The sequence below is a fragment of the Nelumbo nucifera genome, chromosome 2 (assembly GCF_055504915.1).
Source record: "Nelumbo nucifera cultivar China Antique chromosome 2, China Antique-T2T, whole genome shotgun sequence".
Classification (NCBI taxonomy): Eukaryota; Viridiplantae; Streptophyta; class Magnoliopsida; order Proteales; family Nelumbonaceae; genus Nelumbo; species Nelumbo nucifera.
In genome coordinates, this window is record NC_142650.1 from 51,625,765 (window position 1) to 51,697,453 (window position 71,689).

Below are 71,689 nucleotides of genomic sequence, written 5' to 3' on the forward strand. Positions count from 1 at the left end.
TACTAGGAAATAATTAGCTAGCGAATCCTACCACGAATCTTCAATAACCAAACGCAAAAACATCAAGATCTCACTCGGATGGCCCTGAATGATTATCAAGATCGACCATATATTTCTCAAATCAGAACCATCTCCTTGACTCCTCACCCTAATTCATGCCTACCTACCAAATTGTAGCTCAAAACTCACCCGTTTGATCCCCCATCAAGCCTAGATCCTATTTCAACAAATCTCATTAATTAAAGCTTACTATCCATCATCCCAACTTCATATGACCAATCAAACCTTACCACTGTGTTCGGAGATCCAAAAAACCCTAGCATATCAAATCTCCTGACCAAACACCTCCGTTTGACCGTAAAAAATGTAAGATTCCATTTTGAATCCTCTCGTTGGTTGGAAAATTACAAGCTAAGACCATGATCTGAACTAAATCAATCAATCTAGACCTTTGATGAAAGAACCATTACTTTCATTAGATTCAGGATGATTGAAAGTGCTAACCCACTAAATTTCATCCCAAAATTCCCTTGTTTAACCCTTCATTAAACAAAGATTCTATTTCAGCAAATCCCGTTGATCCGAACTCGTCAGCCATAGATCTCAATCATTCCAACCCCATTTGTCTGATCAGACCCGACCACTGTGTTTAGATACCCAAAAAAACCTAGGATGCCAAACTTCACATCCTAATTCATCCGTTTGACCATTAAACTAAAAAGATGCCATTTTGATGCACCATATTAAATTATCATGTCATCTGTCTCAATCTAAAGTTCCAAAAGGGTGATGGATGTCAAACCCAACCAAATAAAGCCTAATAGACCCAAAAAGCTCAAAATACCAAACAAACCCCTACTTATGACCAAGAAAAGTCAAAATAGCTTTTAAAAGTTCATCAAATTTATATTTTTTGCCACTGACAGTCCCAAATACGAGACTGCAACGTCTAACAAGCCCCAAGCTCCCATTGGACGCACAAAACCCATGGAAACCACCCCCAAATCAAAGAAAACGTTTCACCAAATAGGTAAGCTTGATTGGGCATCCTTTTCTTTGAAGAATCTTTGCCTATTTGTGTAAAACCTCTGTTAAATCCCAGGCACTATAGCTGAACGAATTCAGACCCATCTCCCTCCATTTTCTCTATAAATAGAGGCCCAGTTCGAGCTTAAAAGGGGGGAACCGGAGGAAGTGAGGGAGGAAAGGAAACCTAAGAGAGGCCCTAGAAAAAAGAAGAAGAGGGGAAGAGGGCAATTTTCCAACTTCTGTAACCCCTCATTCTGCTTGAAATCTCAAAATCCCTGAAGCCAAGCTTAAGCCTCATCTCCTGCTTTCTAGACTTAATACCAGAAGCATTCAAACCAGCCCTTGCCTTACTTAAGTTCCATTTGAAGTCCTTTCAGTTGCTAAAAAGTTGGTTTTAAGGTTGTACACGAGCGGTAAGTCTCTCACCCCCCATCTCTCTAGTTTAGTTTATTTTCAAATTGCTTAAAATCCTTAAATTCTGGGAAACTTGCATTCCCAACTTCCTCTACATTGAGAAAAAGAGGTAGAAAGGCGAGGGCCTTAGGGAAACCAATACCTAAGACCCGATAACATCACCTCAAATTAATTCTGGGCGAAGTTGTAAACATTTTTGTCGGGTTTCAGGAGCTTTGAGCAATCCCGTTAACTGTCGTTTTTTCAGATTCTTAGCCTGAATAACTCCCGTTTTGGGCTACTATAGCAGCTTGGAGAGAGAGGTGCCTAATACCTTCCCTCTCCCAATCCTTAGAACTCGATATCTCTTGGTTGTGTGCCTTTCCCATGAAAAATGGAGTCATTATCAAGGACTTAAATCAAGCTTTTCAAACCTAAAAATGTGGACCCATTTCCTCTAAAAAATGGGTGGCAACTCTAACTCTTTTGAGTCAGCCATGAGCTTCCCGGAGCTCACACCAACCTTTTGCAGTTACCTCTCTCATCAAGCATCTCAGTGATGTCTTCACTGTCAAGGATCTTAGTCCTTTACATTACTTTCTGGGTGTGGAATCTCTACACACTTCTAATGGCCTATTACTTTCTCGGTGCAAGCACATAGTTGACTTGCTTAAATGATCTTCCATGGATGGTGCCAAACCGGTCTCTAGTCCCATGCTTCCATCTTGTAAACTTAATAAAGCAAGTGGTGATCCTCTAGCTGATTCAGTTGAGTTTCGTAGCATTGTCGGTGCTCTACAATATCTCACCATGAGTCGCCTGCCTATTTAGTCAACAAAATTTATCAGTTCCTTCATTGTCCCACCACAGAACATTGGGTTGTTGTTAAGCGTTTGTTGCGCTACCTCAAGTCCACTGTGGACTATGGACTTCTACTTTGTCCCTCTACCTCTCCACGTGTTCAAGTTTTCTCTAATGCTGACTGGGCTGGCTGCCCATATGATAAACATTCTCATGGTGGATTTTGTATATATATGGGTCCAAATCTCATCTCTTAGGCTTCTCGTAAGCAATCTACAGTACTGAGTCAGAGTACTGTAGCATTGCCACTGCTACTATTGAGTTAGTTTAGTTGCACTCACTATTTATTGAATTGGGTATACCTCTCTCTCTTTCTCTCTCCCATCTTATGGTGTGACAACTTGCGAGCCACTTATTTGACTGCCAATCCTCTTTTCCATGCTCAGTTCATCTCTTCACGGGACCAGGTTGCCGATGTTTTCACGAAGACTCTAACTTCACCTCGGTTCATTGCTTCTTCGGCACAAGATGACTGTAACTCCTCTTCCCGTCAACTTGAGGGGGGATATGAAAAGCATGACTCCCGTACTTTGTGCACATCTACTTCATCTAAGTCAAACAATGTATCAGGTAAGGACTCTAGTTCAACTCCACCTCAATAGAGATAAGTTTTCAATGCCTATGTTTTCACGAAGCCTCTAACTTCACCTTGGTTCATTGCTCTTCGGCACAAGCTGACTGTAAACTCATCTTCTCGTCAACTTGAGGGGGGATGAAAAGCATGACTCCCCTACCTTGTGCACATCTACTTCATTTGAGTCAAACAACGTATCATGGAAGGACTCTAGTTCCTGATCCCCCTTGCCAGTAAACCTTCTGTTGTTGTAGATGCAAGCTCGATTTATCATATCCCTACATTTAAAATTTGGAACCGCAGATATCGATGGCGTACCAGGTGTAGTGTAACAGAAACAGAATCCGTGGCAATTTCATGGAAGAATCAATGACTTCAAATAAGAAAAAAAAGGTCGGATTCGGATTCGGTTTGTGATCTCCAGTTGTCTAATTAGCGAATTGAAGAATCTTCTTCCCCAACTCCTTCTAATGTATATCTACAATCTGCTGCTGCTGCAAAATTAATACCGTCACAGATTACGACAATCTCGACAACTCAGTTGCATTTCTCCCGATTAATTTTCTAAAACTTTCCACATGTATTTTCCTAGCTTGACGTCGTTTTACTCAACCAGACAACCCTCACAACAGCACATTCCACCACCTCCCCTAGCTAGCTGGCCATTAAAAAAATGATGACGACACACACCAACTCCTTAAAATCTAAAATCCTAACAAAACGAAACTTCTCAAAGCACACGAGCATGAGTTGATCTTCTTCAATTCGTCGTAACCCAAATCCCTTTATATAAAGACAGTTAGTTATTCTCTTGATCTCTGCATTCTGTACTTGATAATATCAGCTGCTGTTAAAAATGCCTCGGTTCCTTCTTGTATGTTTGGTGCTGGCCGATGCGCTTGCGGTTCCAACCACGGCTACTGAAGAAGTTGAGGCTCGGTTCATGCTCAAAGGTCACAGCCACTCAGAGCCAGACCCACCAGCTTTGGGTCCAGAAGTTGGAACAGCACAAACACCCTCAACCCAATGGGTGAATGGAGGAGATTCTGCTGTGGAGCTCACTTCTTCTGACCAACCAGCTCCGTCGGAAGCTGCAAACCGAGCAATCAGATTCGGAGGTGTGGGAAGAGATCGACATCATAAAATTGAAGAATGCATCATAGGAGGTGGGGTTATAATTGGAGGCCTTGTTGCCACATTTGTAATTTCTATTTTCTGCTACATTCGAGCTACTAGAGAAAGAAAGGAGGAACCCAAGGCCCAAGATATAATGGAGTTAGGAAGCTAGAAGCTCTTTTTTTTTTTTTTTTAACTTATAGGTGATTAGGTTCTGCACATGGAAGACATTTTCCTTTTCTGATACTGTAAATTAGAGTTCAAAACATCAAATAAAACATGGGTTTCCTTATAATGTTAATCTGCGTGTCAAGCTAATTACCTTCAAAAGAAGAAGAAGAATAAATAAATGGTTGTAGAAGAAATTCCCATCGTAATAATGTCTACATAGGATATCCCGTATCCGGATCTGGAGTCTCGATCTTGTTGTACAGTAGTATATACAAATTAAACCACTGTTTCTGAACTGTGTGAATCGACTCAGGAATCAACCGATCCAATTGAGATTTGGCTGGAACTTTTGTCGGATTACCTCTGTGACTTGCCAACTAATCACTTTTTCTTTTTGTTCTTCAATGGATAACTCGGCCGAGTTTAGTAGTTAATACTGGAAAGAGGAAGCTGAAACAAGACGAGAGTTTCATAGTGGGTTAATATAGAGAGAGAATATTCTATTAATTTCATTTCAAAAAGTGGCGTTTGGATGAGCAATTGGAGCACCCAGTTTTGCTCTTCTTTGATGAATCTATTTCCGTCCAAGATCTCCTTGATTGATCCTACTCAACTTGTTTTAAAGGGAATCTTCAGACAACTATCCTCGACAGAGAGCAAAGAATTCATCATTCCATCCATGGTTGAACCCAACTTCATATTTCCGTAGCTACTCGATCATGATATAGAACTCAACTCATAGGAGAATCTATTGGCCAGTAAGGCTTTCAAATATTGGAGACATTATTTTACCTTCTGTAACTTTGATGATTCTTCAACCGAAGAATCTCAATTAATGACTTACGAGAAAAAAATGCCTTTTCTTTAGGCTCAGTTTGGAAGGAATATAAATACAAATTCGTAGAATGCAAAACCTTGTATATTTGCACAATATATATATTTGTATTTATACTCTACCAAGCTGAACCTTATGTGCTCTATACTACATATACATTACTTGAAATTTTTGGGGCAACAAATTTCTAAGCCCAGCTCAATCTGGCCCAGTTTGATCACTACTTACTCACTACCTCCCAAGTAGATAAACTTGCCAATTATCTGAGGTAATTGTTTTAGCCTTTCTCTTGCCTTTTATATGGATGATAATACCCAATGTTGCACACGGGCCTATTAATATAATAGGTCAATGAAAAAAGTGTTAGCATAACTTTTCAAATATAATATTGCATTTTATATAATATAAGAATCACTTGGCCACATGATCCTTCTTTTTGAACCATGTGGTGAGGTGAGGATGTAATTTGGGTTGGCTGGAATTAGCATTTTACATTGCTTTGGGTTCAAACCTTCAATTAATTTGGGCTTTCTTTTGGTAAAAATAACTTGGGCTATAGACCTTAATGAGAATTCTATCAAATCCATCCAATCGGATTACGCCCAGCCCAGTTGGGCCTGGGTCAAACCTCAACCCGACCCATCCCCCGAATTGGTTGGGTATCGTGGCACTGAGGCATTTTGGAATTCCAACTCAAGTTCCACGTGGACTCTCAAGAGTCTTTTCGGTGTACTCGGTTTATTTCTTTTCTTTGACAACAAGAAAACTTGACACTAGCCGAATTACGTATTACGATCACTCCCACGCTGTCTCCCTTCCTCATCCTCCCTACTCTTCCCCTATACTTGTCGGAGTGCAAACCGCTATCTCCATTAGTTTTTCTGCTACCACCGCGACCAGATGGTTCGGGTGTTCGACCTTCGACCGGTAAGCACTTCTTCTTCTTCTTCTTCTTCTTCTTCTTCTTGTGGAGAGAAGGTAAACAGTTCCAATTTCTTCATTTTGTGCGAGGACAACTACGTTATTTCATGCTGTTATTAATTTTGTTAAAGGAGTGGTTATGATTTATTGAATTTCTTTTGCAACTTCTCTTTCTTTCCTTTTAAATGGTCATTAAATGATTATCTGTTCGTCTGTATTTTACTAATGGAGTGGTTTCACTTGCTGCTGAATATGATCTTTAAGGGTTTACTGGTTTTATTACGGTACGTTCATATACACATTTTGCGGTTCTTTATTGGTTGGACAGTCTTTCTGTCCTCTCCGTTTTGTTTTTCCTGCACAAATTGGTTTACTCTAGTGCTAAATTTGATTTTTTTAGGTATTTTTATATAATATAACACGCCCTCGGTTGTTAATTTTGATTCATCAAGGACATAACACGTTGTTGAATCGGAAAAGATAACGTACTAAGGTTCTTCATATCTTGATTAGACTTTGCACTTCTTGTTTGCATCTTAGAGGCAATGGCGATGAGCATGAGTATTATGACACAAACACCAAATTCTGCTCTCGTATTTTCAGTGTAAGATTAAATTGGTAACAGGACAAATGGCTAAGAAAATTATTACTCTTGCATTAAACTTATCAAATATATATATATACATTTATTATAAGGAGTCTGACGTGGCATTTCAGATACTTCACCATAACAGACTCATAACAAACTTCATGGCAAGTGTAATCGTCATCCCAACTAACTTCATCAAAAGTAACCTCATCACAACTTGCTTCAATTGATTCGGGTATTCTCTTAATACCCTCCTTCAAGTTGGAGCATGAGGATTAAAAATGCCCAACTTGGGTAATAAAGAAGCAAAGCTATCTCGTCCAATAGCTTTGGTGAAAATGTCTACAGGCTGAGCCAATGTAGGAAGATGAGCAGTAGTAATGGATTTTGTTTGGAGGTGCTCTCCTATGAAGTGTCAATCTATTTCAATATGTTTGGTATGCTCATGAAACATGGGATTAGCAGCTACGTGAAGTGCTACCTTGTTGTTACTGTATAGTTTCATGGGTTGTGGATGAGAGAGACCAAGATCAGAGAAGAGTTGCCTTAGCCACAATAGTTCACTAGTGGCGACTACCATTGCACAATACTCGGCTTCAGCAGAAGAGCGTGCCACTGTTGCTTGCTTCTTACTCTTCCATGACAAAGGGGAGTGGCCCAGAGTTGTGAAATAGCCAGTGGTGGATTTCCGAGTGGTTGGGCAACCAGCCCAATCCAAGTCACAGTAACCTTGCAATTAGAGATCACAATCAGTCGGAAGAAGTATTCCTTGCTCAGGTGTAGCCTTTAAGTATCGAAGTACATGCATTGCAGCATCCAATTGTTGTTGTTTAGGATCACTCATAAACTGGCTTAGGATAGGAACTGAATAAGTGAGTTCTAGTCTTGTGATAGTGAGATAGAGGAGACGGCCCACAAGACATCTGTATTGATCAGGGTGATCAATTGGCAAGCCAAATTCAGGTCCCAAACGATGTTGTTTCACAATGGAGAATGTATTGGGTTTACAACCTAGCATGCCTGAATCCTTAAGGATGTCAAGGGTATATTTTCGTTGACTAAGAACACTACCCTAGGAAGACCGAGAAATCTCAATTCCAAGAAAATATCTAAGGACTCTGAGGTCCTAAATTGGAAAGCATTGTCGTAGGTAATCCTTGAGAGCAGAAATACGAATTGGGTCATTTCCAGCAATCACCAAGTCATCAACATATGCAAGTACAACGAGAATGCCGTTTGATTGTATTGAAGTAAAAAGGGTATTATCAACAATTGATTGTTTGAAACCCCATTGGTGAAGAACATGAGCTAGAGCTTCAAACCAATTGTGTGAGGCTTGCTTGAGGCCATAAATGGATCTGTTCAAGTGACATACACGTTGATCCTTAGGAGGCAGAAGTCCAGGTGGAGGAACCATGTAGGTTTCTTCATGAAGAGTGCCATGAAGGAAAGCATTGTCCACATCCATCTGATGTAGTTTCCAATTCCGGGATGTAGCTAGAGCCAAAAGGCAGCATACTGTTACGAGCTTAGCAACTGGGGCATATGTCTCTGTATAATCAATGCCTTCAGTTTGAGTGTAGCCTTTTGCTACCAAGCGGGCTTTGTAATGCTCAGTAGTACCATCAGGCTTGAACTTGACTTTGTAGACCCAATGACACCCAATGGGAGTCTTTCCCGGTGGTAAGTCAATCAATGTCCAGGTATGGGTGCGCTCAAGTGCAGCTAGTTCGGCTGACATAGCTTGCTTCCAACAGTCATGTTTCCTGGCTTCATCATAACAAGAAGGCTCAAGTTGTGTAGAGGGGATTGAACCCATAGTTAGAAAATTGGAGATTGGGTAGTGAGTACTTCATTAGTGAGTTTGTGATTGAAGTGTTGGACAAATGTAATCTGCCATGTGTGGGGGAGGTCTCTTGGAGCGAAGTGGGCGATGGTTATGAGAGGTTGGTGGGCTAGGAACAACAGGTTCAGGAGTTGGTGAAGTGATAATGTCCATGTCACTAGTGTGTTCAATTGATTCAGAACTAGTAGAGGGTTATAATCTGTCACAAACTGGTTCAGTTCTAGGTGTTTGATCGGGAATTATATCAGCCACTATGTCATCAACGGTTGGCAGAGGTATGGTTGATGGTGGAGATGGGTCCAAAGGCATGTCGCCCTCAACAAAAGGAAATTTGTGTTCAAAGAAAATCACATCTCTAGACGCAAATATATGCTTAATAGCCAAATTATATAATTTGTATCCTTTTTGACCATTAGGATATTCGACAAACACACATTTAGTGGCACGAGCATCAAATTTATCATGCCCACGTCGGGATGTACTTGCATAACAGAGGCAACCAAATGTACGAAAATAATTGTATGAAGGGGGTTTGTGGAAAAGAAATTCATATGGCGATTTCCCAGCAAGTATTGGAGTTGGCAAGTGATTAATGATGTAAGCTACTGTTAGAACACATTCTCCCTAGAACTCGATTGGTAGGTGTACTTGGAACCATAAGGCCCTTGCACTCAATGACCCCATTTTGTTGAGGGGTGTCTACACAAGATGTTTGATTTAAGATCCCATGTGCTGTTAAGTAATCTTGAATAGATCTATAGAGAAATTCAGACCCATTGTTCGAACAGATATACTTAACTTGAGCATTGAACTATGTTTTGACCATTTCACAAAACATTACAAAAAAAGAACAAGCATCTGATTTATATCGTAACAAATACACCCATGTAGTTCAAGTACAATCATCTACAATTGTTAAGAAATAATGAGCTCCAGAATGGGATGAAGTGCGGTAATCTCCCCAAATATCACAATGTATGAATGTAAACTGTGTATTAGATCTGGTATGAGTAATGGGGAAAGAAAGATGTGTTTGTTTCGCTCGAAAGCATGTGTCACAACAATCATCATCAAGTACTGTAATGTGCAATTCAGGAATCAAAGCAAATTTCTCATAAGAAGCATGGCCCAACCTTGAATGCTACATACATGGATCATGTGTACGAGTACTGTGCAAAGAGAAGGATGGCAGAAGGGAAGCGAAGTGATACAATCCCCCACACATTAGGCCCGCACCAATCAGCTTCTTGGATGTCAGGTCTTGCAGAGCACAAAAATTAGGAAAGAACAACATAGTACAATTCAGGCCTTTAGTAAGTTTACTAACAGATATAAGATTACATTGAAACCCCGGAATGAACAATACGTCCTTTAATACCAGATCCAAAGACAACTCTATGTCACTTTGTGACTGAACTGGTGAAATGCTCATGACAAAGTAGCTTTTGTGGTTCATGCATCATTTCTTGCTTTAGACTATGTCCTCACAGCCACTGGGGCTGCTGCTTTCTTTGAAAGTGCTTTAACATCTTCTTCTTCAGGTCAGTTTTCCATTTTTGTGTTTCTTTCTTATGGAGTATAGCATGACCTTTTTTGGGCAGATGAAGTTGGGATAGAGGGATGGAATGAAACCAATGACTCCTATGGTTTCACCTATGTGAAGGACTCAAAGGGCTCAAAGAAATCAGTCTTGGTGAAATGCTTGGTGACGGGGGATGATTTGATTGTTGATGCACTTGATATTGGTCTTGGGGAAAGAAAACCTATGAATCACCAGATCAAGTTGTGCTTTCTTGTGGATCTTGATGTTAACTTTTCCACTTTTTAATTCGTGTTATTATTATTATTATTATTATTCTATTCCTATTACTTATTTGGTACGTTCTGCAGCATCAATGACTATGATGGTGGAAGTGGGGGCACCAACTATTCACGGATGTATAAAAATTTCACAGAGCTTGTGAGGAGTTTGAATTCTAGTATCCTGGCTAAGTTGGAGTCATTATCAACAATGCCAAGTGGTTCAACCCCTTCCCTTCCAAGGTACATAATCTGCATTCGATTATTCCATGGTCCCGAGCATGGGAAGACTTCTATTCTAAATTACTTATAGCATAAAAATTGAAAATATCAACACTGCCAGTGGGAGCTTGTCTTACGCCACTGGTCCCAAGCTCAGATAAAGGAAGATGGTCGTGTCAGGTTGGGGCCAGCTTTAAGACTTTTACTAAACTCTTATGGTCTTGGATCTTGAACCATCTTTACATGCTCTGGCACTAAACAGAACAGAATGATGAAACAGGACTCGTGTAGCCAACCCCATATAGTTGTTATAAGGTTTAGATGAAGATGGAGATGATAAAAATTGAAATACCAATTTACACTCCCATATGAGTGCCAACTAACTGAGTCTAAGATGAAAATAGTTCCCTTTTTGTTCAAAGACATTCTATTGTTCTACTAGAGATTAAGACTAATAATGATGCTTAAAGAATATACTTATGAAATTTTTATCGACAGGTGTATAGTGATGATGATCCATTATCCATCATCCATCATTTTAAGTTGTCAAACACTTGGAAGATTCAATTCCTTCTAAGAATCTAATTAAGAGATGATGGATTCACGTCAAATTGCCACTTGATATGGTTGAAACTTTAATGATGGACATTCTTTTATTCAGACTTTATTTTTCCAAAAGAAAGAAAGTAAAAGCGATGGACATATGTTGCATAGTTTTCAAGGCGTCTAGGCGATTCTGGGTGACACTGAGGTGCCTAGTCACCTAGGCGATAAGAATTTTATAATATAAAGAACTAACTTTTGGCTAGTTCCTTAGTTTTATATACTATTCAACATGTATATTAATTGAAAAAATAGCAATATTAAGAACATTAAATTTCCTCTAAAAATGTGGCAAATCATCACATCTAAAAGATAAAAATCTTTTACATATGTTAATTTCATTATTTTCAAACATAATAGTACTATATTAAGTATTTAATAGAGAAATTTCATATCAATTAGTAGTTAAAAAAGGTTATTAACTTTATATGATAAATATTCAAGATGGAAAGTAAAATAGAAAAAACAAGGATGGAATTTCTGTTTTATTTAATTAGAGAGAGACAAATAGAAAAAACAAGAGCCTCTTTGTACTTCTATTCTTTCTTTCCTCCTTTTTTTCTTTCTTTCCTTCTTTTTCTCTCCTCAAAACCCTTTGATCTTTTAAATTTCAATAGTAAAACATTAAAACAAAGTATAAGTGATATATATAGCATATAATAAAATGCATTAACACACACATTAATAAGATACAACAATACAAATGATATTATATAAGGTGCCCGCCTTGTCATTTTTGTCACCTAGGTGGGTGCCTAGTTGCCTAGAAGAGTGCCTAGTTGCTATAAGTCAAGGTGTTCCAGTGAGGTGCCCAGTCAACAGGTGCCTAGTCGCCTAGGCGATGCCTAGTCAGGCACCAAGGTGATGCTTTGACAACCATGATATATGTTGTTTGTAGTGTCTGACATTACAGTGAATGCTATTTAATGCTGGGTTGGTAATCACCAATAAAAAAAAATGCTAGGTTGATGATCACATTCTGAACTTAAGCTTGCATCGATGGGAGATCTGGAGCTCACCTCTGATCTAATTCCTTGTAATATTAGTGGCATTATCAATGATAGTAGGTATGAATATTATGCTTCTCCACAGGCCTGATGAGGACCAAGTGTTCTTTCTACAGAGAACATTTCTTTTATTGAAGTGAGAGCTTTTCTTAACGATTTTTAGCCTTTTCTGTTTTGGCTTAGGTCATTCTGTGAAGCAGTATAGTTAGTTTCTTAGTAAAAAACTTTAGGAATATTAAAAGTATAAGGTTTGGAAAACCATTTACTTTGAACTCAGCTCAAACCCTTAGCCTATTCTCTGAATTAAATACACTATGAATTTTCTAACAGCATATATGCAGTTTCCAAAGCAGGATGTTGCTTTGGGTTGATATTTGCATTTTCATCAATTTATATTTTTTGTTTCCATGGTTTTTCTAACTTAGGTCACGTTTGGGAGTGTTTCTCATCCAGCTTGATTTTTTTCTATTGTGGATATGAAGGCTTCTCCTAGCATTTTGACAACCATGTATCTTACTATGTATTTAGTTTACTTTGTAGTGTCTTAAGAGTGCAAGGTGCAAAAGAAGTACAAAGGGCTTTTTGCACCCAAGGCATAAGGTGTAAGGTGAGGGGTATGCCTTTTTGAAGCAAGGTGAAAAATTATTAAAAATTTCAAAAAATGCAAAAAAATCAAAATAAATAAAAAATACTAATACAGTATAAATTAAAAAATGCATACTTTAATTTTAAATTAAATGTTTTAAAAAGTCTATTAGTTCAAATTAAAATACATAAACATAACAGATAAAACATATGCAAAGTGAAGAATTGAAGATGTAAAAATAAAATCAAATATAACATACTAAACAATTCAATCATGTCAAACTTTATCTCTATTTCTTTCCTAATCACATTATTTAAAATAGATAATGTGATGTTAAGTATCTTTTATTCCTAATTTTATGAGCTGCCTTTGTACCAAGCCTCTTGAGGCAAGCCCAAACAAATCCCACACACGGGAGGAACAAGGGAAAGCTGGAGGTTTTTCCCATGGACCGACCGACCCGTGACGAGATCCTATTCCCAAGCCCATAACAATTTGGTATCCGAGCCAAACGTCATGGGCAATCTAGAGCAGTTGTCGTCCAGGGTCCACGAACTAAAGCACAGGCTCGTGGAGAACAACGTGGAGGTACGTGAAGTCAAGGACGATGTCCGAGAGCTACGACGCTTGTTGAAGTTGTATTTCTCTAACAAGGAGAAGAGTTCCGAAGGGACTGCAACCACCAACAGCCACTGACCAGATTTGACGGAGTCGTTTGGCAAATAGTAGATCGTCGCCCCGACAGCCGCAATTATTCCCAAGTACAGCAGACTGGAGTTCCCTTCTTACAACGGCACCGGAGATCTGTTGGGTTGGCTATACCGTTGTGAACAGTTCTTTCACAATCAGCGTACGGAAGATAGAGATAAAGTCAGCCTAGCCGCATTCCATCTAAAGGAGGAGGCACAACTCTGGTTTTACCGATTGGAGCAGGAGGAACCTGGGCTCAGTTGGGGCCAATTCAAATCCTACTGCCTCCTCAGGTTTGGGCCCCCATTGACGAGCAACCCGCTAGGTGAGTTGATCAACCTCAAGCAGACAAGAACCGTGGCTGAGTACCAGCGCCAATTTCAGACCCTCCTTGCTAGAGCAGCCTCGGTACGACCGGATCAGCAGGTAGACATGTTCACCGCAGGATTAGCAGAACCCTTGAGGGTGGATGTGGAGATGCAACACCCTCCAAACCTGGTCACAGCCATGAACCTAGCTCGCGCCTTCGAACGTAAGCTACAGCTCAGCCGCGGGACCTTCAGTATGGGTCGACTGCCGACATCATGGACACCCCCGAAGTCAACCGAGGTGGCCCCTTCTTCGGCAACCAGCAGGGAACAGAAACTTCATACGGGTAACGTTCCCAAGTCGGCATCAAGCATGGGAAGCTGCATGGCAGCACCACCCATTAAACGTTTGTCCAGAGCCGAGATGGCAGATCGCCGAGCAAGGGGACAGTGCTTCAACTGCAATGATCTATATTCGGCGGGGCACAAATGCAAGAGGCTATTCTGCCTTCTAGTGGACGAACAAGAAGAAGACGAGGATGAACCCGCAGCGTTAGAACCCGAGATCTCCCTCCACGCGATCACCGGGATAAAGACCTCTCAAACTATGCAATTGCGGGCGCAGGTGGCAGGGAAACCAGTACGTATCCTCGTTGATTCGGGAAGCACGCACAATTTTGTAAGTGAGCAAGCTGCCCTCTAGTTGGAATTACCTATGGAAATTATACCACAACTATAGGTATCCGTAGCAAACGGAGGGAGGGTTCACAGTCCCGGAATTTGTAAGAACATCCAAATACAGGTCGAATCCGAATCCTTCTCTGCTGATTTATTTGTGCTATCCTTGGATGAATTTGATATAGTTCTTGGAGTTAAATGGTTGATCACCCTAGGCCCAATCCTATGGGATTTCAGCGCCCTAACAATGACATTCCGCTTGAATGGAAAACAAGTAACTTGGCAGGGAACCAGAGTAAAGGCAAAAAAACTGCAGGGTGCATGCACTTCAGGGCGAAACAGTACACACAACAGATATGGAAAGACTCCTCACCGATTTCTCATATGTATTCCAAGAACCCAAGGGTCTTCCACCCTCCCGAGCTTGTGATCATCGGATCCCTCTGGTGACGGGTTCAAAACCAGTCGTCGTCCGGCCTTATTGCTACCCACATCTACAAAAGGACGAGATAGAGAAGCAGTGTATGGACATGATGAAATAGGGAATCATCCGTCTTAGTCGCTCTCCCTTCTCCTCGGCGGTTCTGTTGGTGCCAAAGCGAGACAGTACTTGGAGATTTTGTGTGGACTACAGAGAGCTCAATAACCGAACCTTCAAGGATAAATTCCCTATCCCCATTGTGGACGAGCTGTTGGATGAACTCCATGGAGCCCAGTATTTCTCGAAATTAGACCTCAGGTCAGGATATTTTCAGGTCCGGATGGCTCCCGAGGATGTAGAGAAAACTGCCTTCAGAACGCATCATGGTCACTTTGAATTTCTAGTTATGCCGTTCGGTCTCACCAATGCCCCATCCACATTCCAGTCTCTGATGAACGAGGTATTTCAGTCCCACCTTCGCATTAGTGTTCTTTGACGACATCCTAGTTTACAGTAAATCATGGATAGAACACGTGCATCATCTACGGACTGTTTTTGAACTTCTGCGCCAACACAAGCTCTTCCTTAAGCAGTCCAAATGCTCTTTTGGGGAGCGCTAGGTTCTTTACTTGGGACATATAATCAGTGGGCAAGGTGTCACGGTGGATGGTTCCAAAATTCAAGCAATCAAGGAATTGCCCAAACCTCAATCCGCCAAGGCTCTCCGCGGGTTCCTAGGTCTGATAGGATACTACCGCAAGTTTGTACAAAATTGTGGACTATTGGCTGCCCCATTAAACAATATGCTAAAGAAAAATGCCTTCCATTGGGACGATGCAGCTGATGCAGCCTTTGCAAATTTAAGGGATGCCCTCTCCTCCACACCAGTTCTGCAATTGCCGAATTTTGACTTCGAATTTACAGTCGAATGCGATGCATCAGGTATAGGTGTTGGAGCCGTATTGCAGCAACAAGGACACCTGGTTGCCTTCTTTAGCCGCAAACTGGTTGACTGACATCTAAAGTTACCCGCCTACGAGCGCGAACTAATTGGGTTAGCTAGAGCAGTGCAACACTGGAGACCATACTTGTGGGGAAGGTCCTTCGTCGTCAAGACTGATCACTACAGCCTCAAGTATTTGTTAGAGTAGCGGCTTACCACTTCGCCTCAGCAACATTGGGTTAGCAAACTGCTTGGTTTTGATTTCCGGGTAGACTACAAGGCAAGATCCTTAAATCGTGCTGCAGATGCCTTGTCTAGACGAGACGAAGATACTATGCTCCTTTGTGCGATTTCACATCCCCAAGTCACCCTGTTAGAAGACATTAGGAACGCGCTGCCATAATCACCAGAGTGGACGGACCTTATTCAGAAAATACAGTCTAGGACAACCGACTCAAATTGGTCCATTAACGACGGGCTAGTGCTATACAAAGGACAGATATACCTCCCAGCCGATTCTTCTTTAATTCCCTCTGTCATCTCTAGTATACAAAACTCCACCCATGAAGGCATTCAGAAGACACCGCATCGCATCCGAGCTGATTTCCATTGGCCAGGTATGAAAACCTCTATTTGGGACTTCATCCATAATTGCTCCACGTGCCAACAACACAAATGGGAAACCTACACCAGGCTGGCCTTCTTCAGCCCCTCTCAATTCCAACACAAATCTGGGCTGATATCTCCATGTATTTCATTGAGGGCCTACCCAAGGTTGGCGGGAAATCTGTTCTATTCGTGGTGGTGGATCACTTTTCTAAGTATGCCCATTTCATCCCTCTGTCACATCCGTACAGCGCTGCTTCAGTTGCCCACATTTTCTTTACGTATGTTTTCCGTTTACATGGGTTACCGGAATCCATCATCAGCAACAGGGGCCCAGTTTTTACTAGTGCCTTCTAGAAGGAACTATTTCGGTTGCATGGTACGACCTTAGCTTTTTCCTTCGCTTACCATCCTCAGACAGAAGACCAAACAGAGGTAGTGAACCGTACGATCGAGATGTATCTCTGCTGTTTTGTTGGCGACCAACCGCATCGGTGGGTTGATTGGCTTCCCTGGGCCGAATATTGTTATAACACGGCCTATCGGCAACGCTCCTTGAGACACAAGGCTGCCCCTAAATTAGCTCCTAAATTTTATGGACCCTTCAAGGTTTTACGGCGGATCGGCACAGTTGCATATCAACTAGAACTACCAGAGCATAGCAAAATCCATGATATTTTCCACATTTCCTTGCTCAAGCCATTTACGGGTACTCCTCCTGACCAAGTACCCCCCCTACCTCCCTTGAAAGACGGCAGACTCATCCCCCAACCTCGGGCTCTTGTTCGATCCATAATCAATCAGGGTGTTCTCGAAGTCCTGGTGGAATGGGACAGCTTACCATCATCCGAGGCCACCTGGATTCCCTTGACTGAACTCTGAGACACATACCCAGATTTCGAGCTCGAGGACAAGCTCGTAGTCCAGGAGGGGAGTAATGTTGTGGATGCATTCATTGGGAAGAAGTACCGCCGCCGGCAGCAGCAGTGGTGTGGTGTCCTCATCGGATTATCTAGCTAGTCACAGTTCACCTTATCTTATCTTATCTGTTTTCTTATCTTATCTGTTCCAGTAAGGATTAGTAGAGAGTCTTATCTTTCTTGAGTAGGGAGTCTTATCTAGGAGTCTTATCTATCTTACCTGTAAGCAGTATAGTTTAACAGGGAGTCTTCCTACAAAGAGGACTCTTTCCCCTTGTAATCTCCTATTTAAGGAGCTGAGATTATTGAATAAAGGCATCGAATTTCAGTCAAGAAAGAGAGTAAAAGGAGAGTTAGGTGATCTCTTGGACAAATCACCCTTAGGACGCCAAGATAGGTTCTGCAAGAAAGGGGAGGAACAAGGGAAAACAGGAGGTTTTCCCCGTGGACCGACCCGTGACGAGATCCTATTCCCGGGCGCATAACACTGTATCCGTAGTGTTCTTGTGAAAGATTGTATCAACTGTAAAGGTTTTTTGATAAATGTTCTGGACTGTACTGTCTAACAGTTCAAACAGTTTCTAAAAGTGAATCAAGCCTGCCATTTCAAAACTGTTGATGCATTTCTGATGTCATGCTGATATCATAGATGAATTATCTGACCTACAGTCAAACTTCTCAATTGGCAATTACTACCTTCAGCAGTTAATTCGCTGGTCTGGTTTCAGAAAAACTGTTTGGAAGTAATGATGGTGCTCAGTGGTCTTCCTATTTTATGGAGGAAGCACCTTTAGATAAACTCTATCATGGAATAATTTGGGCATCCCATAGAGTCATAGACCCATACCCTATTTTTATTCTTCTGCTAGTTGTGTAGTTACATTTAATGATTAAAAATGGCTAATTGAGTATTTCATTAATTGATTGTCAGTGACTATATCCATAATTTGGTTTCTTATAAGTGTGATGGCTTAAGTGATTCTGAAATTTTAACCATTTCAATGATGCTGACTCGCTGAGTGTATTAACGTTTTGGTTTTGGACTGTCTGTCAAATGATATTACTTGGCTGTTATCGAAATTATGTTTTTCAAGGATCCCTTGACCAAATGTTATCAATATGATCGTTTTGCAGGTCAAAAGAAAGTGTGGAATCAGAATGTGACAAAGGTGACCCTCGTGTGAGAGTCTTAGAGCCTCAAGTCCCCCAGCAACTTCCTCCAGTGTATCTTCTTTGTTACTAATGCTCAATATAAGTTCATTCCTTTCTTGCATTAGTTCATTCTTCAAATGCCAATGTAAACATATGGTTGGTTTATTTACTTGATATCTTTTTTTTTAATCATTTTGGCCGTTTAAATTTCCTAATCAAGCTCTTAGATATATCTCCATAGCTTTGCATTTTTGTAGAATCTGTAGATTCTCGAGTTTCAACCTCAGTAACTTGTATTTATTTGATAAACAAACAAGATCTGAACTGGAACCAAGACATTCAAACACAGTAATCTGTAACCAGTAAAGCATTGCATCTTATATTTATTAAGAGAGGTGATTTTATCCCTACTATAATTACTAACTGATCAGTCCATTAATATATTTATTAATGGAAACACTCAAACCATTGCCATAGAATGCTATCTTTTTCTTCTTATGAAACTGTAATGGTTGTAGACATCAAGGAAGATACCTGTTCTCTAAGAGCGTTACATTTGGTGTATCGTAATTGTATCCATACCATATGGATCTTACTTGGAAGAAAGCTCAACCTCTAGTTTGTTTATACATCATTACTTGTGATCTTAGTGTTATTGTGATTTGACATTTTTCTCAATCTTTCCCTACTGAGAATCCCATAGGGTTTCCAATATTTTGAGTAATATTTTCGATTTGCTTTCAATCATTTCCTCAAGGTGATGTTTCCTTCTTCTATCAAAATCTCAAACCTTTCTTAAGAGTTATGGTATGCAAGTGTTTTGTATTACCGAATTCTATTTCAAAATTCAATAAAGGCATACTTCTTGCTATTCTTGTTATTATAGTTTTAATATTAATAGCATAAAATTTATGAGGGTAAATTACAAATTACTACCCTGTACTTTGGGGGTAGTGGCAATTACCCCCCCTGAGCTTTCATTTGCGACAAAGACCCCCTCTGTTAGCATTCCTTCAGTTCACTTTGAAAAAGATTCTCAAGTGACTGTGTACTTCAGTTCACTTTGACTGGTGTAGTTGATACTAATTGCATGTGTTTGTTGCATAAGTTTGTCAAGTGGGTATTTTGGTAAATTAACTTCTTCCACCATTCAACTTAACAGAGAGGTGGTCTTTGTCAGGATCCAAAAGTGCAGGGGTATTTTCGTCACAAATAAAAGTTGAGGGGGGTAATTGACTTTACCCCTAAAATACAGGGTAGTAATATGTAATTACCCAATTTATAATCATATGCTTCACATACTGGTTCTCCTATCCTGCTTCAACAGTAGAATTAGTGGACAAATATATCTTCGCCCTATCAAGGCCAAAACTTGCCTTTGTTCAGTGGCCTCACATAAATGCAACCTTCTGTTTTCTATCTGAAATAGGGACTAAAAGGTAAGTAAATAAGTTTATAATTGTAACAGTCATAAGAGGCCCTTTTACTTGGATGGTTTCAGCAACATTTTGCGTGTGCAATGCACAGTTCTTCCAGCTGATGTCTGTGAAGTAGGTATTATTAACCATTTTTTATCAGTGAAGTATCTGTTATCAACCAGTAACAATGCATTAAACTACAATTTAAATAGGTGCATGTGTTAATTCTGAATCATCATAAATTGGATATAATAAATTAAGAGACCTACAATACCCAACGTCTCTGGCATTAAACAGAACGAACTGACAAAACAGGATTCATATAGCCGACTCCATATGGTTGGGATAAGGATTGAATAATGATGATGAGAATACCCAACAGTGGGTTTCGAGACTGCTACTGATAATTACTATGGAACTGTTCGATATTGCATAAACCTACACTATCAGCAGTTTCTTCAGTTATGGGGCCTGTTTCTATCAAAACACACAGTGCAACATCTACTGTTTCCTTGTTCACCAATAAGAACGTCTTCAGGGATTTTGGGTAGTTGTACTTTTGTTTTTGAAGCCAAGGAGTATTTGTACTGAGGATCACTATTTGGTACAATAGTATATGCATAAATTATTAAATAATGCTGTGCATCTTGGGTCAGATTGGGTTGGGAATTCGCGAAATTTTGAATGGGCTTGAACGCTAACCTGAGCCAAATGTAGCTGAAATTCTTCAAGACGGGCAACCTGATTTACAGCCCCAAGTGTGACTTACAGCACTAAGTGCAACTTGGCGCTTTTGTTTCTACTTGCCTTCATTTATATTTTCGTTCAATACTTTGTTTTAATAACTCATATTGAAGGAGCCTGGTTATGATTTCCATTCAGTTATGTTGATCAATTAAATATTTTTTCTGAGCTTTATATGCACAACTCATATATATGCATTTTTGTGTTACAGTCTTGTATATCCTCAAGTTCCATCTCTTGGTTCAAGTGATCTTTACCCAGGGCCTGCCATTGGAGTGTATCCTTCATGGTTCTTTTCTTTCTCCATTTTCTCCCTTCGGTTTTCAAGTTTCAGTCTCAGTTGTGGTTTTCTTATTTTATTTTTATTTATTTATTTATTTTTGCATTTGTTTATCTGTCTTTCTCAGGAGCACTGGCATTGGTGGAGGCATGCTTTTAGGTCTGTAGGTAGTCTATTTGACATTCTTCATAAAGAATCGTTATTCAACTTTTTTGTTGTGCTGACGGTTTATCTTCCGGTGGGAGCAGGACCAAATGACCCCAGCTGGTTTAGTGGCACATATGGAGAGCAAATTGGAGTCCCTGGGGGAGTTCCGTGAGTATATTGACCTCTGCAATTGTCCCCCAACCCCCTGCCCCACCTTCTATATCTTCTATGGCTATATGTAGGTATTCATAGATTCTAATCTTGCAAGGGTGAATTGTTACAGGGGTGTTCCACCTGGTGCTCGTTTTGATCCCTATGGCCCTCCAGGTGTTTCTGGTTTTGAGCCTAATCGATTTGTCAGGTATTATTGATCCCTGCACAGTACAAATTTCTTTCTGTCAAGTATATTATTAAGAATTTAAGATTAGCATCTCATTAGAGATATTTCTGTAAATGCAAATTCCATGGGAAATGCATTTTTTGGCATTAATGCCGTGAGGAGTCAGTTCCTTGAGTTGTAAATGTGGCAACCTGTGTGTTTGCAAAACCACTGGTGTAACATTGCATCTTTAGAGGTGCAACATTAAATTGCTTTTGGTGCAATGTTTATAGCTCAATATGAATTCTATGGTACCAGACTACCGGTACTAAAGATTGTGTTTCTTTACCATGTAATTGCTCAAATATAAAAAAGGGCCATAACCATGTTGGGCCCCAGCGACTTGTGGGGTCCTTTGGTATTGAACGGATGCCTTAAGAAGGGTCTCATACTACCATGGACGCCGGTTATCTGTCTTGCATTGCTGGCATTATTTGAGGTTTGTTGGTCCTTGTTAATGGACTGTTTCTTCATAGATATTGTACAGTGACATCCATGAATTTGCATCACGTAATTTGTTCTTCCTTTTGCTTGGGTAGCTTTTCTCTCTGTTTCTTTTCTTGAAATTCTTTGTAGGGTGCCAAGGAGGTCCGGCGGTGGGGCTCATCCCGACTTGGAGCACTTTAGGGATGATTCCGATATGATTTAGCTCTATGTATTCTGTCTGACACTATTTTCCATGCTTTTAGTATACTGTTAGAACGTATTAGCTAGTCGAGCCTGACTAATATGTAAATATTGGAGATAAAGATGCTGTTTTGATTTCTATTTTTATGTATATATATAAATTCGAGACATGGGGCCAAAGAGTGCCAACGTCTCTGCATATAGAAAACCACTCAAAGGTGATTTTTTACCATTTCTAACTTCTAAGGAATGAGGAAAGGTTCCTTGGATCATTACTCATCAGGATGCCAATTTTATTATTAACTTAATAAGAAAAGCTTTGATGAAAGGCCTATTTCCATGTCCGTGAATTGTGATAAATTCCCAAGTCTCGTACTGGCTGTGATGGTAGATGGGCTTCCTTCTCTTCATGGATATGGCCCAAATAATCCCCACAGGTGGAGGTTGGGGTCTGGACTCTGGTTTAATGGATCAAGTCCATGATATGGCTGAGCCCGTGTTGCTTATTAGAAATGAAGTAGTTGCTGGAGGGTGAGCTTAGTGTTCTAGAAGCATTACGTCAAAAAATGAGAGAAAAAAAAAATATGCGATATGTTGTTTCAACGGAATCTTTATCAAATGAAAACGTATTAAATTACTCATCTGGAGATCAGATCTGCTCCTCACAGAGCACGCTTCACACCAACCTCACGGCGTTTCAGCCGTGCATCTGGGAATTAAAAATTTGCAAGTACAAGATATTCCAGGTGCACGGCTGATACATGCTGTGAGGTTGGAGTGAGGCGCGCTTTGTGAGGAGCAGATCCGAACTCTTAAATATTGCTGAGAATAAATTTCTTGTTTCCCTTATGGGAAATAATAATTCAATATCAATCAATATGGTGGTGGGCGTGCCGGAGTGATTATCGGGCATGACTAGAAATCATGTGGGCTCAGCCCGCGCGGGTTCGAATCCTTCCGCTCACGTACTTTTATCTCTATTATTCTCTGTTTTAACATTTTAGAAAATATATAAAGGGGAGGCCAATATTGCGAATTGCCATTGCTTCTGGGAAGTGTCAACACTACAGGCCCAGCCCATCTTCATTTTCAAGCTTTACTTTCAATTCCATTAATTATATATTAAAATAGCGAAGAAAAACTTAGCAAGCATCTTAATGAATTATGATCGTTCACACTTCACACTGCCAAAGTAGAAAGTTGGCCAACGACTGGGGCACAGGTTTGCTCAAATACTTGCATCCTTTCATGCATCATCTGGTTGGGTGGTTATGTCATATTGGTGGAGGTGTCTGTCTGTTCTAAGTTCTAACTCATCAGCTGTCGTAACTCTTCGTAAGTGGAGCTACGTCCCTAAATGTGAACCACCCATTTCTATCGTCTGGAGATATTTTTTCTTCTTTCCTTAACACTTGGTTGTAGAAGGATATTATCTGTCTTGATGGGATATTGGTAAATGCAATTAATGGCCCAGGAAAATATAATGGACAATTAAGTATCAAATGGTGCATGATGTGATTCATTCACATTCCTCAACCCAATTGGTCCAATTCGATCAATAATTAATAAATTAATTAGCAGAGAAGTCGTGCAGCCAAGGTTACAACACACACGCACGCACGCACGCACGCCACAAGGAGAAAAGGCTAGTGGGGGAACTTTCCCTTTGACACGCAAACAATCTTGGTGAGCCATAGACCGACTCGATCGATCACTTCAGTCTTCAGTCCTAATCCGTTAAGAGTTTGCCTGGCCCTGGGCCCTGGGCCCTGGGCCCCTGGCTTGGCGAAATTAAAATTCAAGAACACACGGAATATAAAAACAAGCCTGGAGACTTCATGTCATTTTTTATTAATTCATCTTCTGGAAGGCGCTCCGAAACGTCAAAGTGATCACATCTCTTTATCTCTTGTATATATATGTTTCCTAACTTTGAATTCTTGAAACTTATTAAACAGATTTGCATTCTAATGACTTTGTGAGTGCCTTCAAAAAGAATCGCTTTCAATTCAGAAAGACAGATTTATTTAAGCTCCTAACTAATCTTAACCTCAGCGACTTTTCTTTCTTTTTTCTTTTTCAACTCAGAAATATTCTAGCTAGCTACATCCTACATGGACGAGATCCAGTTATTTGGACAGACGACGGCCCCACGGTTATTCATCAATATCTATCACTATTGCTCTGATTGATTCTGCTTGTTGCCAGCTCTACCTAATTCTTTCTTGGGAGGAAGCTTCGATTACCCAATAAGACAGACTTAAGCAACCTGGAAACGCGTAGTTCAATTCATTCGTTACTCTTTATTCTGATGACTTGCTTCTAGAAGTTAGAGAGAAATTAAAGCTCCATGACATTCATTCTAGTTGGAAAGAAAAGTAATCACTCCATTAATTAGAATTGTTGAAAAAAAAAATCATGTAACATGAATAAATATAAATTCTTTCGATTCATCCCTAATATACATACAAGGTTAATTTGTTTTTCGTTGGTTGTTGAGGATGAGGGATTGAGTTTTGAGTTTGGGTATATATTACCCCAACTTCCTTCCCCATAGACGGGCAGCTGTTGTACATCTCATCATCTGAAACACAAAATAGTGGGAAAGCAATTATGTGTTTATCCAAGCGTTGCATTCTTCTACTATTGGCTTTGCTGATTGTGGCCACAGCTCACACCTCAAGAGGTGTAGAATCCAGGCCACTTTCTGTCAAAGACCAGCAAAGTAAGGATTCGATCATTAAAGCACCAACAAACACTACACTCTCCCTCTCTCTCTCTCTCTCTCTCTCTTAATCTTAACTGCTGCTTCTCTTAATTAATTGTTATTTAATTTGATTTACAGGATACACAAAGATGTTTGCGTCGCTGGGTCTCGAGTGCAAATGTTGCGATAAAGCAGGAGGTGAATGCAGGAGTACTGAGTCGACCACTTCGTCTTGCCCTAAACTCCAATGCCTTCCATGGAGATTATACTAAATATGTGCTGAGAGCTCTATTCTACTCTATATGTGCTGAGAACACATATTACATGTATATACATTATCTTGATTAAAGAGAATATTGTATACGTTACACCCACATATATACATTCACATGTAAATACAGTTAAATCTTAGTATATATAAATATATACATCCATCTCTCTAATTTGACGGTCCTGATCTCGGTTGTGTTCACCTCAAGCATGTCTTCCTTTTCTCTAAAGTTGATTCATGCTTCTCCAACTACTCAATGTTGCTCGTGGAATAATAATAATAATAATTTTAGTGACAAAGTAACGTTAACCCAAGCCTTGATTAATTCTTATCCTATAGCTAGAGGCTAGAGAGAGCTGTGGCGGTGGAAGAAAATCTTGAATCACAACTAAGGAGGGACCAGGTACAGAGACCAACTTGTGGTGTATGTCTTCAACTATGTATATGAAATTAGAGCTAACCACTGGCGGATTCTAGTCCATCGAATAATTCGATCCAAGCAAATACAAGGTCGGATAAAGTTGTGTTAGAGAATTATTCCAATTTGACATTAGAAAGTGGTACTTCACGTGGAGGCTCTCTTGCAGCAGGTTGGATCAAAATGTTTTTATTTATACTCTTGGCCTTACCAACTCACCAATCAATTCTCAGGCAAAAATTGAAGAAAGAAAAAAAAAAAAGTGGGTTACGAGTAGAGTGCTTTCCTTTCCTCGGGTCCAGTTGACCCTTTGAGAAATAGATAATTAGAGCTCTAGAGGAGATACCACCTCCACAGGATTTGTGGTAGATATATAATATGCGAGGACAACACAGGAAGCCTCCTTGTGCAACCCAGAATGTACCCCACCTAGAATCTACATTATACATATGCACCATCATTGCAAATTGCAAACCACTTTATTTTTTTATCTTCATCCTATCTCGGGTGTCAAATTTATTCTGTCCTACCCGTTCAGCCTAAACATTCTATATCAGGTGGAAGGAAGAAAAGGATGATACAACGAAGTTTCCTTTCTGACTCTGATTAATTAAAATTAACTATACTTGGAGAAGTTAAGCATACATGTACAGGTACAGCTGCTAGCAGCTTCCAGAAGACTATAGTCTGATATAGTCTCCACTCCAGGTCGATGGTTTCAAATTTCTGAAGATAATTCCAGACGACAGATAGAACACCATTCACCCAAGTTGTTATTCCTTTATTAATTTGGTCAATAACTGGATTTGTCAATTGCGTTAACTAGACTCCATCATCATAACACAACAACAAAAAAGATGGACTATTCCATATTTGGTAGCGTCGTGGTCATGAGATATGGGTGTGATGCGTGAGACTAAAACGAGTCTGGTGGGGAGATACAGAGCACAGAGAGGAATATTGGCTCTTGAGGAGTTGAGGGTACTGAGGTTACTTTCTTCCTTTTGGAATAATAGAATAATGTAGCTAGCTAGAGCTGATCGCCAGGAGAGCTTCTTTCCAACTTATAATTAATTGCAGAAGGCAGACCGACCATATATTTAGATAGATATGAAGAAGCACATGGCACATGGCACATGGCACATGGCACATGCAGCAGAAGCCAGAAGGGGGTCCAACTTTCCACTAATGCCATGGGGATGGGGGTCCCTCTAGGAGTAGGAGATGGTCACATCGGCAAGCACCTCCAAAATCAGAGATCTCCATCTGTTGTAAAAATTGTTTCAGGCCATCCATGATCCATGTAGAAGAAGCTTTGGGACAGTTTTTGCTGTAAAGTGAATTAATGTTCTCTTTTTCTGAAACCAAAAACGAGGAGGGTTAGAGAATGGTCAACAACTTCTTTATAAAGGAGGCTTGCTTTGTCTCTTTTTCATTGTTCCCTCTTAATAGTCAATCACCCAATACAGTGTAAGCAAGGTTTCTCACTTTCTCACCAAAGGGAGAAACATGCAAGTACCAAGGAAGCAGGTGGAAAGCTAATGTCTTGAAATTTGCAAAATCGAAGCATGCAACAAATCTGCTGATTAGTCAGTCGATCGAATCAACTCGTGAGTCAAGCACTGCATGCATTAAAAAAATAATAATAACTAAATCTAACAAGTACATAAAAAAATGTAAGCAGGGATTATATTCCTTTTGTGAATAAAGGGCTACAAATCAGCATGGCACGATTCCAGGCTAAGGATTGGTCCAGATGTTAGCTTGCCGAGTTTCTCTCAATATAGGCAACCTTTTTCAAAGGAATTCTCATTCTTATTCACGGGTACGTGTATCCAATACTGTTGTGTGGTTGCAATTCACGGCCAATAGAGAGTGAGCAGGAAATCCCCTTCGATCTTTCTGGGTCGGTTCGACTTATATATACGACCAAACCTACTTAAAAAAGAATGTTGACTTGGTCAAATTCTCAGTACCATTCAAGGTTGCGTGTGTTGTTACTGTTACAGAAACCACGATTTGGCCCACAGGTTGGCAACCCGTAACCAGCCATCTTTCTGGATCAATTCAACTACTTATGGACCAAATCTGCAATCAATTATAAAATCATACATATATATCTACTGGTTCATGAAGAACACTAGCAGTCTTGGTACCACACGCCAAAACCCTTTTGAGCACAACAGGACAAGATATAAACAGGTAATTAACATCACTAGCTAACTAAACCCCATCTGTCCAATGCAAAATATAAAAAGAGAGAGAAAAAAAAAAACTGATTTTCATATCTTTACATAATAAAATAACCAAAATTAATAAGCCTAGTAAAGCGTCATAGTTGTAATTGTAAATGGGACAAGTGATGAGATTTCGGTTAGCCCCAAAAAATGCCAGGCAAAGTCACTGTTGCCTTCAATTTTGACAAGGCGAATCAAACTCCCCCTCCAAATAACCCCCCAAAGGCCCAAACCAAAGCCAAGAATAAAGATGCCCAAATCCAAATTCTCGATAATTGTGAAGGAAAAAAATTCGATTTACTTGAAAAAAGAAAAAGCTGTGAGCCTTACTGGACGACACTATCCATGTGGGAAATGTAGAGAGATCCTTTTCACCAAAAATAAAGTTGCAAATTCTATTTTTATAGTAAGGGATTGCAGGGTCCATTGACATTCTATGATATACTTGTGTTGAAGTAGAATAAATTTAGTTTCGTCACGTGCTCAAAAATCGAACTACTATTTAAAATGTAATGGGTTTGGTCCATACCCAATTGATACGTTTGGCATTGCTCTAAAAAGTGGAAACTGGAAAGTGCTTCTGATTAAGTATTAATTGTATGGATAACAACCACTTGAAAGAGTGGGTTCCAATCGTCCAGACCCAATAAGAGTTGTTGGACTTGGGCTTCAACCTAAAAGTGTGGGGTCTTTTTGTTTTGATATGAAGATAAGACCTGCAAATTAGATGCCTTGGATTAATTATAAGGATCTGCACACATTATGGAATATTTGGTGGTAAAAGAACTTCCTAATCTACATACTTCAAATCTATTTGTCCATGTCAGCTTATTCCGTTTCCTCCTCGTATTGTTTTTTAATCTTCAGAATTCTGTGTTTTTTTTTTTTTTTAATCTAAAAAACGTTAAACATTGGGATATTTAAACTCACAAGCAACTAATTCAATTTCCTTTTAATTAGGATTCTGAAAGTGATCACTTCCCCATAGAACATAAGGCATTTTTTAATACCAACCCCGACCCATGCATTTCTAGTATGGATAGGATAATAAAAGGCAATTTCCTCGCTTATTAACATATATACTCCACAAGTTGAGCTTAGGCTGCAGGCCGGGCCTAAGCTAGAAAAGTTGAGTTTGGCCTATACTTGTGTTGGGTTTGGGCTGAGCTCTCCAGAAACCTAAGCCTGGTCCAAACCATCCCAATTCCACATAAATATATATCCATATATGTGTATATGTACATTTGTAAATAAAATATATACATATATTCAATCAATTTTGTTTTGAATTTGGGCCATAAAACCTAATAAAAAAATGATTATATAAAAAGATAATATATAATTTTTTTTAAACCCGACCAACCCAACTCGACCCAGTGCAAAGCCGCAAATCTAAACCCAACTCAAATTATGTTGGATTAGGTTGTGCCAGAGATGATATGGTTCGACTAGGCCTGAACCCGAGGTTTACACCTTTAGGGTTGGGTCTGGGTTGACCTTCATTCCTATCCAACTCACACGAGTTGCACCCTTACACGTACTAATTTTTATATGAACCTATAGATAATGAACAATTAAAAATATAATATAATTACGCTTATTCCTCTTGATATTTTTGTCTGTATTAACCAAATTAATATTATATCCACCCATTTGTTGGATATTTGCATCCTCAATGATTAATCAATCATCCAGTATATTTTATTTATTTATCTATTTTTAATTGTATGAGTTTGGCAACATTCTGTAGTCATCAAAATGGAATTTTGCTTTCACAATTTAAAAAAGTGGTTTCTCTCTCTCTCTCTGTTCAAAAAAATTCTTATGTCAGTCTCAAGTAATACAAACCGTATTAAATGGAATTTTGCTACGTACCAAGTAATACAAACCGATCGACATGGGAGATTACTGGGTATTCGATGGCAATTTGCACGAGAAAAAACCTTTTTTTTTTCTGTTAAGATTTCAATGGCTACATTTAACTTAGGCAGAAAATAAGATTTCACTGTCCTTGGACAGTCTGTTTCCAAAGGATCACAGAGAAATATTCCTGCATCCAAAAGTCAGAACGTTAGTTCCGTAGTTGGATTTGAATTCGAGCAAAGATAAAAAGAAGGGCAAAATACAAAAACATCCCCTCAAGTTTCTGACAATCATAAAAACCTTTCCTATAGTTTTATTATAGTAAAAATCTCCCCTTTATTTTTCAAAAATTCAATAAATATCTCCCTTCCGTCAATAATCAACACAAAAAACACCAAAGCGATGATCATTTTTTTCAAAATACCTATTTTACCCTTTTATAAATTAATATATTCTATTTGTACTAAAATACCCCTATCTCGATAATTTCATAATCCGCTCGAACTGTTCATCTTCTTCCTCATTAAGCACAGTGCTGGAATGGTGTGCACTCCCCCCTACAACCTTCCCTCTTCTTTAATTTCCTCTCTCTCTCTTAATTAATCTTTTCCCTTCCTCCTCATCTCCCATCGTTTTGACTTTCTTCTGTCACTGCAAACACCCCTTGGTTACCGATTTCATCTATTCGAACAATAGTAGTAGCTGAGCTACTGTGCCACTGCTGCAACTATGGTCCCCATTTTTCTCAATCATTCTCTCTCTCTCTCTTCTTCTTCTTCTTCTACCTTCAATTCCTTTCATTTGTAACATGAAACGACCGCCTCTGCTTCTACCAATCAATCCTCTGTCGACTAGGTCTGAATCTCTAGACTCCCTCTTACCTTTTTCTTCCATTACATTTCCTTTTTTTCATCTTCTCCTCTCTAGCATTTTTTTTCTCTTTTATTTTATTCCCATACCTCTCCACCATGCTTCCTCTTGTAATGAACGAGAAATTAGAGTACAGTTCCCATTGCTGAACGAAATTCCTAGTATCATCGTTGGACGGGTACTGGGAATCGGTAAGCATCGACATCCGATGTGTTAGTGGACTAGACAATTAAGCTATAAGCACCATTTTCCCATCCCTATGCAATGAAACTTTGAATCGATGACCATTGACGGGTCTGTCTCGGTTGGCCATCCATACAACTGTCTTGTCCATTAAGTTGGTATACCAGATTGAGAAGTTGTATGGTTTGTGCTCATCGGGTAGAATCCACAGATGAACCATTTGTTAGGAGAGATAAGAACGTTTGAAGCAAAATCTTCAACTGATAGAGAGGAACATCTGTTCAAATAACTCCTTGGGGTTGAAAATGCAAAAGAAGAGTAAAAGAAGAAGACACTGAACATAAGAGAAAAAAAGAATTGGGTGTCCCATGTTCGAGAAAAGATAAATTGATCTTAGAATTCGTTTGAAATATTTTTGGAAAACATCGACTTAATGCTTTTACCAAGGAGGACACTCAAATTTTCAACGATAATAACGTAAAGGCCATGAATGAAAGAGAACATAATGCATAGTCATCGGCTAATCGTCGCTAGAGGCTCATCTCTTTTTCTCTTCAAGGTTCGCTGAATTCATTTGCATTGGAAGCAATCAGTGTTCGGCGGAACCTGTAGTTTGGTAGGAAAGTTACTCAATCAAACTTCACCGAAATTGGCTATTACCGTCAATTTTTTAAAGCCACATGTGTAGAAGTTCTGGAGGTAGTTCCGACAGTTCGTGACAGAAAACTCTTACAATTGCACATCTTCGCAAGTTTTGGAGGCAGTTCCGATAATTCGTGGCGGAAAACTCTTACAATTGCACATCTTCACAAGTTCCAACTAACAGAAATTGTTTAGAGTCGGTGAAGGCCAAGCTGGAGGATGGCGTCCTTACAATCTCCTTGGCCAAGCTGTCCCTGGACCAGATCAAGGGCCTAGAGTGGCCGGAATCGAAGGTGGTGAGGGGGAGCAAGCAAAGCTTAGTGAGATTTAACGTTTTCCGTTTGGATCAATGAAGAAAGAGAGATTTTTGTTAAATTTCTTAAAAGTTTAAGGGAGGTTTTTGTTAAAGTAAAACTATAGGAGAGATTTTTATGATTATAAGAAATTTGAGGGGAGATTTTTATATTTTACCCTAAAAAGAAAAAGAAGCCAACTAGAACTAGGTTATCCAACGAGAGACTCGTCTTCCTATATATGATGTGGCTTAAAGAATTTTATCCCTGAATAATGTACACTAAGGGCTGTTTGGCAATGGCTGAATTGAATGATTTATTGTTTAGTAGATTGTTAAGAGTTGGACATTCAGCAACTTCAGCCATTATCAAACGGCAGAAGACCAAAGTAACCTTTGGTTACAATGGGTTCTCAAATAAAAAAGATAGTAGTCTTTCAATCTTTGACGAATGAGTGGAAAAGTGGGAGTTATTGTGGCAGCCGGTGAGAAATTGTTGGCGGGATATATAGGGAAGATGACGTGGCACATGGCAGAGGTAGAATACCAATGCAACATGCGGCGACTAGTAGAGATCGATGTCAAAAATATTTGCCAGGTGGACTCCCTTCCCCTAGTATCCATATCTTGCCATGTTCCCTTTCTCCTTCCCCCTCTTTTATTTCTTTTGTTTTATTTGTTGGGTATCTTGTCAGATGTTGATTCCATATAAAAATAAATATAAAACAATTGACGATTCAGTGGGTGGCCCCGGGAGAATAAGGCTTCTACTTTCAAGTTTCATCCACAATCTCTTTCTAACTTGGATGCTGCTGTGCTGTAGCCTGTAGTAAGAATGTAAGATCATGGCCGGGGCATTGTTTCTTGATCCGACCCACTTGCCCATTTTCTGTTTCCCTTCCCACATTCTCAACTGAATTAATTAGTTGGGTAGCTACTATTACCTGAGCTAACTAACTTTGTTCGAGCAAATCAGTTTATCTTTACTCAGCTTTCCTTCCTGTGTCCCATTGACTTATACTTATTTGGTAGATCAGTAATATTCTTCTACTTTTTTGATAAAAACACAAACTTCCCATTCATTCATTCCCATCTGCAGAAGAATCGGATGGATACCCTACATATACCGGTTGATCCGACAAGCAGATAAACTAGATAAGGTGGTTTCTCTACCCGGCCCCTCTGGCCCTCTCTCTATCTCTATCTCTGCTTCAACAGCTACAGTTTGTTGATGGACAAAAAAAGAGCCAAAGAGGAAAAGGCAGAGGAAAGGAATTGAATGACGGAGGGTTGACTCACAAACTGGGGAAGGAGGGAGGAAGAGGTTGTTATTATCCGTTGGCGTCAACGTGGCTGTAAATGTGTTGGAAATTGGGCGGGAGGTCCACCTGGCGAGAATGCGGACCCACGTGTCGCTTATCCGTTAGGTTTTGTTCGTTGGAGGGGAAGAAGATGGGTTACAGAGGGAGAGAGAGAGAGAGAGAAGAGAATCAGATCAGATACACAAGGAAATCGTCGGCGAGTGAAATAAAAGAAGAAAATAGCGAGGTGCTTTAAGTGACAGCACATGAGCGGCACGCCGGGGCCGTCTTTTTTGGGTTATAAATTATCCTTAAGAGACGGTTTCGCCTTCTCGTCAGTGTCTAGTCGTTTGAATCTTCACGTGTTTTCTCTGTTCATTTCTTATCTTCTTGTTCCTCTGCAAATATTATCCTGCTTCCTTGATTTGGGTTTTCCGGGACCTGAGACCGGTGGTTGTTGGAGATATCAATCAGTGTTCTGAGGTAGTCTTATTTGTTAATTGAGAAAGAGAGCAACAGAGAGGAAAGAAAGAAGTATGGAAGGTAGGAAGCAAGTGGGCTCTTCTTCTTTCCCTTCCGACCTTTTCGGTGTCAAGGACTCCTCTTCCTCTTCGTCGGGAATCTTTGGGTCTGTTTTTCCGTCGACTTCGACGGTATTATTTTCTTCGTCTTATTGTTTTTTTCTGCTTCCCTTTACCTTTGATCTTTTGGGTCTGTTGTTGTCCATCCTTTGACGCATTGGGTTTTGTCATTTGTTTGATATGTTTGTTGGGTTTTGCATAATTGATTGGTTTTACAAAAGAATGAAAAGAAGGGCAAGAAGAGATTGTTTTGGATTGAATAACAAGTTCTAACCTGCATGTTGTAATGGGTTTGTGTAAAGCTTGTTTTGTAGGCTCTTCTGTAGGACATATTAATCGCTGATTCTGCTAATGTATTTGTTTTTCGTTGGCTTTTGTGCATTTGTGCTGAATTTCTCTTTTCTTTTTGCTTTTCTGATGCCAGGCCATAGGCAGGGATATTTCTCACTCTGAGCTAATTGGGTCATTGAGAAACCAGGACAAGGCTAATCCCGTCTGCAACACTAAACAGGGAGTTGCAGGTTTGAAGACACTCGATTTAACGGATACAATGAACAGCTTAGCTTTAGCCTTTAGGGGATACCAATGGTCTTACAAATTCATTAGACAATCTTGATGGTTGTTCTATATATTTTGCTCATGTCAATAAATCGTAGTTTCAGTTCTGCTTGCATGTTCCAATATATGAACCTTTTCCTTTCTCAACTGGCTGAGGCATAACTTGCAGAGTTTTTGAACATTTTGTCTAGATTCTGTTTTTACAAAGTTTGGCTTACCTCCAAACCTTTATCCTTCCTTGTAATGAATTATTCAAAATATACTTCATCCTACCAATCACCTCTTCAGGAGTTCAGTGAACTTCCCCACCAATAAGATTGTGAGTTGATCATCCTCAAAGATTGTTGTTTTATTATCCAAACACGTTTTGGTCACTTGAGTTCAGTTCATCCTTTTCGTGTAGATTTAGACAAGAGTATCTATTGAATTCATTCCTGGTGTGCTTTTCTAGCCTCATTCTTTGACTTTCAGAGTAAAACTTAAACAAGCAAACCTCTTCTATTGGAGGTGCAACCATGTGATTCTAAGTGACTCTTGTATAAAATATTTTTGTACTCTATCACTTTACTTAAGCCAATAACAAATGATGCTTTATATGAGAATTTCATCCTTTTCACACTATACTCATCTCTGCCATTATTACTGGATTATTTTTCAACTTTGATGTCTTCTCACCTTCAGAAAACATGAATTTCTGGTGAATGTCTCTCCTGGACTTACATGTGGTCTCTTCTCAGAGAAAAAAGCTCAATACAGCGAAGGGAACAACCATGGCACAGTAGAACCATGCTTTCTCAGCTCGTCTCTTTACTATGGTGGCCAGGATGTTTATTCTCAATCTCCAAACATCCGAAGCTCTGGGTCATACCCTATCGTGAGTACAATTCATAAATATTCTACCATTACATGTTTATGCAAAATTTTTTAAACATGATTGATAGAGGCACGCATGTGTATGAGTCACCAATGATCAACCTGGACCACTTCTTGGATAGTTGAATGGACCAGTAGTCCAAAAGAATCATCACCCACTCATCAATCTAGAGCCAATAATAGAAACCAAACTTTTTAACATTTGGAGAAGGTTCATGAATCAGAACCAATATTCAAAAGATGTGCACCAGTCAAGAGGCTAGCATTCACATTATGATGGGAAGGTGTGGCACATAGACAACCAGGAAAACAGGGGACATTATTCCTATTTATTTTACTGAAGTCCATATGTTAGATGTGATGAAACCTTTTACCAGAAAAGATATTCAGCAGTTCAACCAATATTCCTTTATTCTTGATATGGAGTAGTACCCTCTTTGAATAGGGATTTATACAAGGAATGTTATTCATGCTCCCTAAGAGCGTGTGTATTCCTCTGTTGTTGTTCAACCCAGGATCTAATCTTCTAACATGGGCAATCTGTTTTATATCAGTTCAAGAAAGATGGAGGAGAAGATGATCCAAATGGAAGCAGCTTGAACAGTGCCTCTAGGGGAAATTGGTGGCAAGGTATGAAATAATGGCTCGTATTGGAAACGGGAGGAACTTTCTGAGAGAGTTTCACTTTTGGAGTTTAGACAACAGAATGCTAACATCTTGATTTTTCCAACTGCAGGATCACTCTATTATTAAAGCCTTGTCTGCCAGAGTATATTCATTCTCCGTTTATAAATAAGGTATTTAATTTATTAGAATCATTTATGGTGATTCTATATTGACCCTTTGTCAAAATTAAACGTTTATTTATTCCATTTCTCTGAGGGGTTTCATATCCCAAAGCCCGAGACAAATTAACCATGGTTATTGGTCAAATCAAGTTTGTTATTGTCTTCTATTCCATTTCTCTGAGTAAAAAAAAGTTGTAAAATTGGTAAGCTAAATGCCAAGGAATTTGTCTATGGGAAAGAGTGAACTTTTATTTGGTATTTATGTGAAGAGATTCTTGTGGAATTCATGAAAATGGTAGCCTGAGTGGGTCTGAATTTGCTTGAATCATGTAATGCTTTATTTTGGTCAATTTGGTGTGGTAAAATGCGTCCTATTTCATTGCCAGATGTCCGACTAATCATTTGCTGTTTTTTTTGGTTGCATACTTTCCAGGAACTAATGAAGTCTGAGAAGCTGTTTAAGATCTTCTCTTCGTTAATATAGAAGAATATGTGTCATAAATATCTATAGTTGGCCCAGCGTGGGAGTAGATTCCTGATGTGTTTGTTTCTGCTTCTCCAAGTGAAAGGTGGAGCGCAGAACCTTTTATAGGTATAATTTTGTTTTATAGTAGGTTTTAGTCGAGAAAGATGTTAACTGTTAAGGAGTGATATGCAACATTAACATTTGCTACTGCTTTCTGGCTGCACATCTCTGGAATAGGAATTTAGTCTTCTGACCCAATATTCTATATGTGGTTAGTCAATGTTGCTTGGCTTTCAGCACCAAGTTGTAGCTATGAATATATATGTTGTGGGCCTGTTTTCTTTTTACATCCAAAGTTGAAAAAAGAGACAATATGATAGTTGCAAATTCGACTGTTAGTCTCCATTGATATTTATTATGGGATAATGGCTCTTTCCAGTTTCCATGTATAATATGAACCTGACCATGATTCAGAGAGAGAGAGAACTGATTAATACTTCGGACGATATCGATATATTTTTTTTTTATTTTTTTTCGAACCACAAGTACTAAGACCAAACAGAGAAAACATACGGATCAAAACCATTTGCAAACATCCAAGACATCATCCAAAATATGCTGAAAGGCGTAAGGCGTTAGGCGTTAGTCTATCTTAATAAGATGACCCTTAAACTGCCTGTGTTTCTTCAAATTCATCTCCATTATAAACTTTACTTCTGCATATCCAAAGACTTGGCCATGCTGCTACTGTCAAAGCCTTCATTTATGCTTTAATGATCTTTGGCTGATGCCTGATGGAGAGGCCACTTATTTGACGCAATAAAGTCGCAGCAAAATATCGATATGCTCAATACTGCATTTTGTGCCTTTTTTTTAATTTTTTTCGCAACCGGTTCAGGGGGCTGGTTTAGGGCTCTTCCACCCCCTGAATCAGTCAGACCCCAATAAACTCATTGTAGAGATATATCGGAGGGGTCCCGGAACGATACATATCGACGTATCGATACTATGAACCTTGGGAAAAACTACTGCAAAAGCATGTAACTTGGGAAAAACTAAATGGCAATTACCTTCACACATGTAACCTAGAGGTTGCAACTAGGGAGAAATGGTAAAAGAAACCTTGATTTGGCTCAAGAACTCTTGGCAGTCGCAGAAGGCATAACAATGCAGACACAACTTGGGTTCGTGCCCATGTTATTCACTTGAAGGCAGCACTTGTCACTTTCCTCTTTCCTCTCTGTTGTCAGACTTCAGCATGCTCATCTTGTGCTGCTAACGTACAACGAGCCAATTTCCAAGCCTCTCTTTCAGCTGAAGATTCCCACACTCACCAGTCCCATCAACCTCTGCAAGGTCCAAATACCTGTAACTAAAAGAAATCCCTAAAAAGGATGATCTACTTTACTTGAACCTTCAATTTTTTCCTCAACAACTGTGGTGAGAAAATCCTCCTCCATCCAGTTACATTTGTATTATTGCCCGCACCAACTCCTGAAATGGGTTAAGGATGATCTGGCTAGTTCCAACTCCAAACACTATGGAAGTAGGCACCTGCTATGATGATCTTCTCAATCCTCCCTTATTTTCTTATCATTAGGTATGCTGTATGCAAAGAGCCTTCATAAGCAGCATCCGTCCTAGTAGCCACAATCAAGTTAAAGCCTCTAACCACCTGACTCTTCTTCTCCAAAGTTCCACTTCCATCTAACCATATTTTACAGTGAAACTACATTAAGTGAAAATGTGCAGTCCATCTCTGAGCCAACAAAACACCCTATAATACTTACGAACGTCCTATCCAACACTGGCTTACCAAAATGCATTGTTTCTAGCAAGTAAGTACCAAAGGTATAAATCCAACTTGAGCCTGAAGAGTTGGGTTATGCATTGCACAATCTTGCCGTGCCCGTTGTTTCTTTTCCATTGGCCCAAAGACTAGGAACCCAAGGTCTTTGTATCTACCACCCCAATTTTCCACTTTAAAATATTCTTGGATGTTCTCTGTCCGTAAATCTCCCAGTCATCTCCAAAACCAGAACTCCATATTCAGGAACGCCAGTCATCTATCTAAATTTTCTCACTTCTCAAGTCTTGGCTTGAAGATTTCCTCATCAACACCACTAATGTAATAATGGTGTGAACTCGTTCATCCGGTATCATGTAATTCCTCTTCAGAAGACCACCAGCATGACCGTAGGTGCGACCAGGAAATAACTGCAAAGTGGATATGTCTGGAGTTCTTCATGAGTGCAAACAAACTCCTGAATGATGCCAGAATGTATGGTCTCATTCTCATAGACAAACCCAATGCCAAGAAACAGCAATTCTTTTAACAAGAATCACAAAAGGTTAGTTAGAATTGTTGCTTAGGAGTACACAAGGTAACGAGCAGCTGTTGGTTTGGGTGGGTAAAAATGTGTTTTGGTCTTTCAGTATCTAGGGAACAAGAGGTGATGAGTGTGTGGAGTTCATGGCCTCTTTTGACAAGACCAGGGCGGAGAGTTAATGAATGTCATTCAAGTCCTCTGGCAAGATTCCTATGTGTCCAATTCTTGAAGTTTGAGTAGCTTCTGAGGTGGTTATAAGAAGGATAGGAAAATAGAAGAGAAGAATGGGTAGGCTTTGGTTTTGCAGCATGATGGGCTTTGAGGAATTGCAGGGGCCTAAGCAATGAGACCAAAAGAGAAATGAAAACGAACAGAGGAAGGAGATGATAAAGAGGAAGTAGCAAAAAGAATTGAAAACAAAGATGACATATTTATTGCTTGCCATCTCCTGATAGGGAATGGGTGAGGCCAGAACTCAGAACACAGAGCTATTTAAAACTTGAATGCTGTATCTCAAAACTATAAACTTGAATGACTGATGCCCATCTCCACCCCAAATTGCCAATTTTGCAGCGAAAGGTCATAGCAAATCAAGTAATATTTAGTATCATAAATCCATCCAACAACCAAAAGGAGAGAAAAATAAAAATAAAATAGAAAAACTATCCTTTCCTCTTTCTGCAAAAAATCCGGAACTTTCTTTACGAATAAAAATTCCTGTAGTTCTGAAATAAACTCATTGACTGATATTCAATCTTATAAAGATGGGATGAACATAAATTGCTATCTCATTACAATTTCATCAATTCATGCATCAGAAAATTTCGACAGGAAGTATGTTTTTTTTTTTCCAATTTCTTTTTCGTTGTTTAAGATGAAAAATAAATCTTTTTTATTCCTTGCCCTTTTCTCATCAGTGTGATGCTCATACAGTATACAAGTAACCTATCTATCAAGAGCTTAAAGACGAAAACCAAGAAAGGGAAAGTGGAAAGTTAGCGAGTAAAAGCGTACAAGACGGTGAAGACATAAATGAGAAGTGCAGCGGGGACAAAGATGAGAAGAGGAACAATGGCCCCATAGCTGTAGAATCTCCCACAAGAGAAAGTCCCAAGCTTGATCTGAACAACGTTCACCAACGCCATCATCAGGCACCCACACCCGCAGAGCGACCCAACTGCCGAAACCATGATTCCGACTCGTAACGCCGACTTGTTAACGCGCGCCATCATGCCATCGTGCACATCGGAGTTCTTTGCAATCCTGATGGCCTGTTTGAGCCCCAGAGCGATGAGGCTGGAGAATAGGAAGGAGCTGAAGGAGTAGACATGGAAGGCAATGAGGTCTTCAGCAACTTTTGGGCTAGGAAAGCAATTGGGATCGTCGATGAGACTATTGTTGGGGTCGGTGGGGTTCCAAGCCAGGCCGATGAAGACTGCTAAGGTGAAAAGAGAGTTAACGTTAACGATACCGTCGAGGGCCATTATGTGGATGCTCGTTCCGAACCTCCGGAGACGCTGGCCGTCCATTTCAAACCGCCAGTAAAAGATCTGGCTGGAAAAACTAAATGAATATGGATTTTCAGAAGGGAACAGCCGAACCGAACGGAGAATGAAGAGGCGGAAGGAATTAAAGGTTATCTTGAGTTGCTTGTGTGGGAGGGGAAGGAGCAAAGGAGTATTGGAGCAAGCATGTGGAGCAACAGCAGTTTGGCTTGCGCAGGTCCCTTTTCCTTCCGCTCGGGCATGACACGTTAATTCATTCAAACTGCTCGTCTTTTTTGTGACAAAAAAGAAAAGGGTAAAATATAAAAACTTCCCCTGAAGTTTCTGACAATTATAAAAATCTCCTCTCTAATTTCCTTTCAATAAATACCTCTTTTGAACTTTTGCAAAAATCAATAGAAACCTTCCTTCGGTCACTAACCCATATGATTGAATCTCTGATTTGGTTTTTGTGGGTTTCAACAAATTCGTGCTTTTATTGTACGTCTTTGGAATCATGGACACTTATTGGCTAAACGTTTTGTATTTGATTTATTTGAAAAATCCAGAAAAACAATAATGAATTTATTTATTAACACTTATGTACTATTAATCACTATATCAACAAAATTGTGAATAAATGCCTATCGGTTGGAGAAAACGCTAAAATGAAGCTTCCCCCAATAATAAGCGCACACATAAACCAAAGCCTACTTTTGCAAATCCCTATATATACTGATTTACATAATGGGAGAAATGTTGATGTGGCACTTATGTGACAATATTTATTTAATAAATGCCTATGATTCCAAACACCCCAATTGTTTTTGTTTTTTTATTGGGTGAAGTATAACTCTAGTTGGTCCCCGATTTCTTATTGGTTAGCTGCTAGTTACTTAATTTACAAGCCACCAATGGTGTTAGTAACATCTTCAAAAGGAAAAAGAAAATGTTAACGAATTATAGCGTAGAAGGGGAATTGATTTCTTGTCGCCTTGATTATTTTTTCATGCGGTATTGGTGAGAGATTACTCGCATCTATTTGTGAAGTACAATCCTCATAGCAACAGAAACGAAACTCTGGTGAAAAATTGCTTGAAGGGGGAAATAGATATTACAAACAATGAAGAACAGTTGCCGATAAAGAACAGTGGCTGGTGAAGAACAGTTTCCAGAAAATGTGAAATATTCTTAGGTGAATGAAATATTTTGAATGATGGTGCCACTGCAAGTGCTTATTAGTATTAGGGTTTAAATTCTATTCTGTAATTTTGAAAAAGACTCATAAAATCGCAAGAGTATTGTTAATCGAATGAGAACATTTTTAGAATTTTAATATATTTTCAATGATTCTCTAACGATTAATTAATCGTAATTCTACAATTTTACACATTTTCCATCAACGGAAGGGAGGTTTCTGTGATTTTTTCAAAATTTCAAGGGAGATATTGTTATGATTGTTAGAAACTTAGTGAAAGATTTTGTAATTTACCCAAAAAGAAAATGGAGGGTAATTACTTTCGCTGTTTCGTTAGGTTCTTTCATTCTTATTCGAGTAATTCTAGTGAACAAAGAATTTGTATAACTGTTGAAAGTTGGCCCTGCACAAAATGAATCCGGATTTCCCCTAAGAATCCTCCTAGCACCCACCTCATTTTTATGGTCTAAAAGCATTTTGTAGTCTATTGGGTTTCGTTAAGTGGCGTTACGGTAAGTTTTGTAGTATGATTTTAATATGGCATTTAATGTCTTTTTTCAGGGGGGATGGTCGAGGACTGCTGCTTATTCTTAGCACTCGATCCCAATTCCCAACACCATACATCCTTCATGGGCGGTCCTAGTTTATCGTGGCGTCACATGGAAAATATCTCAACTTTTGCATAGTATTATGTAATTCACGGGAGTAATGAATTGTGGGTAGACGTGGACGTGACTTAATATAAGGAGATTTAGAGTCGGTTATATATTATTAAGTTTCTCTAACGCATTATGCATGAGAAGTGATGAAGGGTGATTTGACCCGACCTCATCATAATAGGACACGTGGACGTGACTTAATATAAGCGATAAATCAGCACGACCAGTCCGACCAAGATCCAGCATGGCAGTTCGGCTACGAGATGACACTCCGATTACCCCGAGCTAAGGTTCTTCCAAGTCGGGAATATCCCGAGCTGAAGGCACTTCGGGTTGAGCTCGGGAGCCTCCTAAGTTAGAATAAATTTACTCCTGCCCAAACCTAAGTAGGCCACCTCGGGAAGAAGCACCTCGATACGGCACCTGCAGCTCGGCACAGGGTAGCTCGGTACAAGGCAGCCGCGGAAGAGTAGCTCGACGTATCACAAGAAACTCTCTTGTCTGACAATTGTACCTGCCAAACCTGGAGACCTGCACCCACGTCTCTCGCCAGGCGGTGTCATGCCTTCCAGCCCTGAGAGGTGTCCCTTGTCTAGCAGGGCCATACTCTGCAACGGTTACCTGCGCCCACCAACTCAGCCCTAGTAAGTAACGGCTGCAGCAGAGAATCAAAGGCAGTTATGCCAGATCTGTCAGAACACCGCTATATAAGAGCTCCGACCCCCAAAGAGCAAGGGTATTGCAACTTGCGTGATCTGCACTCTAGCTCTCTCATTTTTACTCTGCAACTCTCTCTTCCTGCTACTAACTTAAGCATCGGAGTGTTCCTGCCAGGCAAGTCCCCCGGGATCCTTCACCTTCTTCTCCTCCTCAGGTATCTCATCCGACGCCAGCTAGAAGCGAAGCCCCTTCCAGCTAGGAGTGACCAGGTTGCACATCATCAATTGGCGTCGTCTGTGGGAAACGCTTCGAAAAGCCTTCTTCCACCAAACTTTGCAACTTCAGTTTCCATGGCTTCCTCCAGCAATGCCAGACGCAGCGCAAAATGAGTGCCGCCGGGGAGCAACTTCAGGTCCCAGCAGTATGTATTGGACAGTTCACCGTCCCCCTCTCTGCAGATGGAGTTCCTACTTTGAATGTGCCTCAAATAATAGCACATGTGAACGCTCCACTCCCCTCCACAGTAGGAGCAACTTTCGCTGAACCATCCATTGTTCCTCCGGCAACCGGCCAAACCAGCTTGAAGACCTGGTGCACTGCATGCAAGCTATGCAGGCCCAAATGCAACAGTTTCAACAGTTTCAGCTGTATCAGCAGCAAGTGTTGCACCAAGTCTATCAGCACCAGTATCAACAGCAGTTTCCACCACTGCCCCAGAACCAGCAACAAGTTCCTCCTCGACACCCCACTGCACAGCAGGCCAAGCCCCGCCGTCGCAGCGAGCAACCCCCCCGTCGGGTAGAGACCTCACAAACTCAGAACCCTCTTGGGAGTCAGGTCTCATCCCGTGGGAGGGAAAGACAAGTTACTCCCCCCCACCTCGCAGCATGTAATCAAGTCGGGGGACTCTCAGCCGTCCAGGCCCGCATCACCTCGGCATTCGCAACTCTCTCTTCCCGCCAGGCAAGTCCCACGGGATCCTTCACCTTCTTCTCCTCCTTAGGTATCTCATCCAACGCCAGCTAGGAGCGAAGCCCCTTCCAGCTAGGAGTGATCAGGTCGCGCATCATCAATTGGCGTCGTCTATGGGAAACGCTTCGAAAAGCCTTCTTCCACCAAACTTTGCAACTTAAGTTTCCATGGCTTCCTCTAGCAATGTCGGACGCAACGCAAAAATGAGTGCCGCCGGGGAGCAACTTCAGGTCCCAGCAGTATGTATTGGACAGTTCATCGTCCCCCTCTCTGCAGATGGAGTTCCTACTTTGAATGTGCCTCAACTAATGGCACCAGTGAACGCTTCACTCCCCTCCACAGTAGGAGCAACTTTCGTCGAACCATCCATTGTTCCTCCAGCGACCGGCCAAAACCAGTTGGAAGAACTAGTGCACTGTATGCGAGCTATGCAGGCCCAAATGCAACAGTTTCAGCTGTATCAGCAGCAAGTGTTGCACGAAGTCTATCAACACCAGTATCAACAGCAGTTTCCACCACTGCCCCAGAACCAGCAACAAGTTCCTCCTCGACACCCCACTGCACAGCAAGCCAAGCCCCGCCGTTGCAACGAGCAACCCCCTCGCCGGGTAGAGACCTCCCAAACTCAGAACCCTCTTGGGAGTCAGGTCTCATCCCGTGGGAGGGAAAGACAAGTTACTCCCTCCACCTCGCAGCATGTAATCAGGTCGGGGGACTCTTAGTCGTCCAGGCCCGCATCACCTCGGCATTCGCAGTTCAAGATCCCGCTCGTTGAGAACCAGTTCAAAGTCCTGGCTGCGGATTATAGACAGGGCCCTTCGGTCCACAGCCATCGGCAACAGTCTGAGCCCCTTCCCGGGCTTACCGTGCCCGATAACACAAAGGCCAGTAGCACTAATGCAAAGCCAATGAAGAAGCAGCGGAGACGTCGCCAAGCTCGCCGAGCTACAGCCCAGCGCCTGCCTAAACTCCCCAAAGAAGAGGCGAGCTCGGGAGCAGTGACGACCACCCCGCTCCTCTCTATACCATCTCCTCTATCTCCCGAGCTCCTGGCTGTCCCAATGCCCAAAGACTTCAAGGTACCTCCCCTAGACAAATACGATGGATCATTCGACCCGAATGATCATGTAGATGCTTTTCAGTCACAGACACATTTAGTTGGGGCAAGTGAGCCATGCATGTGTGTAGTCTTCTCCACCACCTTCAAGGGAGTAGCTCGCACGTGGTACAGGAACCTCGCGCCCGGTTCAATCAAAAGCTAGGCGCAGTTCGTGCAAGTTTTCACCTCCCACTTTGTCTCCAGCAAGAGATGCCCGAGGACACAAGAAAGCCTCCTTGGCACAGTCCAAAGGGAAGGGGAGTCCATCCGCAACTACATCAAAAGATTCAACGATGCATGTCTATAGATACCTGACTTGGACCCCGCGATGAGGCTCACAACAGCCAAGAGAGGCAAAACGCACAAGGAGTTCAAGTGGAATGTGGTTGTCAACAGACCTAAGGATGTAACTGAATTCCTCAAGCTCGCGGACCGGTTCATCGAAACGGAGGAGGAGATGAACCAGAAAAATGAGAACCCGCCTGAAAAGGGGAAAAGAGAAGGTGAGTCCTCGACCCATGGGGACAACAAGAAGAAGAAAGAACCAGCTCGGGGAGGAAGGCCAGACCAGTCTTTTTAAGCTCCTCCAGCCGGCAGGCCGAACTACACGCCATTGAACGCGAAACGAGCTGAGATCCTCATGGAGATCAAGGACGCATCGTATGTGAAGTGGCCACCTCGGCTAAGAGGAAACCCGAATGTTAGAAATAAAAACTTGTATTATCATTTTCATAAAGATCACGGTCATAGTACCGAAAGTTGTAAAAACCTCCGCGATGAGATAGAAGAACTCATCCGTCGCGAGTACTTAAGAAATTTTGTACAAAATGATAATAAAACAGGACGACAGGGGAAGCAAGGTAGAGACGCTCCCAAGTCCAGCAGCAGACAAGGCGAGCAGCCGCAGAGGCCGCCCCCCGAAGAGAGGCCAGTTCGGGGAAAAATCGACATGATCACCGGCGGGTCGATCGTCGCGGGCTGCACCTCAACTGCAGCCAGGACCTCGGCGCTTCAATCGAGGAGCCTCTACGATCTCAATTGGTAAGCTTTCTACTTAAAAATTTATATGTTTTTGCATGGTCCGTAGCCGAGATGCCCGGCATAGACCCTAAAATCATCACTCACAAACTAAACACCGATCCTGTAGTTAGGCCCGTTAGACAGAAGAAACGCAACCTTGCCCCGGAGCGTTGGAGAGCAGTTGACGAGGAGGTCGGGAAGCTCTTCACAGCCAATTTCATCAGGGAAGTCCATTACCCGAGCTGGGTAGCCAACCCCATTCTGGTAAAATAGTCTAACGGTAAATGGCGCATGTGCGTCGATTATACCGACCTGAACCGAGCTTGCCCGAAGGACTGCTTCCCACTCCCCAAGATCGACTGTTTGGTGGACGCGACCTCAGGGCATGAGTTGCTAAGCTTCTTGGACGCCTATTCAGGCTACAACCAGATCAGAATGGACCTTGTTGACGAAGAAAAAACGGCCTTCATAACCGAGCTCGGCGTACTGCTACAAGGTCATGCCCTTCAGACTGAAAAATGCTGGGGCAACATTTTAGAGACTTATAAACCGACTGTTTGAGCCGTTGATTGGCAAAAAAGTAGAGTGTTATGTAGACGACATAGTCGTCAAAACCCAATTTTCAAGCGAATTAATAAAAGATTTGCACTCTGTTTTTGAAATTTTGCGCAAGTTTAATATGAAGTTAAACCCGAACAAGTGCGTTTTCGGTGTCACCTCGGGTAAATTCCTAGGTTACATCGTTAACCAACGTGGTATTGAGGCCAATCTTGATAAAGTCAATGCCATCTTAGATATGAGGCCACTCCAGAAATTGAAAGAGGTTCAGAGGCTGAACGGCTGCATAGCCGCTCTGAGCCGCTTCATGTCTAAATTGGCAGATCGCTGCCTGCCTTTCTTTAAGGCAATTAAGAGAAGCAAAGACTTTGAATGGACCGAAGAGTGTCAGCTCGCTTTTGACGAGCTCAAAAGGTACCTCGCTAGTATCTCGGTGTTAACCCGACTTGAGGAGGGAGACATTTTGGAGTTGTACCTCTCCGCGAGTGGCGAGGTAATCAGCTCGGTACTGACAAAAGAAGTAGATCGGGTCCAATGGACCATCTACTATGTTAGTAAAGTGTTGCAGGAAGTAGAGACGAGGTATCCGGAGATCGAAAAGCTGGCGTACGCGCTAGTTGTTGCAGCTCGGAAACTTCGACCGTACTTCCAAGCTCATACAATCATCGTCCTCACCAATAAGCCTCTGAGGAAAGTCTTGCTCAAGCCCGAGGTCTCCGGTAGATTGAAAAAGTGGGCCATCGAACTCAGCAAGTACGACATCCAATATAAGTCGCAAACTGCTATCAAGGCCCAAGCCTTAGCTGACTTCGTCGCAGAATGCACTTTCAGCACCGAGGTCCCTGAGTTAGCCGAGCCCGAGCACAACGAGGGAACTCCAACTAGCGCGGCCTCTCTCGTGGTTAGACAAAACCCGACCTGGGATGAGGAGCTGGAATCGTTCTGTACGAACCAAGCGGCGTGAAATTGGAGTATGCATTACGCTTTGAGTTCGTTGCGTCCAACAATGAAGCGGAGTACGAGGCATTGATAGTCGGGCTGGCCCTAGCAAATGAAGTAAAAGCAAAACACTTCGTTATCTGCAGTGACTCCCAGCTCGTGGTCAACCAGGTCATCGGCGAGTACGAAGATCGCGAGCCAACCATGGTCGCCTACTTAGCCAAAGTCAGAGAGGCTCTGCTCAACTTCCAGGCATACTTCATCAAACAGATCCCGAGTTCCGAGAACGCTGAGGCCAACGCCTTGTCCCAACTAGCCAATACAAGCGATAACACCATGAGGACCGTGTACATAGAGAACCTGCCTTGGCCTACATTCTCAGGGGGCAGAGGAGGTCGCTCCTGTCGTACAAGCAGAGTCGAGCTGGATTGATCCACTCGCGAGCTACCTGCTACACGGGACACTCCCTGTAGATTGTAATGTTGCCAGAAGGGTAAAGCGTTAGGCAGCCAAATACATCATAATACACGGACGGTTGTACCAAAGATCCTATACGCTCCCTTATCTGTGCTGCATGCGACCTTTCGAAGCCGAGCTCGTACTCCGCAACACTCATGAGGGCTTGTGCAGCGGACACTTGGGGGGCAAGGCCCTCGCCCAGAAAGCACTACAACAGGGATATTATTGGCCAACATTGTAGGCAGATGCGATTGAGTTTGTTAGAAGGTGTGATAAATGTCAGAAGCACGCCAATATCCACCACCAGCCCGCTGCCGACCTAAAGTACCTCACTAGCCCATGGCCCTTCGCACAATAGGGGATCGATATACTCGGACCGTTTCCACCAGCGACAAGACAGAGGAGGTTCTTAGTTGTAGCAGTTGATTGTTTCACCAAGTGGGTGGAGGTCGAACCTCTCGCAACGATCACAACGTGAAATGTGCAGAACTTCTTCTAGAAGAATATAGTGTGCCATTTCGGGCTACCCCGAGTACTCATCTCTGACAACGGCAAGCAGTTCGAGGACATAAATTCCAGAACTTATGCAAAGATATGGGAATACAACAAAATTTTACCTCGGTGGCGCACCCTCAAGTGAACGACCAAGCGGAGGTCACAAACAGAGCTATTCTCCGTGAAGGCACGCTTGGACCGAGCTAAGGGACTGTGGGAAGACGAGCTGCCCAGCGTACTATGGGCTTACCGAACTACAGTGAAGACCGCAATAGACGAGACCCCCTTCAACCTCACTTACGGCACCGAGGTAGTGATCCCCGCCAAAATCGAGGTCCCCACGTTACGCTTGGAAGTGTACGATGACGAAGCAAATGGGGACGAGCTACGCACCAACCTTGACCTACTTGACGAGGTACAGGACCTCACATACATTAGGACCGCGGCCTACCAGCAAAGAGTAGCTCGGTACTATAACGTCAGGGTCAAGAAGCGGAACCTCCACATCAGAAACCTGGTTCTTCGTAAAGTCATGGTACCTGAGCCCGGTGTTGGTAAGCTCAGGCCAAATTGGGAAGGACCCTACCGAGTAAAGCGGGTGCTCAGGAAAGGAACATATGAGTTCGAAACCCTAGAAGGGGAGCAGATACCTTGGGCATGGAATATTGTCAACCTAAGGCAATATTACCTGTAATTACCGAACTCCAGAGGAGTGGACTATAAGTCACTCCCCCAGCCTAAGGGCTAAAACGCCTAGCTAAGGACCTCAGTGCCTAATCGCCTCTTCGGCATGGGCAAACTCCAAAGGAGTGGACTATAAGTCGCTCCCCCAGCCTAAGGGCTAAAACGCCGAGCTAAGGACCTCAGTACCCAATCACCTCTTCGGCATGGGCGAACTCCAAAGGAGTGGACTATAAGTCGCTCCCTCAGCCTAAGGGCTAAAACGCTGAGCTAAGGACCTCAGCGCCCAGACGCCTCTTCGGCACGGGCGAACTCCAGAGAGTGGACCATAAGGGTTAAAACGTCGAGCTAACGAAAGACCTCGGTACCGTGTAAGACCTAATCGCCTTATCGGCATAGGCTAAGTACTTTTAATGCCTAAGGCGCAGGCAGCTCGGGTGTGAACCCTATGATGCATAGCCCACCCCGGCATACAATGGGTTGAACCCGTTAGGGACAACCAACATCAACTTAAGTCACCCAGGTGCAGACAGGTCAGGCATATACCCTACTATGTCGCTCACCTCAGTGTACATCATAGAATCACCCCTAAGTATTGGGAGACAGTTCGGGGTGACGACAGTTAAGAAACCCCTACTTCGGGTATTTAGCTCGATAGCTTAACAGCACGGGGTAAAATAACCACTTCGGCAGATAAGGTAAATTACACGAACACTTAGCGAAAAGTAGACTTTCATTACAAGGAGTTTGTTACAAAAGAAGAAAGAAAAAATTGAGCTCGCAGGCTCAAAGTACAAGGATTGTTCGAACTACTTGGCGGACTTCTCGCTCGGAGCCTCCATAGAAGTGTCGACCTGATCGGTGGCAGTGGCCTCTTCAACGTCATCACCCTCCTCCTCAGAGTCTGGGTCTTCGGAGGCTTCACGGGCTATCTCTCCTGTGATTCGTGAGGTGGTGATGGTGCTTACGTGGAGCTGCGGGAACTCGCGCTTTATCAGCCACCGACTGAGCTTGAAGCCTTTGCGGTAGGTCTCCACCATCACCTCGTCGAACTCCTCCGACTTGACATAGTCTTGGACGGCCTTGACCTTGGCCTCCTCCATAGCGCCAAGAAGGATTTCAGTTCACTCCTTGACATCAGCTTCAAGGTTATCTACTTGGCACTTCAGAGTTCCCTTATCCGACTCAAGGTTCTTCACCTTGCGCAGCAATTCCTCCTTCTCGCGCAGCAACTCCTCCTTCTCGCGCTGCCACTCCTCCTTCTCTGACATCAATGACGTAACTAGCTCTTTCTGAGCTAGCACATCGCCCTGCAGCCGGTGGATTTGGCCGCGAGCTAGCTTCAGATCGGAGTGAGCTGTGTGGGCTGAGTCTTCGGCATCCAGAGCCCGCTTCAAGTGCCTCTCAGATTGGAGAGTTAGGGCGTGCACAAAAGAGTTCACCTGCTAAGAGAATGCCAGTTAGCACCCGTAAGGAAACAATTGCAGAAGTTTGAAGTGTAGCGGGACTTACCACCATAGAGTGGGTAGCTACCCAAACTCCGAGTTGAGAAGGCGATAGCTTGGCCCATTCGGAGACCTCCTCGGTATACACAACCCCTTTGCTCTTCCGAAGGCTGTGCTATGGGTTCAAGATGCTCCGAGCTATTCCTTTTCTCCCCGAGGTAGTGACAGGCGCGGGAGCGGGCTCTGTAGTGGTCTCGGGAGCGGGCTCCGTAGTTGTCTCAGGAACAGGCTCCGCAATTGTCTCAGGCTCCCGAGGTGGGAGGTTCTCTGACCCCTCCAAGTCAATCACCAGAGGAGCTACAGAAGGTTGTTCGGGCTCCGGAGTAGGAGCCCGTGGAGATTCAATGCGAGCTCTCTTTGCAGCTCACTTCTTTCTCCCCTTCATTTTTCCAAAGAGTTTCTCTGCACTAAGTCGCTCCATAGGACCTGCAACAAAGTTCGACGTCAGTAATGCTACCAAGAAGTAGAAGCTGACTACTGAAGAAAAATACTAACTCTAAACAAGGCGACCTACCGGGACTCAGACCGACCTCAATGAGCTTGTTCTCGGTGATGAAGTCCTTGTAGTCGAAGCCGAGCTCCGCCCAAGACTGGAGCGTCTCCCTTGTATTCCAGTCCAGTGTAATGCTGGAGTCTTGAATGGCCACCCTCCAGTGAGTAGGGAAGGGCCATCCCGTAGGGTTTCGAACTACAAAATAATCCCATTTCCAGGCCGGGATTTTATTGGGGAGGTCATGTAGCAGCTTGTAGCCCGGGCGAGGGGATAGGTAGTAAGTCCGCCTGTGCTCGGGGAGAATGCTAGAAGCATTCTTCTTTATGGAAAGTATGGAGACGAAAATGTCAAGGTCGAGAGGCAAGGCGTAGTCGAAGCAAAGGGAGATGGTATCGACCACGTTCCGAATAGAGTTCGGGTGGAGCTGGTCTATAGTGATGTCGAAGTGATTTAACACTTCAATAATTAGAGGGTGCAGTGGAAGGCGGAGTCCGGCCACGAGCTGTTCCCCAAAAATCACTATCTCGTCGCGATTGTGTTCCCAAGGGAAGTCACCCGTAGGAAGGTGGTAGGCATACTCCCGAGGAAGGTTATACCGAGCTATCGGGCTCCTAAACCTGTCTACCGTCATGGTAGAAGGACCGAACTTGTATGGTATTCGACCTCGATTAAAGGTGGATGCCGGGTTACCCAAGGTCTCCCGCACCTCGTTTGTGGAATGTGCCTCGGAGGCACCTACTTGAGCCGAGGTACCCACCTCGGGCTCATCTAAAAGACTGTCAAAGCTATGGTCTGACATAGCTACGAACTGAAAAATGAACTAAGGGAAGCTAACTACGAAACTAAAAAGAGCTTAGCCGCGACCTCAAGACGAGCGTTAGTGAACTTATTGCGGAGAAAATGACTGGGGTGCCCCCCTATTTATAGCCAATATGCCCGAGATTCAACGGTTGAGATCAAGACGATCTAACGGTTCTCAAGAAAACCGGTTGCGTGACCCCCGAGGTGAAACTAGTTTAGCGCATTTTTTGGCGTCCGTGAAGTCTATAGATCGTGTGACGTCCGCGCGTGAACTGTACGCGACCCGGGTTATCCTTGATTGAGCCAAGCAGTGAACTGGTCCGACCAGTGAACTCTGACGAGGTGGCCTAGACTTCGGGCCAAATCCACCCGTCACGTCGTGAACTCCCCACACCAGGACAGGACCCCTGGCTCGGGGAGTGGGGGGCAATTGATGGAGGGTGATTTGATCCGACCTCATCATAAGAGGACACGTGGACGTAACTCAACATAAGCGACAACTCAGCACGACCAGTCTGACCAAGATCCAGCGTGGCAGCTCGGCTACAAGATGACACTCCGATTACCCCGAGCTAAGGTTCTTCCAAGTCGGGAATATCCCGAGCTGACGGCACTTCAGGTTGAGCTCGGGAGCCTCCTAAGTTAGAATAAATTTACTCCTGCCCAAACCTAAGTATGCCACCTCGGGAAGAATCACCTGCAGCTCGGTACAAGGCAGCTTGTGGAAGAGCAGCTCGGCGTATCACAGGAAGATCTTCTATCTGACAACCGTACCTGCCAAACCTGGAGACCTGCACCCACATCTCTCGCCAGGCGGTGTCGTGCCTGCCAGCCCTAAGAGGTGTCCCTTGTCTGGCAAGGTCGTACTCTGCAATGGTTACCTGCACCCACCAGCTCAGCCCTGGCAAGTAACGGCTGCAATAGAGAATTAGAGGCGGCTATGCCAGATCTGTCAAGACACTGGTATATAAGGGCTCCGACCCCCAAAGAGTAAGGGTATTGCAACTTGCGTGATCTGCACTCTAGCTCTCTCATTTTTACTCTGCAACTTTCTCTTCCTGCTACTAACTTAAGCATTGGAGTGTTCCCACTGGGCAAGTCCCCCGGGATCCTTCACCTTCTTCTCCTCCTCAGGTATCTCGTCTGACGCCAGATAGGAATGAAGCCCCTTCCAACTAGGAGTGACCAGGTCACACATCATCAAGAATGAAGCTTTGTAGGGAGGCGGGAGTTGTATATAACGATGCCCTTTCACTTTACCAAGCTCAACGTCTAAGGTGATCGAAATATCCTATCATCTTATGTCCAAGCTATTACTCAATTGTTTAACTTAAGGCCTAGTGGTTGCCAAGCATTGACATCATCAACTTAGCACACAAGTACGTGGTACTCCCATGGATTGGATGAGCCAAGATCCCCAATCGTCAACAAGCCTACAATTGACCCTAATATCACAAAATACTTGTCCTGGTTGTGCAGGCCCGAGCGTTACACAGGTTTTTCCACTACGAAATCTAACCCTATGGCATCATGGCACATTGCTGTCACACATTTGGAACATCTTTCCTATGTATGTTTTCATTCATGGGGAGATGTTCCTAAGGCTGCATTTGGTTGCAATGCAAACGCAAATATATATACTACATATTTATCTTTTTTTTGGTTCATGAATGCAAACACGATTCACATTTTAAATTGTTTTTGCATTCATCTTGTTTGTTTGAAATTGGTGCAAAGTGTGAGTCCATCATTAAATGCTCCAACTATCACCAATGCCTTAACTTTGGTCAAAAAGTTATATCAAAAGAACACAAAATTGTATCCAAAAAATAGGTACAGTAATACTCTTTTCTCAGACTACAAAAGTATCAAAAAAATACATTTTCATCACTTTTTTACATATCAAACAAATGCAAATCGGGATACATAAATACCCAGTTCGGCGTTTGTATCGCAAACAAACAAAGCCTAATGCACAGCTCCATGTGCTTAAAGTGGGTGCATGGAGGATTCTATGAGGAGGAAATCTGAATTCCTCTAAAACCCCCAAGCACCCTCCCAAATAATCTAGGGATAGCTCGATCAAGAAAAATAAAGGGTGCATACTCAACTCATATACATCATTAAACAAAATCTGTAGGCATGTTCCCCTCTCTGAAAATATGCACAAGAAGTATAATATCAAAATGATTAGTAAGAGCTTTGATCCCCTCTACATAGAGGCGAGAAAATGGCTAGGTTCTATTGAGAACCAAATGGAATCAGCTTTGAACCAACCCTATCCACTCCGTTATTGGGTAGGGTCTAGTTTCAAATTCTTGCAACCATTCCCCACCCAAGCTAATTCCAAAGTCTAGGGGTGTATCTTACCCGAACCAGCCTTGGTGAATTGACCTTAGAATTGAACTTGCTTTGAAATAAATCCAAAATACTTTGAGGGAGTGGAGATTTGAACCCAAACACTTAGGCTGTGTTTGGAGAAGATGCAAATATGTAGAGTGCAAAATAGTTCACATAAATTGCAAAGTTGGGTTAGTTTTGTATTGACAAATTTACCTTCTTACCAAAACAGATTTTTAGTTGTAATGGATGCAAACACGAATTCCAATAAAGCATATGCTTTTTTTATTAAAAGCCCACTTGAATGCAAATTTACTTCTTTTTTACTAATGTACTTTTACATCTTATTATCAATGTAAATATGCATTGGTCTGTCATTTGTTAATACAAAAATGTAATGTTGCCAAACACAAACAAAAGTGAACCAATGCAAATTTACCCTGAACCGAGATTTACATTCCAACTTAATGTTTAAATGTGTATAATAAGTAATATAAAATGTAATATTTACAGAGTTTAAATTATAATAATAAGTTTTAAACAGAACATGTTCCATATTTTTTTGGGGGGAGAACAAGCTCCTTGGATCGACGACCCTAATTGAACCTAGAATTACCTAGTCCAGAACCAACCCTGAAACAGATCCTGAGAGGGTAGGTTCCAAATTCTGTCTTAGAACCAAACTTAACCAACCCATGCTCACCCCCTACCTCTACATATTTCCATGCTTTCCAAGGTCCCACTTCCACCCCGTAATACAATTAATCCCAAAATTCCATCTCTCTTGTAATTCATGCAACAAGACTGATTGAAGTAGCAAAGGCTCAAAGCCAACTATATTTTGATGCAATGAGCCCTCTATATTGATGCAAAACATCCTCCCATCATACGATTGATACCCAATGACCAATGCCCAACCCCATGAAAGAAAGATACTTAAAGTTCCTTGCCTTCAAAAATCAAAAAAAAAAAAAAAGTTCTAAAATTAGAGTTATCAAGCACCTAGGAGATACAAACAGATTGAATTCGAACCAAATCAACCAATATCTAAATTCAAATTCAATTAGACAATTCAATATTTGAATTTGACAAGTTAATTCTTTTGGTATTTAATATATATATATATATATATATATATATATATATATATAATATAAGTATTTTATATACATAAATATATAAATTATTTATACAATTTAAATGAATTGAATCAAGTCATATTCCAATTATATGAATTTGATTCAATTATGTTGAATCTTGAATTCAAAATCGGATTTTCAAATAACATTGACACCCCTAGACCCGAATATTGCACCCTTGAAACTTACTCATTGTATTAACTAACAATAAAGAGGTTATCCTATTCTAAGAACTATGGGCGTTCTGGAAAAACCTTCAGTTGTTGGTTAGCTTTTATTGAATTTTGTCTTTTTTACCAAGAAAAAAATTGGTTTGGGACCTTTAGATTGGAGGATGGTCAAAGAGCAAATATGTTTGTGTTTTTTGCTTGTTTTCTTTTTAAAACAATTATTTAAAAAAAAAAGACATTGAAGGTTAGTCTGGTAGGTCTCTTGAATGTTTTGAAAAGTCAGGTCAGGGTAAATTTAAGAGAATTGGGGAAAATGAGAGAGTATTTTAGATAATAACTCTAATAGCGAAAGAAAATCACAAAGAATATATGATGCTAGAAAGACAAGATATTAAGAAGGCTTTGGCCAATCAACTCCTCCGGTGAAACTGCAAGCTCTCCATCGTATGGCCAATGGGCCTCATGTGCATCCTACTCTACCCCACCCGTGATTTCCATGTACCCAAAAACAAAATGCAATCTCTGACCAACATTGGAGCTATAAGTATAAGGTCAATTTAGGCATTTTATTTGGACTTTAGACTAATTAACTTTTAGACTATACATATAAAGAGCCCATTTGGGAGGGCTTATGCAGTGATGGAGTTACATTGATAGTCACATCTGAGAAATTACCTACTAGCTACAATAACCAAAAAGTCAATTTTTGGGCCTATGTAAGCCTATTTTTTGCTTTCCAAATTTTTATCAAATAGGTAGAAATCATTATATAAAAAGAAATAGGATTCAGTCAGAGCAAAGTCTATTCCAACAGCCATCATAGCCTTGTATTGGAAATATCTCCTTATGAAATAAAGCATAGAAGTAGGGGGATATTCCCCATGCAAGACTATTTTGCTCTGACTGAAGCCAATCTCATGTAAAATCCCTCCCAAACAAACACAAAGGCCTTTGTGAACTACAACTTGAGTGGTTGAAAATGTAAAAAACAAAAAAAAAAAAAAAAGTACTTTTGACATTTATGAAGCTTTAAGTTATTCTAGGACCCACTAAAAAAAATTTCTAGCTACGCCCATACTCAAGTATATTAAAATGCGAGACAACTTATTGTGTTATTGGTTTGTCTTGTAATGTTGTGGGCCATAGCTGAGAGACAGGCAGTTTAGGTTGAGCCATTGTTGAACATTATCTTGGAGAAGTGCTTTTTATTCTAGTGAGAGTGGCCTATGACTAAATTGATTCCATGAAAAAAAGGTGTACAAGGATCTTTTTGGTTGATTTCTAATATCAATACAAAACATAATTCAATTCACTCACTTTTTCTTGGATTTATAAATTTTGTCATACAATGTTTTTGTGGAGAATTTTGCCTTCATAGTCCTCTTCTCGTACAATTTGTTGCACCTTATGCTTTAGTTATGGGCATGAAGAATGTGAGTGCAAGGAAAAGGCTAAATGGAAATAGGCTGGTCCTTTTTGTAGAGATCCCTTTACCAAATAACCGTTGAAAAATAATGGTCATGGATCTAATACCCTCCAGTTAAAGAAGTGGTGGGAGGAGTGTTGAGCATGCCTTTTAGAAAACTCTGAGGGAGGTTATAGCTAGAGGTGTCAATTGGACTTGATTTGGTCCAATCCGATCCAGTCCAATGTGAGTCCATTATAAATGAACAGGTCCAATCTGGTTCAATGAATATTTTAGACTAATTTGGACCAGTCCAATTCAATGTATGGACCATTCAATCTGTTCAAATTCGTTCTGAATTAGATTGGTTTCAACTCAAACCTGATCCATTGATATTTATATTCTTATCTTATATCAATGGATTAGATTTGGTTTAATCCAACCTAATCCAATATAAATTTACTAAGAATGGACTAGGTCCAATCCAATCTAAAAAATATTTTGGACCAAATTGGTCTAATCCAATATGTCTTATTGGTCTGTCTAATCTGTCTAAATTGACTTTGGACTTAACGGGATCCAATCCAAAACCGGTCCATTGACACCCTTAATTATAGCAGGTGTGAACTCTTATGCTTCAATCCTAATGGATGTTGTGGATCCTAATACCATTTCAGCTGCTACAGATGAGAATGAAGAAGGAAGTTGAACGCCTGTGGAAAACTTTTAGAGGAACTTTCGGATCATGGAAAAATTTTAGAGCAAACGCTATTCATTGTTTTGCTTGAAAAGGCTTGCAATACTACGGAAGAAGAAACAACTTTGAACTAGGCACCGTGTAGGATTTAGATACGACTCAAAAGGTTGGTAGAAATGGTGTTTGACCAAATCCTAAAACGGAATTTCCCTTGAAGTGAGTCAAAGATTAAATGCGAGTTGCAAACACTCATGCAAAGAATATTAACCACAATGGTGAGAATCTGGTTGAGAATGGTGCTCCAAAGGAAAACAATGACCCAAATAGATAGCAGGTGGCATTAGAAAAAAAAAAAAAGGACCAAAAATCTAAGAATGTCCAAGAGATGAGTCAAGTTCGAAGGTCAATAAAGAAAATCAAGGTTTATCACCCCTGGTATATTTATTAAATTTTTATTGTTCTTAATTGTAATTGTTTTTTAGAAAAAATAAATTGTTCTTAATTAGGTTGCCTTTGGAATCGGTATAAAACGCCACTGGTGTAAAAGTATACTAATGACATTTTATACTGAACTGTGAAGAAATGATCATTGCACTTTTGAAAAGCGTGATATAGTCAGTGTAAAGTTTTATATCGATTTTATCAATGCAATATTTACATCAATAGTCGATATAAAATTTTACATTTGATGAGGTATTACATTGATTCATGAGGTAAAACTCCACTCTATCCAAACACACGCAAAACTGAATAGGAGTGGAGTTTTACATCAACCATGTTCCAAACGCTGACAAAATTGAACCGACATAAACTTTTACATCGTTCTTAACTTACACCGATTCCAAAAACAGCCTAATGTACTTTTGAGGGTCAAGTGGGTTGCCCCCCTCCCTTCATCAATAAAGCTTTCTTTTTCTTAAAAAAAAAAAAAAAAAAAAAACTAGTTTTTTTATTATTTTGTAACATTACAAAACAACAACGGTGGTAAATGTAGGAACAAATAGGTGCTCACTATATCGTCTAATCCAGTCTGAAATTTTTTTTGGTCCAATTTTCTAAATTTTATAAACTAGACTAAAAGTAATGTTCCATGACCAAAAGTAGAAGTAAAAGTGATGCTCCATGTCTAAAAGTATAAGCAAAAGTGATGTTCCGTGACCAAAATACTTGTTTCTTTCAGAGTGAGGCAGTGTAGGGTGTACATGAGGCCCAATTAATGGCCATACCACGGAGACTGTAATTCCATGGATTTTGATCCCGCACCTCCTATTTGGAGGGGCTACCAAGTGTCCATATCTTGCCAATTAGGCCATCAATTATAATGGTAGTGGAAAATCTATATTTTCAGGTATTGTCAGAGAGATTAGCAACTGTGAAATTGGGCAAATTCTCTGCAATATTGATATTTGATTATTTGCTACATTGAAAGCATGCATGTACTTTGAAATAGCTTGCACGTTACTATTGGGTTTCCACTGTGATTTATAATGTCTAATTGTTTATTATTGTCCATGCCACCATTGTAACATTAGCAGCCATTAAATACCACATAAGATATTTAAGTGGAAATGCCCCCTAAGAAGTAAACATCCAAACGGTGCTTTCTCAATTCCTTCAAAAGTTACTTTTACATTACCAAACAAAAGAATAATACAAAATATAGTTATACTTGATTAATCCAATCAAATAGAATTTTGGTTCCTATGTGGAGGAGAAAACAACTTAACGCCATAATTCCAAACATCACTCAAAGTAGTCATGAAAGACAGAAGAGTTTGATGTTTCAAGTAAGGGTTGATGTTATTGGGGGAATAGGGAATGGTAGAAGAAGGTAAGTTGTTATTTTGGATTTTTTTTTTCTTTTTATTGTTAACAATTTGAATGAAAGAGAGGAAATTTTTGTGTTGAAAGCCTTGTGTTCAAAAACTCTTTGTAATTCTTCTTTTTGTCATTTTATAGCTTGTCAAAACTTGTTACATATTTATGTGGATGAATACAGCACTATCATTTATTGTTTGAAGAGGTTTGTATTAAGTAACAATTCATTTATAGTGAAGAGAAATTCCTTTACATTTGTCTTTTCTTTTGCTCTTTACTATTAGGTTCCGTTTTACCACATCTTTATACTTGAACTCCTTACATAATTATTTTGATAAAGCATATATTTTTTAGGATGGTTTGCCTATAATTCTTTCTTGGAGGTTGGAGGGAAGAGAAAGCTATTTTTTATAGCTTTCACAAAAAGCAACACAAAATGAAACCTTATCCCTCTCAGCCTTCATTAACAATCTAAATAAACCATTCATAACCTTTAGAGGGCGCATTAATAAAACAAAAAATTAACATAAAAATACATTAAAAAATTTTAAAGAACACCAATCTTTACTAAAACCAAAAGCCCAGAGCTGATTTTGATTAATAAAAAGTCCCATCTTAAACTATCATGCCTTAGCCCTTAGGCATACCTAACCTGATTGTCATAAGTGTGCAATTCAACTTGGCTTGAGTTTACATTTTACACTGTTTTGGGTTTGGGTTTTGAATAGGGCCCATTGAAATTTGAACAAAATCCCAACCCTAACTTGTCCAAGTTCCACCCTAGCCATAGCCTTTTTTTTTCCCTGATCATTACAACATTATCAATTAATTGCGGTCCACGGATGGGCAAAACACTTTTTTTTTCTAACCAAAAATCTTTTGAGCCTATTAATTAAAATCTTTTCTGGGATTAAAGTAAAAAAAAAAATAAAAAAAGAAAAAATTCATTGAAGTTGGTCAACATTTTTTTTTTCGGAAAAAATCACCACTCATTCACATCAATATATTGACCTCCAAACAAAACTAATAAAAGTAGCAGAAATTACATCTATCGCTAGAGCTTTTAAACTCCCAATGCTCCGAATAGCATCTTGAGCCTCTTCCAAAGAAGGTATGTCTTTCATTATCTTCATGAGAAGTTACTTTATCAAAGAGGGATCCCGATTTGAGATTTGAAAAGCTCCTCAAAATATAGTCCATAAAAGCTTTTATGAGCTATCTCTTCATGTTTATTCATGAATCCACCTATATATTATCATGAGCTTGGATCCATTCAATATTAATTTTCTTCTTTCTTTCTCTTTCTGATCAAAGTTGGCATGTGAAAAAAATATAATAATAATAATATTTTGATCACCCGGTAGTAATTAATCATGTCTATTTAGATTTCTAAGATCTCCAAAACATTTCGCGTAAGTAGCAATTTCTCCATCTGTTTTGTCAAAAATTTAATTTGATTAATTACCCAACCCGCGTTTTTGTACGGATTAGGCTTAGATTTTCGGTCTTCGGACTGGATGGGCTCAAAAGCATGGCTTACTGCATACTACATATATGCATACAATATAAACATAGATACATACATATATACATGCATGCATATACATACATATAAACATGCATATAAGATTATATGTTAAATATGCAAAATTCCTATTTAAAGGTTTAAATTAGTGATACTAAATAGGTTTATGCAACTTCTTAGTACATTATTCCTAACAAGCTCACTTGAGCTTAATTGACCAACTCAAACCTGGCCTGAGCTTATTCCTATCTATGTTAAATTTTAGTTCAGGCTGAGCCTGGGGTTGGAAAGGTTAGGCTTGATCTTAGCGCTAATTGAAGTTTGAAGCCCAATTTTTAAGGTTGAGCCTGGATTGACATTAAATCCAACCTAGCCCGCCTGACTTGTACCCCTAAAAGATAGAGACTCCAATTAGCGGTGTCGATTGGATTGAATTTGGTCTAATCCGATCCAGTCCAATGTAAGTCCATTACAAATGGACCAGGTCCAATCCAATTCAATGAATAAATTGGACCATTTTGGACTGGTCCAATTTAATGTTCAGACCATCTAATTCGTTCAAATTCATTTTAATTTAGATTGGTTTTAACCCAAACCCGGTCCATTGACACCTATATTCTTATCTTATATCAATGGACCAGATATTTGCTTATCCAATATAAATTTATTACGGACAGACCAGGTCCAGTCCAATCTAATAAATATTTTGGACTGAATTGATCCAATCCACTATGTCTTTTTGGTCTGTCCAATCCATCCAAATTGATTTTGAACTGGACGGGGTCCAGTCCAACAATTGATCTAATCAACAATTTGACACTAACCTTTACAGTTGTATCACCAAACTGCTTTTTTATTTCATATTTTCAAATCAGATTTTTAAGTTTTATTATGATGCTTGAAAACTAATACGAAGATGGAAACCCACTGAGAGAAGCTTTAAGAAAAAGCTTAATTAATGATTTATAGTTGCTCAGGTATCATACCTTTCTGGTACATAAAAATTGGCTAAAGAGAGGCTGATATAGGAGCCTCACAAAATTATGCACTGTTTTCAATTATTTTCAGTTATGCATTGGAAACATTTCCATACTTATATCTTTTTATTCATTAAGAAATGTTCTCAATACATGGCTAAAAAGGGCCATGACAATAGTGCGAGCACAACTTTGTGAGCATCAAATCCGATTTCTACATATGAAAGAGGTTGTTCCATTAAGGATTAAAGTGTCGGTATCGGAAATTGTATCGGACAAGTAGGATACAAATATGAATATGCTTTGGAAATGCATAGATAGGGACAAAAAATATGAAAATGCATGGATACACTAGGAATACATACAAATTTCATAAATACAATATCAGTAAATTTAAGATCAAAGCAATCACAAATAGTATATAAATACATTAGAAATGTATATTTTAGTGATACATATGAAGAAATATATTATAAATATATATCAGGATGCATAGATATCATATAATTTTATTTACAATGCATCATTCAAAAGTCTAACACACAAAACAATATGCACCTATTATATTTTAATTATTATACAAATTACTTTTATTCTACTTTTTTATTTTTTAACATTACCAAAAAGTCAATTAAATATTAAATTCTCAAGTACAAATTAAAATGTTAATTAATAATTTATAAAAATCTAATCTTAAGTTAAAGTTTATAATATACATATCATATAAAAATTCATTATTTTTAATTACTAAAATTATTATTTCTTTATTAATATTTGATTTATATAATTTTCTAATATGAAAAATGATTTTTTGAAATAAATGTAGATTAATGGATTTGATAAATTCAATTTAATGTTATATTCTTAAATATTTTATAAACAATATTTTTATTTTTTATAAATAATAAATATGTTGTTATTACTTATTATAAATTAAAATATTAATTAATAATTTGTAAAAATATATAAAAAATTTAATATGCATATCATTTGCAAATTTATAAACTTTAAGTATTAAAATAATTATTCTATTCTTAATATTTTATTTGTATAATTTTCTTGATATTAAAAATTATCTTTTTATATAAACATAGATTTGATAGATTATTTATTGTATTAGTTTATAAAATACTGTTTTTTAATATTATTCTTTGAAATTTTAGTTAGGGTTGTTAAATATAAACATGTACTTTTTGTTTTAATCACATATAGAGACAAAAGTTAATACATTTTATTTTATTTTATTTATTATCACAAGAATAAACATGGTTTAGTGGCTTAGAATCACATTTAAGGTGCAAGGCTTTGGGTGCTCTATGGTGATCTGAGTTTGAATCACTTTGCCTACAGTTTTTTTTATAGATAAACAGTGTATTAATGCATAATGGCCTATATCCATGCATAGAGGCTGATATGCATCTACAACCAATGAAATGCACTTTCCCATTAATCTAAATAATCTTTTCTCCTAAAATTTCTCCTAAACTACCCTTCCCACTATCCCCCACTTTCTCCAAAATTATCCTAATTCCTATTTATCTTCTAAATTATCTCTAATTCCTCTTTATCTCCAAAATTATCTCTAATTTAGTAGAAAGATTATCTCTAATTCCTATTTATCCTCTCCCCTACTTTTTATCTATATCTATCTAAAGAAAGTTTGGATTAAAAATTTAAAAATTATACAAATATTCTTTCAAAATTATATAATAACTTTAAAATATTTAATAAAAACACAAAAAATAATTTTATATATTTAAAAAATATATCACAAAATTATGTACTAACAATTTAAATTATGTTTTTCGGGATTATCAATTTAAATTTTTTCAAATATTTAATAATATGTAATAGTTTTAAATAAATAAAATTCAAATAATCAAAATTTTAAATATTTTACATATTATTTAAATATTTATCATAACTAGATTTTAAATAGTTAAAATAACAAAATTATGTAATAAATTTTAAACATTTCTTCAATGTAGAAAAATAATTATAATATAATAATGAAACTAATAATAATTTAATATATTAAAAATTTAATAATGAAATTATATAATAATAGTAGAAATTATGATTTTATGGATAGTTAAATTCAATAAATAATTAATATTTTACATATTATTTAAGTATTTAAATAAATAAATATCTTAAATAACAAAACATTTAGCATAACTAGGTTTTAAATAGTTAAAATAAAGAAATTATGTAATAAATTTAAAAAAAATCTAAAAACTAGAAAAATAATTATAACATAATATTGAAAATAATAATAATTTAGTATTTCTAAATAATATTGTAAATAATTAATTTCACTTATATCAAATAATAATTCGAGAAAATAACTTTCAAAAAAATAATATTTATTAATAATAATTTTAAACTCTTAATCTGTATTTATTATATAATTATATATACTACATTAATATTTATTTATTGTTTTTTGTGATAAATATATTTTCAATGATTATGTATAATTTTTATTTTGTTTTGTTATTTAGTAGAAAACTTTCAATAATTATTGGAGATTAAATTACTACTATTGAATTTTTTAAATTTAATTTATTGTACTTATTTTATTTTATTGTATTTTTGTTATAAGTTATTGATTAATATTTATTAGAGATTAAACTATTATTTGAAATTATACTATTTATTAACTAAGTTAATATATTTTTAGTACTTATTGTATTTTTGTAATTTATGTAATTATTGTATTTTTCATTATCAATATATTTTCAATAATTGTGTATTTTTGCTATAAATTCTCAATAATTATTGGAGATTAAACTATTGTCATTTATCAGAGATGAGACTATTAATTTAGTTGAAATTATGAATGTTCATGAGTTGATCCGGTTCGGTCATAGGCTATTGTGCCAACCAAATTGACCTAGTCAGGTTAGGGAGTTGGTCACCTGAAACCAACTAACCCTTTGTGAAAACCGACACACTCTAGTTGTATCAGTTTGGGTTGGTTTTCTGGTTTGGTCAGTCAGTTCAAAATATTTAAACTTAAAAATTAAATTTAAGTTTAAAAATTACAATGCAATTATTAAAAAATAATTTTAAAAATTACAATGCAATTATTAAAAAATAATTTTAAAAATTACAATGCAATTATTAAAAAATAAATTTAAAAATTAGATTTTTGATATAAGACATTTTAGACTAAGAAATATGGAAAATTTCCCACTTTTCTATATTTAAAATATAATCATTCGATTTTGGTCAGTTTTCAAATGGCTAAAGTGAAACTGATCCAACTTGGCCAAATTGGGAAATTTTTGAACCAAATCCAACCTAATATACTAGAAAACCGACCAACTCGGGTCAAGTTAATCGGGTTGGTCGGTTTCATCAATTTGATGAATAAACCTAACTGAAATTGATTATTGTTATTTTTGTATTATAAAAATTTTATTAAAAGTAGTATATAGAATATGAATAATTATTAATTATTTAAAAAGTTGAAAATATAAAATAATTGTATACTCTTATGTGTTTCTATTAGGGTCATTTCCTAGAACACACCTTAGGGATGACAATTTTTCCCATCCCCGACGGGGACCCGACTTCCCCGACCCAATGGGGCTGAGGATGAGAATTGTTTTGGCGGGGCAGGGACCGAGACGGGGATTAATAGGAATCCCTAGTCGGGATCAGAGTTGAGGATGGGGATTGAGGTCCATGCCTTGCCCCAACCCCGATTATATAATATATATATATATATATATTAAATATACTACTATATTATTTATATTAGATATATCAAAACATATTTAAAACATTATTTATAATTAAAATTTTTTATTTATTTTAAAAAATACTATTATCTGAAAACATTTTAGGGATTCGGGTCCCCACGGGGAACCCATCCCCTTTGGGGATCGAGGTTGGGGGTTAATTTTAAAATCGGGGTTGAGGACGGGGAATATGATCCAAGCCCCGAATCCGTCCCGTTGCCATTCCTACACACCTTATAGGTTTACATATTTACTTAAACATATCTTATAGTTTTCATTTTACTAAGACATCCCATATATTTTATAACTTATTTACTTAATCAACTTTTCATTAAAGAGTGTTTATTTGGTCATTAGGCCCATGATTTTTCATTCCAAAAATACTCTTAAAACTTTTTTTGTATAGAAAACAAAATTGACCAAAAATGGTATTTTTATTTTTATTTTCTTTTGATTAAATTTATTGAAATAAACATTAAAGCTCAACATTGTCATTTTCCATTATCATCCAATGAAAAATTGATTGAATCTCTATTGTAAATTATAAATGATATTTTAATAAAATACTAATTATAGGGTGGATTTTAATAAATTCATAAAACTATAAAGGATATTTTAATAAATAACCCTTTCTATTATTTAAGTTTGCTTAATAAATTCCGTACATCGCACGGTCCCCGCTAGAATCATATATTAAACCAATCAATCACATCTGATCTCCCTGATGGGCCCATTAGAGAAAGGACACGCTACATGTTGGTACAAGTTGCACTGGTAGTACGTAAATCATGGGAGCGAAGCTGTTGGAGCGTTTAGACTTTAGAAACTCCAAATCCAAGTACAACCTCCATTCCATTTCGATTTCGTACACCAGATGTGCCATTAACTATTCGCGTACTCTCTGTCTCTCTCTCACGAGGATGGTGAAGTCAAATAACTCTCAACTGAATTCATAAGACGACACGCACACGATACGGCAAGTTTGCCCCCAACGGCTACTGTGGAGTGATTTTGAAATTTCAAATCCTCCACAAGCGGGATTAAATTAAAAAGACCAAGATGGGAAAACTTTACGCCGTTGCCGGGGATCGAACCCGGGTCACCCGCGTGACAGGCGGGAATACTCACCACTATACTACAACGACTCAATTGATTTCTGATTAAAATGTCATGATCTTATTTATTAACTCACCAAAGACCTTGACCTTAGTTTCCCTGTTAAATCAATCTCCCAAAGGGAAACCCATGCTGCATATATACAATTTTATTTTCCTCGACTACCAAGCAACTCCGTCCATAGTTGGGCATTTGGTCTAGTGATTTACCAGTTAACCATGCGAGACGTTCCAAGGATTCTTGTCCACCTGTGTAGCGCATATTCTTGCAGAAACATGTTTCACAAAAAAAACAAATTAAAGTCTCATTCCTATTGTGTAATCTTCAGCTAAATAGAGAGGCAGTGGTTAACTTTTTCGCTCAGTCATGTTCTTCCAAAAAAGAGAACAAAACAGTTTAAAATTGGGCTTGGAAATCACAATTTCAAGTCTCTCCGTCACTCAATTATCTAGTCACGAGGTTCATAAAATTCATCAATCAAACTCAGCTCATTCCACTAAACAGAAATCTCGTTACAACAAAAAATAAATAAATAAACAATAATGTGGTGGTAAACCCTCCTAACTCCTCAATCCACCTGCTAAATTGTAGGAATTTTCTCCTTCTAACTGTTGAATCCACCTACTAATTTGTAGGAAAATCTCAGTGATTTTCTCCTACAATAACTCTAGTTCCTAGATGGAGGGCTTAGGACTCCTTTCTTGCATTCCTGCCTTGCAATGCCAGATTGAGGTGCCAGTGCTTCTCGAGTTGAGCTTGCTACTGAATCTGATCCCTCGGGGAAATTGCATGAGTTCTTCCCTTTGATATCAACGCCAAGATAATCTGTTAAAACTTTCTTTACTCCAAACCCACGATGCTGTGGCTTGTTGCCATTGGGAAAAGGGGACCTCTCTCCTTTTGCAGCGCTAACCAAAGGTGCAGGTGAGAAGCTTGGAGTTGTAAAAGCTGTAGCATATGGAGTGCTTGAGACAGGCACCGAGTATGGAATTGAAACCCTCTTGTGAGCTATCACACTGACTGAGGGAACCGAAGAATATTGATCCGAATGCTTGGTTAAGTCATCAACATAGTGTAGATCATCAATGCGGGCAATAATATTAAACGCCAGGCTCTCCAATACTCTTGAATAGCTCTCTAGAATAGATTTCCCAATATCCTGAAATTGTGGATAAAGATGAGGGAGAAGAAGGCATAGATGAGAACCACAATTTTGAATGTGAGAAATACAGACCTTGTTGTATTGGATCTTGCTCATATCCAAGGATGTCTGTGGAAGACCAGGGAACCGCTGCTGCAAGCAAAGCAATAAGCTCTCAGCTCTATCTGCAAGCAACTCCCTCTTATCTCCACCATCAACCACCAACTCCTTGACCATCTCCCAGGATGACTTGGAAGTGGAGCGGTTTGCATTACTTATGGGTTTTGAGTTTGTTCTTCGACGCCAGATGTATATGGAGGCCTCAACGCGGTTAGCAATCTCCAGAGCTTGGTGTTCAGAGGAAAGGTCAAGGCAATCAAGAAGGCATTCTGGGGAGAACTGATCTGATGTAATATACCGGTGGATCACATCGCCTAGGCTAGCTCTTCCGTTCTAAACCCAAATCCAAATAGCACTCAAAATTTAGTCTTTCTTTTATCTCATAAAATCAGAATTCAGAAGAATTGCACCATGTAGGAATTCTGTACCTTTGGTAGAGATTCCAGGTATGATTCAGGGACTTCCATTTCAGCTAAAGCAGTACTATTGATGGCCATAGCAGCTTTAAGGATTTGGTTTGTGCATTCACGCTTGTGCTGCAAATGTTTCCTTGAATTTTCATGGAGACCACCGGGAGGAACACGGGGAACAGGAAGCCACCATTTGTCCACTTGGCGCTGAAGTGGTCTACGAAAAGAGGCTGATCCATCAGCATCTGGAGCTAAAATCCCTTGGTCAACATACCAGAATTCTGTGTCGCCAAAACTATCTAATATTTCCTGTGCAAGTGACATTTCAGAAACATTTGCAGAATTCAGAAACTTCATCGTCTCAAAATTATGGGATGGAGACAAGAGCAGTAATAAATCTTACAATCAGCATGTTGTCTAATTTACGCAATGCTGGGAGATTGATAAAAATGTCTGATCTGGGTCTGCAAGTCATAACCTGAAATGTCAATGTGAAAGTGAAATTCGTCAAAACAGTACCATATATGTAATGTACATTAATATTTCACTGGCTTTTCTTTTGTTTATTAAAATTTGCATATGCTTTCTGTTTACAGATATAAGGACTACGAATGAATAAAGGTTCAAGGAGAAGGGATAATATGGGTTATGCATTCAACAAATTTCAGCACTAACCAGTAGAGGGGATTATTTCTCTGTTCAATGGACAACTAATTTCGTGTGCCAAGTTCATAACATATAACACTAAGAAACGTAAGATAAGGATGAACTAATTGGGATTACCTCAAGCTTGCTTCCGTCAGGAAATGTTTGCCAAGAGGGTGTCAATTCGACAATGTGGTCACTAACACAAAGAAGCCATTCAATCTCCCTTCGCCACATTGATTTTTTCTCAGGAGGTAGAGGTTCTAATCTCCAAAGCTGCCCAAAGAGGGTAGCTAAAACACAATGCAGAGAAGGAAATAACCATCAAAAGAGAAGCTGATTGAGGTTTCAATACAAAGAAAAGCCGATCTTCAATGGAGATGGAGCAATGCTAATAAATTAGAGCTTAGAGGCAAAAGAAACCGTACCACAGAGATTAGTAATGGCATTCGAAATGGCCAATGCTGTGCAAACCCCTTTCCCACATCCCGACATATCTTCCCCAAGCAACAATTTTGAGAATCTCTCTTTCATAAGTTCAACCTCTATCGAAAACCCCAAAAAAAAATCAGAATCAACGACGTTGTAAAATTATCAAACAAACGAAGAAATAATAGGTGGAAAAAGGAGAACATTACATACCTGAAATCTTTGACCCTTGTTTCTCTAATTTACTATCTTCCAAATGGGGCTTCTTCTCATCCCCGGTGACATCAGAAATTGAACAGTTTTGCATCTCCGACTTCCCAACCGGCCAACCTAGTGATGGTGCTGAAGAGGACTCTTCTGAACTATTAGGGCTTCGTTCTTCGTTGGTAGTTCCTTCAGACGTCAAAGCATCAGAACTCGAACTGCACGAACTGCTTTCCCGAGACTCTTCTTCTCCAGAATCCGTAAATGGCTCACTTTCACCTCCATTTCCATGGAGTCCAACTTTCCTGTCTTCAATTACATCCCTCTTCTCAACCAAACTCTCCATCCCAACCTCCGTTGATTCGATAAAACCAGCAGAACCACAGAAAAATGAGCTCTTCACGACCAAACCCGAACCAAGGACCCTTCTTAAAACGACCCCATTTGAAACTCGAGCTCTGAAAGACAAGCTACGTAGAGATTTCGAAACCCAAAAGCTCAATGCAGAAAACGGGCTAACATCAGCAGAGGTTCTAAGCTTCGCTAGTGGCAGACAAAGCTTGAGCTCCTGCACTGTTGTTTGTCTTTCTTCTTCTTCTTGGGAAGAAGCTCTATCCATAAGGTTTCAAACATTTCTTAGGCGTATGAAGGAAAATAGGGGTGTATTTATGGTTTGTTTTTGTCTGCGCCTTGTCTATGTCTCTAGGTGTGTGTGGAGGAACTTCGTATATTTATATGGGAGGAGTGAAGTTGGTCATGATTACTAAACTTGCTCAAACACAGGACATCTGAGAGACGAGGCTAGCTTCTCTTTTTTTATTTGATTTTCTCTTTTCAGAGTTCCTCCACCACCATTTCTCCTGGTTTCAATCTAAATGATAACCGTCTCTTGAATTGATTTTCATTGCACTTTAAAAGGAGATTCAAAGGCTTCAAACACTAAAACATTGTACAAATTTTCCAAATCCGTTTGAAAAAAAAATTATAAAATAACGCTGGAGTCGTAAATGACGGATCTGCCATCGTGTGGATTTCCATTTAACCCCTTTATGTTAGAATGGGCACTTGGGTTTGGAGCGTTTGGTGTGAAACGACCTTTATGGGGCTGTGATTCTGTGAGGTTGCTTGGTTGGCATCTCGGCCCTGAGTGTGTAGTCTGTCGTTCAATACACGGAGACCTAACAACAGTAGCGTCTGTTGATAGTGCGCTATCTTGGAAGCAATGTGAATAAAAAGGAAGCTTAGTATACACTCTGGAGCCTGGACCAGTGGACTGGGGGACCATCAAAATTATGGGCCGAAACAAGTTTCGTCAATTCTCAAGAAGGCCCCATTTAATAGTCCAGTACTAAACAATAATAAGACAGAGTCTAGTAATTGAGATTTGGATTTGGCAAAGAAATAATGTTTGGGCCTTATATGCATCCAAGCTTAACAGGTGTAGAATTAGGTGGCCCAACTCCAACCAAAGGCAAACTTGCTCGTGAGTCGTGAGCCACGCACCACATGGATCATGGATGGCAACTTGGAAACTTGTTTACAAGGAATTACTGTCGTTACAAATTTGGGGGCATCCAGTCGTTATAAGATTAAGCTTGGCAGTTGGCAATTTTGATGTTGTGTGTCCCGTTCTAGATGGACAATAGAAACTATAAGCCAAGGGCTTTCCAGTAAATTCATTATTCATTGTCCCTTCCAGGGCCCAGGCCCCAGTCCAGCAGAACGGAGGGTTAAGGCCTTAAGGGGGGTTGGTCGTGGTCCTTCCCTCCTTGGTAGGAAGGAGGACAGCGGAACTGGACCACATAATCTCTCTTAAGTCTTAACTAAACGTCTCTTTTGAACCCTCTTTGGATGTTTTGCAGCTTTTGCTGCAACACACAAGCCCCCCCAAGCTTTGACTATTTATGACATGTTTGGATAAGAAGATAGATGTGAGCATTTCTGGTGGACGGAAAACGGACCACACCAAACGCCTACTGAACAGACATGTAACATGTTGGCACGATCTTAGGATCTTAGGATCTTAGATCAAAGTTTAGTAAAATTGTTGATCTCTCTGGACCCACAATAATAAAGTAGAGGAGAAATGATAATGGGGGAGACATAGCTTGGGAAATTGTTGATCTCTTCTCTCTCTCTCTTCTTACTTTCCTTGTAAGGCTTTGTGTTCCCCAACATCTTTCTGTTCTGTTAATAATATTCTCTTTCCTTGATTATGTTGCCGGTTGTTCCAACTGAAAAAGTCCTTTTTCCTTAACGGCTAGTAGGATGTGTATCCTTTTTTTAAACTAAAGTTAGAAAGGGGAAAAGAAGACCCTATATCTGATAGCCGTTTGTATTACACAAAGCGACGACTTTCGCTTTGATGATGTTTGTCGTTTTCTCGACTTTCATTTATCCCATACCTCAGATTCCACCAAGCAACCAAAATAGGAATGGTGGGAAAATGAAAACCAAATAAGAAAAAGAAAAGAAAATTTTAAGTGTTAAATGCCCTCTGTTTTTTCTATTTTCTGTTGAAAAAAATGCTACCTG

At 39.7% G+C, this 71,689-nt stretch overlaps 4 protein-coding genes, 1 long non-coding RNA gene and 2 other non-coding genes across 7 annotated transcripts; 4 read left to right on the plus strand and 3 right to left on the minus strand.

The window, feature by feature from the left end:
• Nucleotides 1-3,713: 3,713 nt before the first annotated feature.
• LOC104601143 (putative proteasome inhibitor) lies at nucleotides 3,714-22,105 on the plus strand. Its single transcript, XM_019198389.2, has 10 exons — nucleotides 3,714-3,975; nucleotides 5,757-5,906; nucleotides 9,937-10,117; nucleotides 10,226-10,378; nucleotides 18,254-18,343; nucleotides 20,645-20,722; nucleotides 20,841-20,872; nucleotides 20,962-21,028; nucleotides 21,144-21,221; nucleotides 21,816-22,105. Exons 1-10 carry the CDS (start codon nucleotides 3,714-3,716, stop codon nucleotides 21,886-21,888), a joined length of 1,164 nt encoding a protein of 387 aa, XP_019053934.1. The 3' UTR covers nucleotides 21,889-22,105.
• Nucleotides 22,106-22,750: 645 nt separating this feature from the next.
• On the plus strand, nucleotides 22,751-22,832 carry TRNAS-AGA (transfer RNA serine (anticodon AGA)). The gene has a single exon. It is a non-coding gene; the product is annotated as a tRNA-Ser (tRNA).
• A 935-nt stretch (nucleotides 22,833-23,767) lies between these two features.
• LOC148802208 (uncharacterized) lies at nucleotides 23,768-25,016 on the plus strand. The gene is made up of 2 exons (XR_016082908.1): nucleotides 23,768-24,591; nucleotides 24,712-25,016. It is a non-coding gene; the product is annotated as an uncharacterized LOC148802208 (long non-coding RNA).
• Nucleotides 25,017-32,579: 7,563 nt separating this feature from the next.
• LOC104601144 (uncharacterized) lies at nucleotides 32,580-36,368 on the plus strand. The gene is made up of 6 exons (XM_010264371.3): nucleotides 32,580-33,303; nucleotides 33,656-33,752; nucleotides 34,527-34,663; nucleotides 35,217-35,292; nucleotides 35,399-35,459; nucleotides 35,884-36,368. Exons 1-5 carry the CDS (start codon nucleotides 33,187-33,189, stop codon nucleotides 35,413-35,415), a joined length of 444 nt encoding a protein of 147 aa, XP_010262673.1. The 5' UTR covers nucleotides 32,580-33,186; the 3' UTR covers nucleotides 35,416-35,459; nucleotides 35,884-36,368.
• Nucleotides 36,369-38,997: 2,629 nt separating this feature from the next.
• On the minus strand, nucleotides 38,998-40,028 carry MEE60 (maternal effect embryo arrest 60). Its single transcript, XM_010264373.3, has one exon. The coding sequence runs from the start codon at nucleotides 39,773-39,775 to the stop codon at nucleotides 39,242-39,244; it is 534 nt and encodes a 177-aa protein (XP_010262675.1). The 5' UTR covers nucleotides 39,776-40,028; the 3' UTR covers nucleotides 38,998-39,241.
• Nucleotides 40,029-66,162: 26,134 nt separating this feature from the next.
• On the minus strand, nucleotides 66,163-66,234 carry TRNAD-GUC (transfer RNA aspartic acid (anticodon GUC)). The gene has a single exon. It is a non-coding gene; the product is annotated as a tRNA-Asp (tRNA).
• Nucleotides 66,235-66,674: 440 nt separating this feature from the next.
• On the minus strand, nucleotides 66,675-70,067 carry LOC104601146 (rop guanine nucleotide exchange factor 7-like). Its single transcript, XM_010264374.2, has 7 exons — nucleotides 69,164-70,067; nucleotides 68,950-69,066; nucleotides 68,660-68,814; nucleotides 68,280-68,354; nucleotides 67,895-68,185; nucleotides 67,440-67,799; nucleotides 66,675-67,364 (listed from the first exon to the last, which is right to left on the minus strand). The coding sequence occupies exons 1-7, from the start codon at nucleotides 69,771-69,773 to the stop codon at nucleotides 66,873-66,875; spliced, it is 2,100 nt and encodes a 699-aa protein (XP_010262676.1). The 5' UTR covers nucleotides 69,774-70,067; the 3' UTR covers nucleotides 66,675-66,872.
• Between the last annotated feature and the right edge of the window lie 1,622 nt (nucleotides 70,068-71,689).

Coding starts and splice junctions, on each gene's coding strand:
- MEE60 (XM_010264373.3), bottom strand. CDS start 39,775: ATGGACGGCCAGCGTCTCCGGAGGTTCGGAACGAGCATCCACATAATG.
- LOC104601144 (XM_010264371.3), top strand. CDS start 33,187: ATGGAAGGTAGGAAGCAAGTGGGCTCTTCTTCTTTCCCTTCCGACCTT. Junction 33,304..33,655: donor TTTTTCCGTCGACTTCGACG/GTATTATTTTCT, acceptor TTCTGATGCCAG/GCCATAGGCAGGGATATTTC. Junction 33,753..34,526: donor CACTAAACAGGGAGTTGCAG/GTTTGAAGACAC, acceptor GTCTCTTCTCAG/AGAAAAAAGCTCAATACAGC.
- LOC104601146 (XM_010264374.2), bottom strand. CDS start 69,773: ATGGATAGAGCTTCTTCCCAAGAAGAAGAAGAAAGACAAACAACAGTG. Junction 68,815..68,949: donor TGCCATTACTAATCTCTGTG/GTACGGTTTCTT, acceptor ATTGTGTTTTAG/CTACCCTCTTTGGGCAGCTT. Junction 67,365..67,439: donor GCAAGATCCAATACAACAAG/GTCTGTATTTCT, acceptor CCACAATTTCAG/GATATTGGGAAATCTATTCT.
- LOC104601143 (XM_019198389.2), top strand. CDS start 3,714: ATGCCTCGGTTCCTTCTTGTATGTTTGGTGCTGGCCGATGCGCTTGCG. Junction 3,976..5,756: donor CCGAGCAATCAGATTCGGAG/GTGTGGGAAGAG, acceptor ACTTGACACTAG/CCGAATTACGTATTACGATC. Junction 10,379..18,253: donor TCAACCCCTTCCCTTCCAAG/GTACATAATCTG, acceptor ATCGTTTTGCAG/GTCAAAAGAAAGTGTGGAAT.